Below are 72,089 nucleotides of genomic sequence, written 5' to 3'. Positions count from 1 at the left end.
TACTTCCATGGCGTCCCCAGAAGAAACAATAGTATAGCTGAATGTGGATTCTAGTTTCTGTTTTATGATTAGAACAAACTTGTGTGTCCCCTACTTTTCATTACGGTTTCTTATTTTTTTGTTAGTGTGTCTATGGCAATGGGAGATCTGGTACCATTAACACATATTTAAGCACAGCCACTTCATAGGTTTCCTTTCTTGCTAGGGAAAAAAAATGTTTGGGATACAGATGGTAGTTTATTAGGAACCAGAATGCCCACAAATGAAACTATTATTTCAAACAATTTATAAAAGCATGATGTCTTTTTTTGTGGTGTGTAAAACAGTGTGCAGTTGCAATGTCTATTGCATTGCTAATACATTAAAAGGACACTCCAGTGTCCCAGCAGGGCCGGCCCGACAATGGAGCCGAGTGGGGCAACTGCTCACTTTGCCGCCCCAAGCCCTTTTTTTTTTAAAGCGGAAGAGAGAGAGAGAGGGGTGCCGAGTGGTTTTCACTTACCAAGTTGTCAGTATCTGCTCGGCGCCCCTCTCTCTCCTCTGTGAGCCCTTTAGCTCGGTCTCGTTGCCGGCTTGTAATGCTGAGCGCCGGAAGATGACATCATTTCCGGCCCTCAGCATTACAAGCCGGCAACGAGACCGAGCAGGGAGACTCGCCGCAAGACTGCTGAAAGGTAAGTACAAGGGGGAGGGGTAGGGTAGATAATAGGGAGATAGGGAGGGAGGGAGAGAAAGGGTAGATAATGGGGGGGGGCGGCAGGGTAGATAATGGGGGGGAGGCATTTTAAACTTCGCCCCAGGCGGCAATTTGTCTTGGGCCGGCCCTGTGTCCCAGGCAGAATATTAATCAAGAATGCATGTCAAAATACTTCAATATGCATTCTCAAAACTTAGGGTAAAAAAAAATACTTACCTTTAGTAAAAGCTGCAGCACCAGCGCTGCAGCAGAATGCCTCCTTTGTCTGCCAACATTTCATGCCATTGGTGGACTTGAAGCAGCCAATCAGTGGCAGGAAAGAGCTCCAGTTGGAATCAATGGGAATGACTTCTGTGCATCTACAAAAGGGTGCCATTGACTAATCCCCCGTATACTTTTACATGAGACAAGTCCAAATACTTGAGGCAAAAACTATCCGCCGTATGTGTAAGAAACCAAGAGCTATAAAGATGAGCAATTAAAGCAGCTAGATCTACACTTGGGCCATTGGGAGATAATTGTCACCATTTTCCAATCCACAAGACATGCAAGTTTCCGTAATTCAACCAGTTTTCAATACTTAATAAAAGTTTCAAAGAGGTATGAACTCCATTGTGTTCTGTTTCATCATCTCACTCGCCCACTTACATACAATTGATCGACTGCTTCTATGAGAAAATAAAAGAAGCAGACCATGAACATTACTGACATAAGCCAGAGGCATAAATTCAATGGGAAAACTCTTATTTCAGTTTTAGAAAAGGCAGCTCTAAAGCTAAGAGAGCTATTTAAGACGTTCAATTCATTACTTAAGGCAAAGTTCATATTCATCTCTATGATTGCTTTATTATTACGGCATCTCCTTATTCAATGAAAATGCAGAAGAACTTCACATCTTTGGTATCTGTTAACAATAGATATTTTGGATGTCGTCTAAAGTCTAAACTTCTTTACCCAATGTATCGGTTCTGGTTTTGTCTTACCCATTGCATGCATGGACTTAAAAAAGCACTGTGTAGATTGCTGGTGCTATATAAATAATAATAATGTATTATATGTAGTTTGCTTAATTTTTCCGGGACATGCTTTTTTTTTGCCTGTTTCAAAAGTGCTTTGCAATTAACACATTCAAATATTCAATAAGATCAATTTTGGGAGTTGGCGATGGCACTACATCTTAAAGTTGTAATACCCACCAAGACCAAGCTGGAATAATTCAGGAATGGGTTCAAGGGATCACAACTAGATAAAGCATTTACTTTTTCAAATATTTCTACATATCTTACTGACATGTACACAAAGCCAGGTTATTAACAGTTCAAGCTAAAAAGAAGACCATTGGTGGGATTCATTTCTTTTGGCTAGTGTACTGACAATAACGCTCCTTTATTAGGGCGGAAGAGATTATATTGCACAGGAAAAGAAAGATCTGGCAAAAATCCATCTTCCCTTCTGCGTTGTTTAATTATCTAATTACTAGCATCTATTAGAACATAAAAATACATTGAAATATTTTGGGGATTATTCATAATAAATGATTCTGGTGCTGTATCCAAGATGTGGTCGCCGTAGCAACATATGGCTTGTCCCTTCTAACATTCCATTTGTTGCTTTGGTGATAAGACTGCATTTCAATTTTTTGTTCAAAAATAACTTTTTATATATCCTCCACTGTATTATTTCAGTTCTCAGTTTTTTGTTTCTGTTATGTGTTTCTGTTGCCTTAGCTTAGTCCAGCTTTTTTGGTTTTGAATTTGATGTTACTATACATTATACAGGGCCAGAAGCTCACTGTGGCTGGGCCTTCATGATGAATGGGCCTATATATATTTTTTGCTGTTTCTATATACATTATTGCGACTTTGAGAGCTCTATAGCCGTGTGCTACACTCCTTATCCAGAAAACATTCCAAGCTCGTAGAAAAGGGGGACATCAGGGGAGGAAAGCGGGACATAGGGACACTTTTGAGGTATGCTGTACCTATATAAAGGAACAGGAATTGAATTAAATCACTAAAAATTAAAAGTCAATTTTGAGGGACGAAGGAGAAGTTCAGTGAAAAGAGGTGAATGGGCGCAGCAGAAAGTGGCTTAATGCACCGGAGTTTTGTACGGATGTCTCGGAAATGAAAGGCTTGGATTTATTCCTGGCATATTGATCCAAAGACAGTTTATGCATCCTGACATTCATAATCGCAGCAGTCTGGTGATGCGTCAGATTAATGGGCCCAGGGGCCGCTCATCTGTCTCTCCACATTAATTACTGAAGAGGTGTTTTTTCAATGATTTACCTGCCATACGCCTATGATGAATCCTGCTGTATCTCCCACTCCCCGCTCTTCTTTAAAGGGGTATGATAAATCAGCACAATGCGCCCATCCTCCAATCCCTTAACAATTGACCCTCAAACTCATGTCTTTCAATAACAAAAAACCCCCCAAAAAACCAAAAGACATTTTTCTTAGATCTGTATGCCGATGGTCCTAATGCTGTCCAAACCTTTTTAATCTTTCACTTGCAAGTGTAAGGAACATACTATTGAATATTGGATTTTTAAATAGTGTTTATTTAAACTGAAAAGCAATCTATACAGGAATGAAGTTCATACATACCTCTTTGTTTATGTCAAAGAAAACTGATGAAGCAGAACAGAGATTAATTCAAATCCCAAACACTAGTTTATTATAATACATTTTGTGTCCCATTTTGCGGACGGAATATATATTTCCTTATTTCCAGACAGAGGTGTATAAATAACCATCCTTCAGATCATTTATAGAAGAAAAGGTCACCGACACAGATTATAGAATGAGCAGCTTTTCTCTTTTACATTAAACTTACTTATAGAACAATTGGATTGAAAGTGCAGGGGCTTGTTAAGAGTTATTTTACCAAATGCGTTATTATAGTCAGGGAGATACTTCACAAAAATGACATTTGCTTGACAACTTTTACAATGATAAATGATCCCCTATGGAACGTGCGTATTCATCTATATAGAAGGGCTTTAACCCACTGATGGATCTCTCCCTGTTAACACATATGAATAGTAATTTAAAACATATATGCACTGAATGAAAGAGCATTGACATGGGGGTTGGCAGGAGTTGTGGTGGTGCCATAACTTTTTGCAAACCCCCCTTTAATAAACCGTTGTGGGGATGCAATGAAGAAGTTGAAGTTGTTGGTGAGAAAGGTTAGCAGTCGGCAAATATTAGTGCAACGGGCTTCTGCCCTAACATGAGAACATCATTATCTATAACAATAGTCACTGTTTAGTAGAGAGAAACCTAAAGTTATCCGGCTGGGGCCAGTGTGAGTTTGCAAGGAATCAGGTCATAGCTAGGGGAGTTAAGGTGAGTTTGGCAGAAGATCCCAGTAAAGCAAGAAGATAGAGAGATCAGCCTTCCAAATACGCTTGATAAAAGCCTACTATGTTTTAGACTCGGACTTAAAACATTGGGTTTGAAAACAAGAATTCACTACCTGTTAAAGAACGCATGGAACAAAGCCTTGAGTGTCTGCAGGGCAGATCCATTAAAAATCTCATAGTAAAACTCCAGCCATTATATGCAGGTTAATGCACCATATGTGTGGTCCCTTTAAATTTCCATGTGACCCATTTTGCAAATGCATGGGGCTAATTCTGCAACGAAATGCTATACAGAAGATGCATTCCCTGTTCAGACCCCAGTGTACATGTGTAAAGTCCTCACATTGAGTTCAATAGAAGCACTTTGCTGCCACTGATTGACAGCTTCAAGCAGCCAATCAGCAGTAAGAAATGTTTGATCATTCTGCGCAGGCCCGGACTGGGACAAAAAATAGCCCCGGGCATTTAAGCCCGAGCAGCCCATATTTATTTATTTATTGTTAAAGCCCACCCTTTATGTACCATCTTAGCATTTACTCATTCACATAAATCATTAACACATTCATTAATGCAGTCTCACAAATCATTCAAGCAATTCATCCACACATGAATTCATTCATTCTCATACGCATTCACACTACCCCCTCTCCCCATCTTATCTGCCCCTTCTCACTATGTTCCCCCTTTTCACGATGTACCCCTTTTCACTATGTACCCCCTCTATCTATCCCCTCTCCCCATTTCTCACTATCTAACCCCCCTCTGCCCCTTCTCACTGCACCCCCCTCCCTCACCCTACTTACCTTGTTGCCGGAGCAAGCAGGAACTGCGGCAGGACCGGACTGACTGGGCATAAGGGGCACCTGCCCCTTAAGCCCACTGCAACTGCGACCGGGTCCGCCACTCTAAGGGGCCGGGAAGCCCCCACCAGGGCCGGCCTTAGGGGTCTGCGGCCGCACAAGGCTTACATTAAAACATCGGGGTTTTTTTTTTTTTTACTTTATTTAACATCCTCCATGTTAAATAAAGTTAACAAAAACTTTATTTAACATGGAGGATGTTAAATAAAGTAAAAAAAAACAAAACCCCGATGTTTTAATTTAAACCCTGTGGGGCCGCACACCCGTAAGGCCGGCCCTGGTGGGAGCTTCCCGACCCCTTAGAGTGGTGGACCTGCCCCTTATGCCCTGCGTTAATGCGGCCGTAGAGAGATCGTTCCAGTTAAATTATAATCCTCTTTGAGGGGATATGTTGTAAAGGATGAAGAAAGTGGTAACATTTTAAAGCTACATTTGTACTTCTATTGCCGATATAAACATATAAGTATATAAAAATGTACTAAGTGATGTCGGCATACTTCTAAAATTACACACTGGGGTTTATTCAGTAAAGGGAAAGTTAAAAGGAAAGCTGTGTTTCAGCTCGATTATTTTACTGTACATTAGAAAAGCCAACTCCAGTGAGTGTCTGCTGCATGGACAGCTTGGGTGAACCTGTATTATTTATAGTTGAATCAATGAGATTTATTCAATTATTATTATTGTTTTATATAGCGCCATCATATTCCATAGTGCTGCACATTATACAGGGCCAGCACTCCATAATGAATAGTGAATAGAGGGACATAAAACCACAACTTTACCTTTAAAAATAAGCCACTATATTATTTATTGAATTAGTGAAAAAACATATTTGTGTGGTTTTTTTTGTAGAATGCAAGAAACCCATACTTTTACGGTCTATGGCTGTTTGTTGATATCTGTTTACAAAAACTCAGCAATTGTGTCATTTCTGCAGGAATGCCTTTGTCTAAGCAGACTCTTTTTCTGATACATGAGCATTGTCTGCCTTGAGTTCATGGACATCAGAAAATAGAAAGCTTTTCATGTACCGCAACAAGCTACCTGAATGCTTCATACTAGTTTCTTTGTTATATCTTCTTTGTTATAAATTGTTTCATATATTACAGAAAATTGACAAATCTGAGATGTAATGGATAAAAGTAACCGCAGCGGATGAGGTATACGTACTCTCTCTGTCATATTACAAGGAGACTATATACTGTACATTGTTCTACACATAATGGACTCGATTCAATGACACGTCTAAACCTTAATTGGTTTTAAAGGAGGTGAATAACGCATGGTCTGTAACCAATGACTTGTCCGAAACCGAATTCTCAGGGGAGAATCTAGACGGCCGCTAAAAAAATGCTACAATAAAAGATAATGGAAACAACGGCACTTCAGCACGGTGCGAAGAAAATTAGCACATGGGAAAGTGACATTAAACTTTCTTCTTAACCCTTAAGAAAATGATTCAGCAAACCTAACGTATAAAAAAGTAACCTTTGAGTAAAGAAAAACTATATAGTTTATATATATATATATATTATATATTATATATATTATATATATATATATATATATAGTTAGCTTACGTCCGAGCTCTTACTGCTGCCTGCTCCGTCTCTTCGACGGTATGGGCATCGAGCGGGAAGCGAGCATCCGACAGTTTGTATGGACGCTGTCTATGACTATGATTATGACTACGACCCCTGGGAGATGGATGGCTGGGAGATGGATGGCTGGGAGATGGATGGCTGAACCCCCATAGTGTTACTGAGTTTCACTCGGGTGCTTAGAAAACAGAACTTCTTCCCATTTGAATAAATACATATCATCATAGTGAGGCATCATACACATATGGGAGCCATTAACTGCACTGATGACAGTTGCTATGTCTTCTTTTGGAGAACAAACAGATGTTGATTGTTTGAACGTTCGGCTCGCAGAACACAACGCTTATACCCCTGAGCGACAATTCCAACAAATGTCCACTTGTTGGAATAATGAAACTCTAAGGTAATGTCTTGTGCTTCGTTACATCTTCACCACTGATCACCATGACGATTTTAAACGCAGAGGACCAGAAACGCGCAGCAACTGATTACAATTAAGTTTGGTCCTGCAGGCTCCCGGTAGCTGAGTGACATCACGCAGTCACATGACCCGAAGCAGCGCACTGCACAATATCCCGGTAGCTAGTGGGAGATCTGTGTTCCGTGCAGGGTTGAGAAGATGGTCACGTTACATCCACTGTGAGTGGAGCCTGAGGTTCAGCCGCATTACTGATAAAGTACAATTTCCACGCTGAGCAATTTGTACGTGTTTAGGGTTGATTTAGTGGACGTAATGTGTGTATATATATATATATATATATATATATATATATACACATACATACATACATACATACATACATACATACACACACACACACACACACACACACACACACACACACATATGTGCGTGTATGTTATGTGTTTACACCTTTCAAACCAGTCTTAATGACTGCATATTCTCGCTGCCGGTTTGCTGTGTATAGAAGTGTCCCCATATAAACTACCTGGACCGGGTGTAACATATATATATATATATATATGCCTGTGCGCCCATGTGTTTTGTAGTTATTTATATGTTGAAGCTCTGCGTAGACATGTTAACATACATCACATGTTGGGAACACGGTTAAAAGAAGTAGCTGGAAGCGCTGTAACTCATTTTTACTTTGCCGAGTTCCGGATTTTGAGTAGAACGTTAGCAGAACGTTTAGAATATCACCGGCATTCTTGTACGTCTTGCCTTGTAATCGATTTCTTTATTTTTCTGGCAGGTAACAGGTTGGACAACAGATTATGGACTAAACTGGATTTATTTGGCGTTACGAGGCACCTGTGTCACGGTTTAACAGTCTACATCCATTAGAATGGTATGCAAGATCTAAAAGTACTGCTTTTCAGGTACGGAAATCTAAAGTCTGTCTCTTTGTTTGCTATTGTATATTGTATAGTGCTGTCTAATACATTATTACAATAAATCTAAGAGGATGGCTTGGTGCTTGTAACGTGCCAGTCATTCAATCACGTTTTAACAGATGGTTAGTTAGCTGTCATCGCTCTCTAATTGAAATGAAGTTTTGGATTCCTGATTGAATGGCATACGCAAATCTGTGCAGTTCTGTTGGCGAATCATTTGCAAATTGCAAAACTAACATTTTTTCTTTTAATTTCATTTATGTCATTGATGTAGGTTCATTTAGATGACTAGACCTGCTTTAATCTTGGAGGAAAAAAAAAACCTATTAATCCATTTTTTGTTGGTGTCTAAATGGTAAATAAAAAATGGACACATTCCTACAGAAAAAAAATGTAGAGAAAATAATTTTGAAGAACATATGTTGTGTAAAAATGAAAAATAATAAATAAATAAAAAAAAGTACTGCAAATAAGTGTGATAAATTTGCTCTTAATAAAATAGTAATATCCAACTTGTATCAACTACAGTGGTGGGAGGTAAACACGTTGCTTTGGATTTTAGCTAATTAAAAAAATAAATAAAGCTCACAATCTGTATGATTTTTGGTGATAAAAGATTATGAAGGGAGTAGCGAGCACTAAGTGCTGGCTTACAAGGCTGAGTGTAAAGAAGGGTTAGAAGAATGAGCCGGTAAGTGTGCTGGCAAAAAATATGTAAGGGATCGGTGAAGCAAGCAAAGGAGCTCTCCAGCTCTATTAGGAGTCGATTGCGCATGGGCTCCCGTGCATCTTACTGCGCCATTTAACTCCTCCCCCACCCGTCTACACTACAAAGGAGGTAGTATTGCTCGGAACTCTTACACATGCTCAGTAGAGTTCCCATCCTAATGAATGGGAGCAGAGTTCTCATTGAAATGTATGGAAGTAGCAGAAACCAATCGCATGAATGCTGAGCAATGATATTTTTGAAGCAGACATATGATTGGCTGTTGATTCAGTGACATAACTGGGAGTGCTGCGGAGCGTGCTTATTACTAATGCTTTATGGCTTCAGTCCGGTATAAAATAAAAAATATAATTGTGGGACTAGCCAGACTGCTAGCCAAACCGCATTTAAAGGGGATGCGTTGCTTGTTCTCTAACTGAAGTTGTCATTTGGCAGTTCTGGCTATCTGACCATGCGCAGGTTTTCTTGCAGCACCTTTCAGTGATGCTGTTGGCCACTATCTTATTTGATAGGCAGGGATAGTGAGAGGTATCCATGCTGAATGCTTCACTCAAAAATGACTGTTCCCTAAAATTTGTGTTTTGGAAACTGACATTATATTTTTAGGGTTACCACCTCAGCTGTTCGATGGATTTTAAAGGTCATATGATATGTAATCAAGGTTCTGGTCATTTTAAATTGCATAACCTTTTTTATTTTTTTTTTTGTTTTTTCTTTTAATAAACTTGGTTTAAACAGTTTCAGCTCTGCTATGTAGTTGTCCCTTTAATAGGTTGTCACAGGATTATTTGCAGTTTAACCAATCTCTGCCTCAGTCCCCAGTGTCTTTAGAATTGGGTATATAGTCTACAGCTTCTTCATTAAACTACTTCTTCATTGCAATAAAGTTCTCTTGAGTGCCATTCTAGTTTTTCTCGGGAAGATATATTTAGTCAGTACCAGAAACCTTATTACAACATTACACAAAAAATCTAGCAGTACAATTGGATTTTAAGATTACAACCCGTTGCTATGTTCTACCGACGTACAAAGTGTTCATCTTCACTTGGGGATGGGTTCGTAGAAATTAAGGGTGTATTTATTTTAATAGGTCAGCTTTTTGGCCTTTTGTCTCCTTAAAGGGACACTCCAGCCATTATATGCTCTTTAATGCATATACTTCCGTTGTCCCTTTCATATTTTCCCTTTCGCAAATGTGGGGAAACTGCAGAACCCCCCACAAGCACTTGCCCCCCTTCCCCACCAACTGGCCATTTGCTGTGCGGGAGATTTGGGCCGAAGACCTCTCCCTGCACGTGGTACACTCGCCTCCAGTGAGCGCCCACTCATGGAATAGGGGTCTGTTCAAACTCCCTCGGAAAATGAACTTGGAGCACTCCTATTGATTTCAATGGGAGGACTTCTCTGACACTGATTGGCTGCTTCAAGCAGCCAATCAATGGCAAGAATTGGGCTATGGAGGACAGGAGCTGTATAGCTACAGCTACTACACCAGGTTGGTGCTTTTATTATTTTATTATAATTTCGTCATTTTAATATGCGTTCTTTCTTTCATTTTTTTTGTATGTTAAACTGTCCCTTTCAAGTAGAGATGGCATCACAACCTGTATTGTAATATAGGGCCTGTTGAAATGAATTGTCGATATATTTTAGATTTTTTTTTTTTTTTTATAAAAGGTGTTAATACTGTGGTGACTTTTTTTATTTTAATATCAATTCACATGTTGTTATAAATGATTGGGGTTTTTTTTCAAAGTCATATTTGTTTGCTAGATTAATGCCAATGTACAGGTAGTAAATTCTTGCTCGAAGAAGGCACTCTGTGGTTTTGGAACAGGAGATCGATCTCTGTGCCGACTTGTGTAGCTTCATTATAACTCCGCTAATTACACAGACAGAATCCATCACACACAGATTAGTCTGTGCTGATGGGATTCGTTACTGTGTCACAGACCTGAAAAGGAATAATTGCAGGCTGTCTTGGCTAAGATCTCTTTATACAGACATATGCGATGCCTTTCTGTTCCTGTTGGCCATATGACACTTTACGCCGGGCGTCTTTGTGAGACTGCACACAATCTGCACGTTGTTTCGTCTTACAAAAATATATAACAAGAAAAAAACCCATTTTGTATGCATATTAATACTTTAGCATCGTTCGCTAAGTTATGTACGCTGTGAGTGTTACTAACCATGTTTCCAGGCACCATAGAGCCACTGGTTGTAGTGAGCAAGGGTTGTGTTTATTCCCATGAGCGTGAAACAGAAAGGATTTGCGTCTGTAGAGAATAAAAACAAGAAACCGAAATAGAACCCTGGTACGTAGAAAGTGAACAGCTGGCTTTGTATGTTAAACCCATCTTGTAAGCAGTATGAGATGAAACATAGAATTTGGCAGCAGGTGAGAACCATTTCAGACCATCTAGTCTGCTCATTTTTTTTTTTAGGACAGTAGGGCTGCAACAACTAATCGATAAAATCGATAATGAAAATCAACAATTTCCATTTTCGATTAGTTTAATCGATTTTATTAAATATAAGATAAGGGTTTTTATCCGATTAATCGAAAAAGTAATCGGCCAACTAATCGATTATGAAAATAATAGTTGCAGCTCTAAAGGACAGAGACCTCGATCAGTCCATATCTTGGATTTGGGGTAGCTTTTTGCCTATACCATGCATTCCCTTACTGTATTCTCTTGTACTGCCTCTGCTGGGAGGCTGTTCCACCACCTTGATTGTGTTATGGGAGTACATAATATACTGTAGCTCTTGGTCACCACTTTCCCCGTCTCTTCTGTTTACCCTCCTGTTTCTACCCTTAATCATCCTTATGTTTTGGAGGGTTTATTTTTTTATTTTTATAAAAATTTGAATTTTGACTGCGTGGATATATGATGAAATGTGACGTTGTATTGTACACATTTAACGAGCATGGCACGGTCACGCGTTCCAAAATACTGTTTTATTGGTCTCTCTTAGTACGGTACAGACAAGGTTTGCAGATCCCCTGGTAGATGGAAACGGTTTGTATTTGGCAACAGCGTTAAACTTTATAGCACTGCTTATATCGGACGGAGCTGTGTAACGCAGATGGAGGTGACACAGAAGGGTTGGCTGTACAAACTCTGTGTATCCAGAAGAAAGGGGGTATGATTGGCAGGCTTTCAGGCAACAAGAGGGTCCGTGATAAGATTTTACCCCCATGTTTTAAAATAAATAAAAATATAATTCAGTTTGCACGTTTTATATCAGAAATATGGGGAAGAATGTGATTACTACATCTATTGTCTTGTGTTTAGAAGGAAGAAGAATATTACACTTTTCACGTAGCCTCGGAGGGTCTTTCTGCTTATAATGTGGTTTTTTTGGGGCCATATGTCCTTTATTTATGCATAGTCTTGTGTTTAACCCTGTAGTTGCTTGGTGTTTGCATCTACTGCAGATTTCTCAGATATAAGTCTTTCAGTTAGCTTGTTATGCTGTTTGTTTGTATTATTTATGTTTTTTTTATTTATGCTTTTTACCCAGCTATAAATTGTGGAACAGATATATTAGTGGCGGTGTTATATGATGCCATCTGTTCGCTCTCATTCAGTTAGCATATGTGAAAAGAGACTCCCCCCCCCCCCTTAGTTATAGGTGTTTTTATGTCTAAATATATGTAGAAATAATGGGGCATAAAAAAGAAGGTGACCTTAAATTATAAGTGTGAGTTTAAAGTATTTGTCTAACATGTCTATATCAAGTTAAAGTACTAGCATGTTACATAGAAACATAGAATTGGACATCAGATAGGACCCATTTGGCCCATCCGTCTGCCCATTCTTCCTGATGGAAGACTCTAATCGGTTGGTGGTCTTGTCTTATATTTAGGAGCCATATGCTTATCCCATTCTTGTTTAAATTCCCACTGTGTTAACATCTACCAATTCAGCTGGGAGGCTGTTCCACTCCCAATCAGTAGAATAAAACCCCCTTAGGTTCCGTCTGCACCCACTAATGCATTATCTCTGCAGACTACAGTTGGAGTCGCACAGAATAAAACAATAGAGGACCCTCCAGCCATCCTGTGTCCTTTAACGCATATGATAGCAGAGCGGTCCCCATTGCTAATGCATGAAGGGATTATGCGGAACTCAAACACATTTGCCCCTTTCCAACTCCTGACATGTCATATACCTGAGCATTTCCAAGGGGAGACCCCCTCTTCCCCTCCATGCGCATGTGCACTGCGATTATTTCCTCGCTGATTGCCTGCTTCATGGAGGAGGCATTCATTCTGCTGCAGCTCTAGAGTTGCAGTGTCTCCTAAAGGTCAATATTTATTTCTAAGAGAATGTATCTTAAAGGACTTGGATGTGGACTGAGGACACAATCTGCTGGAGCCATAAAGTGAAAATGCCACATGGGGACAGTACGGTTCCAGTCCTGTCTACTCTCTTTGGGCAGATATAATCTGCAGCCTTATGTGGTCTGCGGGTTATGGAATCATAACCCTTTTTTCAGAAGCTCTGCCAGTTTTCTGCTCTCACTAGAATCTAAAGTTATAGTCACAATGCAGCAGTCGCTCCAGAAAGAACCTTGCAATTAGTATGTCCCCAGCTGTGAGTAAATATGTTGTTCTCTTCTGGGAAGAACTTTATTTAATTTATGGTATGCTTCAGATTAAACCCTTTCACGGTCAGCGAAGCCAGTAAAACATTTCCAGCAAGATTAAGTGTTTTCTGCTAACTTTAACAAGGTTCGCATGTTTTCTCCCTTTTTTTGCGGATATCCAGCAGTATTGTAGCTGTTCACACTAGAAAATAAAAGGGCCACAGTTTCAGTTTGAGCCTGTCGTTATGTGAATCATTAGAAGTTAGTAATCTGGGTAACGGGTTCCAACAAAAGTACATTTGTATGAAACATTTAGTAAATATCTTAAATGTTGGGGATCTTAATTTTATCTGTGTTGCAGAATTGGTGCTCTGAAGGATGAGGTTCTGGCACCCAAGCTCCAAGAACAAACACCGAAAAATAGTTACCTGCGCACTATCCCAAACACCTGTGCTTATTTAGACAAATGGAGGTTTTTAGTTTCACTCCAATGGCCATTAAAATGGAAGCTCACCTGCCACGTCACGCAGGTAACTATTTTTCGGTGTTTGTTCTATGTATTTTGGGCTGATGAATACTATAGCCGTTGCTGCCGCTCAAGAGTGATGGGAGTTTGAGCGCAGGGCTTTCTTCTGTGTGTTTGTAACCCAAGCTCCAAGGCCTGGACGTTGGACATATATTGTAGGGTTCATCATCATGCACAGTGAAGAGCCATTCCTGGCTAGATTCCCCTGCAGAAGGGGCTGAGCTGGCCCTGCACGATGCACAGGTCAAAAAGAAATGTCCCTGATTTCATCAGGCCTAATCAGCCCCTGTTACAGGTGAAAGGTAGAGGGGCTGGCGCCTTCTTAGTAAAGCTGAGCAGTACTCCTGGGTCCTGATGTAGCACACATACACATACTTACCTCACTGGTAGCCGGTCACCCTAACTGCTTGCACACTGTGCGAGTGGCCTTGCTTTTATCGTAGGGTCACATGTACTGGTGGGTGGCTTAGGTTGGCTATTGATAATAGCAAAGGTGATTAATTGATACAGCAATTCTCCTGCTAGGTTCCTGCTATAGTGAGTGAACCTAGATGTATATATACATATAGGTCTCTAGTTTAAGGATTACTCTTTAGGTGTAACTGTATTCTATGTACTATAAACTCAAGTGAATACCAACACTCTGTGTCAATTTAGACGCTGAAAAGGACAGAATATTAGCGCTTGGGGGGGGGGGGTGTGACGGACTCGTCCCTTCAGGCACACCGCTGTGGATATTATACAGCCCAACCACCCGTTCCCCTGGAACCCAGTTTCTATGTTATACCCCTTTTTCCTATTGCCCCGACCCAGAAGCTGCCCTCTGCCGCCCACACCGCCAGGCCCAGTACCAAGACATACAGGTTTTACTTTTGGAACTGCTGGGCAGCTAGAATAGCCTCCTGTCCCACTATGCCAGGGCTGACTGTATCTGTGTCCAATAAAGCGTTCTTAATGTTATACCCTACACTGAGTCTCGGCTAGTGACTGGGAAACCGGGGAAAGTGTGTTGTCCCGGGCTAAGAGAGCATAAGATAGCGGAGGTAGTCGGTCGGACTAGCCAGATCCGTGACAGGGGGTCTTGTTCAACCTCCTGTGTGGAAAATAGGTGACGGGTGGAGAAATATCAAAATGACTTATGGAGGGACCATGTAAATTTAAAAGAACCCCCATCTGTCACATGCATTAAATAATTAACATTTGTGCCAATATAAATTGATGTATTATAGGAACGTCAAAAGACTGATGTTTCTACATGCACAGTTGATTAATTTGCTGCGTCAGTTGTTACGGCACAATGGAAGTGTTAGACAAAAAGCTAACTTGCTTTAACAATCAGTTTGGTTTAGAATATTTGAAATTGCAGGTCAAGCTGGGAGACAGAGCTTTGCAATACCGGGTCTGTGTGCAGCGTCATCTGTTCAGCTGCACAATACAATACATATGTAGTTTGTCTATTGCCACAAGCAGGTACTGTGTTATTCAGATTAGTTTTCTGTTTGTTTTAACAGATAATAAGCAATCTTTTACTACTTTGGGGAAGAATATGGAGAAATGCAGATCTCGACCCCGAAGACCCGACAAAGCACTTTATGTTCCGAAAGCTAGACGGAGTACAGCCGATCATGAGGACCATGAACTTAACAAGCCCGCTGTGCAAATAGATGACTGCAGCCTGGATTCTCAGGGTGATGGGAGCAGCGAGAATAAATTACATCACAAAAATGCTACTCAAAAGAATAGGCAAGGCGTTGCCAAGAGCGGTTCCTATTCTAGAGGTATTGAAGCAGATGAGACAGATGGCAAACCGTCCAAATCCAAAATCTCTCCGAAATATTCGAAACAAAAAGAAAGGAAGCGTTCTAGCAAGCAGGCAAAGGCCAAGCAGAACAGTTCGTTATCTGAAGCTTTTAATAGTCTCCTTGTTAATGAGGAAAAAGAAACTTTGTTGCTGGAAACGGATGAAAGCTTTGTGACGGCATCTCATGCTGCTTCTGTTCCTCACAACATTTCTCTGTCGAACGAAACAGAGCAGGTTGCAACTAAGGGCGATTGTGAGAACCCGAGTCTTGGAGAAAAGCTTGCAAGTAGAGGGTCAGGAGAGGGTAAAGTAGAGCAAGACGGGTCTATGAGGAAAGAGCACATCAAGGAAAGAGATGAATCTAGGAAGTCGGTAAAAGGTGCATCAGGGTTTGTGGATTTATGTCAGGATGACCCTACTGTATCATCAAGCATAGCCAGGTTATCTAGCCCCGAGGATGAGGTAATAGGAACCAATGAAGTGTCTGTGTGTGACAGCAAAACATTAGATTTTTCTTCCAGGTCTATGCATAGCAGCTGTGAGAATTTGGCACAGAATACAGGCAACATAATCGAAGAAAAGCATAATGCTTCACTCTCTGATACAGATAATGCCAAAGTAATTTCCACAACTCACATTAATATTCCTAAAGACGTATCTGGACAGCTTACAGTCTGTTTAAGCGATCCACATAAAATAAGTACTGAAAATATTGCAGAAAAATTGGATTTATCACCTCCAGTAACAGAGGATGCCTCAGAACACATGACACAATGTAGCAGAAGCATTGTCTGTGTGAGTAATCCCAGTAGCATCACATCAGATGAAAACATCACGGATTTAAAAGAATGCGCGGATGAAAGAGGCAAAGGGGTAGTAGATGACATTCATTCTTCCGAAATCCCCATAAAATGTGACAACAGAAATGCCGAACCTCAAAATGGGAATAAATCTGAAGAATTATGTGAGGGTAGGGGTGAAGGCAATTGCAGAAACATGAATAATGCAGATAAGGGGCCGGGATGCATTAGTCATTTAACAGAAGCTGAAAGTATAACGCTGACAGGAGCTGAAAATATAACGCTGGCATCTGTAAGCAGCTCGGATGATCTACCAGGGGAGGACATACACCGTACATCGTCTAGGCCTGTGCAGGAGGCAAAAGGTTCCTCAAGCACCAAAAACGAGACTAACAAAGGGAACAGGGATGGACAACCTTGTGTGGCTATTTCTGAGGTCTCGACTGAAAATCCAAACCTGACACAAGGTGCTGGGAGTGAAGATGATGACGAGAGCTGGGATGCTCTGTTCACCGATGATGGAGAGTGCCTTGACCCTCATTTGTTGGAAGAGGTAAAGTTGCCGTGCACTTTGAACCCCGTGATATGCGATATACATCAGCAGCCAGTCCTGCTCTGTTCAAGAACGCGTGTCAGTGTCCTCTTAAGCATCATGGCAAATGTTTTGCTCTTTGCTGGAGAACACTAAACGGGACCAATAGTGCGTGAAAGTTATACTTCACTTCGGTTACTGCAGATTCATGTAATCCGAGATCTCAGCGGTCTAGTTGCTAGATTGGAAACATGTTGCTTAATTTCTCACCATTGACTATGGCCATTGGTAGAACTATGCAGCCAATGGGAGATAAGCGCAGATAATGCCGGTAAGAGAGAGAGGGAATGTGATATAAACATTTAAATATATAAAGTGAAATAAGGAGGGAGGTTTGTTTCAGAGGAGAAGAAATGTTAGAGCTAGAGGTCATCTGAAACCAAAGGGTCAAAAGGCTTAGATGACATGTAAGAATGTTTCTTTACTGAGAGAGTTGTAGATAAGTAGAACATCTTCCCAGCAGAAGTTTTACGAGCTCATACAGTAAGGGAATTTAAACACGCATGGGATAGGCAATCCTAATCTAAGATGAGACCGTGAACTAAATAATGATTTAATGGGACAACTGGCTCTTACCTGCCATCAAATCCTAATATTTGTAAAACGTTTAAAGCTATGTTATTTTACTGGTATGTCATTCAATGCAGATGTTTATATTTGGCTGTTTAGTCATTGTGCTATTCGACATGATACAGGTTTTTTCTTTTCATAAATCATCCAATAATCTCTAGAATTATTCTCTAGAAATCATTTTCTTACTGTGAATAAAATGATTCTTGTTTTTTAAGCTAACCAACCACGAGAAGAGCAGAGAGGACTCGCAGACATCCCGATTTAACTACTATGACTATGAGCCACAAGAAGCAGAATTTGATGATTCGGAATTATCCCATGTGATCGAAATCTATGACTTCCCTGCAGAGTTTAAGACAGAGGACCTAATGCGTGCATTTTCCAATTACCAGTGAGTCAGACCTATTGTTGTTATTACAAAGTTATTGATTATGGTGATAATATGATGTCTTTCAGAGTGGTTAATTTTCCCACAAATTCCCACTGACACATTGCACAATCTTATGAAAAGCCCAGAACTGTGGGGGCTGTTACAGCCGCAAAGCTGTGATAAAGGGGGATCTTCATATTAATGCCCGTGGATTTGGATTGAGATGTTCAACAAGTTTGTATAGGTTGAATATTGTAATTACATCAGAAGTGTATGGAATCTTTACTGTAGTTGCATATTCAATTGTGTGATTAGAAACTATTTCATATGCCAGACACGGGGAATGATTTAATTTAATCATTTGTGCAACAGGAAAAAAGGATTTGACATTAAATGGGTTGATGAAACACATGCCCTCGGTCTGTTCTCCAGTCCAATTACAGGTATTATCTTTTTTTTACTTCCGAGTCTATTACAATTTATATAATATAGTTTTGCATTTTTACTGCGACTTGTGAACCATGTTTACATGGGTTTTTCTTCACTTTCAAAGTTAGTACACACTCTAACAAAGTGGTATTTCCTAATGTAATGCAGTTAGTAATAAGGATGTCTATTCAAAGGGTAGCAACTTGGTACGCAACAAATATGTAATGTGAGGGATATATGTGATGGCCAGTCTATTCATTGTCCCATCGCCCAAAAGTTAAAAACGTAGTAAGATTTTCTATCATGTAGCTTAGGTAGAACTAGGTTTTTATCTGAAGATCTGCAAAGAAAGTTATAACTTCAATCGCATTCACGTTCTGAAACATGTGTGGCATGTGATTAACAAAGCAACTGCTTAAAAGACTTGTTGACTTTCTATAGCCCGCGATGCCTTGTCCAACAAGAATCCAATGGTCAAAGTTCGCCCAATGTCTCAAGCTTCAAGAGCTTCTCGAGCCAAAGCAAGATCATGTTCTGGTAAGTGGAAATCAAATAAAATGATTACATTAACAGCGCAAAGGATCAGAGAGGAACCCTTTGGGGTTTATTCAGTTAAGGGACAGTTGACAGAAGAGAGTTGGGGAAGAATTGTGTTTCAGCTCTTTGACTTCACTCTACATTACAAAAACCAACCCCAACTCACTGGGGCAGGAAGAGAAACTAGCCCTGTATGCTGCATAGTCAAATCTGCAAGATCTCTTCGATGTCTCCCTTCACATCGAATTACATATTATACAGGGCGAGCTCAGAGAAACCTGCCATTGTTGGCCCTTCATAATGGATAGCGAAATAGGGAAACACAACTCCCCCTTTAGTGAACAGATCTCATAGTTCAGCAAAAATCTAAACATTTGCTATTGTTCTGTATCATGGTTTCACCAATTTAACAAGTTATTGGTCTTTAATGAAATTTTTCTTGAAACAGAAATTAAATTTCTTTTTAAAGTTTCAGTATATTTACGTCCAGTGCATTTTGGTTTGATTGCTGTTTAAACTTTTGCACTAAGCGCCCATCTGGCACTCAAAGAATTGATTATTTATAAAATACAAATACATTAAAGTTTAGTTTTATTCATCTTCCAGTAAACATCTCCCTGGGCCGGTTTATCGTTATATTGATCTGCTCTGAGTGCTTGATTAAGCAGACTCGTTGCATGTTCATGAGGTTAATTATCACTGGTAGATTTTCATATTTACTAGTAAATGACCATTATATTAGTGGTACTCTGCATTTTGCATCATTCTCTAATTTTTCATACCAGGAACATTATTGTTTGGGTATTTTGTTTAGAACCATCAATTATACCATTAAGGCACCAACGATAGGCTTGATTTTATTAAAATTGAACTTTTCCTCTATGTGAAACGCTCACTTACATTGTGATTGAAGCTACCGCTTATGCCAAGGCTAACAAATGTAAATAAGGAAATTTAGCGTTTTAATTAATCTCTCAGGATTATTTTGTTTGAGCAGGGTCCTCCTTACCTTTTTGTTTCTGTAAATCCAAATTAAACGATGCACTACTTGATAGGTCCTACAGCGCTGCAGAATCCGATGGCGCTTCATAAATCAATGAATAATAATAATTCTTTTATTTGCTTTTCTGAGAGAATGTTATTTTTTTGCAAATATTTATATATGATAGTCTTTTAAACGTCCGACCATATAAAAGTGATTTTACCAAAAAAAAAGTTTTTCGTTTGTTAAGCTTCTGTAAATTGTTACATGGTTTACATTCATAATCGTATATCTTTGATGTAGAAGAACCTTTATGAGTTGGTATTTAAGCCTTAAAATCTTGACCGTTAAAAACAGCCATGCAATCTACAAAGCTTCTGCTAAATGTATTATTTTATAAAGTAATCAATACATAAAAGAATAAATAAAAATATAATACAATTTAAAAATAGTCTCTAGTGTGGTCACCATGACATCATAATGGGGAACCATCCAGCTCCAAGAAAATGTAAAAAAGAAAAAAAAGAAAAATATTGCATTTAAACATAAACTGAAATGTAAATATAGGTGCACAAACACTTTTGTGCCCCTCTTGCTATAAATATACATTGCCCCCTGAAGTATAGGAACAAGAAAAATAGTGTAGAATGTAAAAACACCAGAAAAATCTTTCTAGACATAGGACACATTTTTGAATCTATTTAGCAGGTTATTTCTATTAGCTTTTGTAGGTCAGTAAAAGATTTTTCAAATATAAGTGTGTTTGTTTGTTTTTTCTATATAATTTTTTTATAATACATTGTATGATCAAAGAAAAGAATTGTGTGGGTATGGTAAATGAGAACGAAGAAAATTATAGCTAAACACACGGCAGAAATCTAAAAACCATTGTCATGAAGGGTTCCTGGAGGTTAAGACAGTAGAACAATTCTTGGCTGTTCATTTTCCAGCTGGACATGTTTGTGAAAATATATGTAACCGGTGAGAATATTAAATTGGCTTTTGAACTTTTTTCACATTTTAAGGAATTTAAAAGTACAGATTTTTTTCATATCAAAAAGGAGATTTTAGCAGGTTTTAAGTAAATGTGACTCTTGCACACAGGCACTTTAGGCAACCACAGGAGGATTGTTCTATGACAGAAGTTCTTCATTATTGCATCGATGTGCCCTTGGCCTAACTGTGTCCTTAGTCTTTGTAAACATGACCCTGTTTTAACAGTCTCTCTTTGGAATCCTGTAAAAGTAAAAGCATCCGTTTCTATCTAATATATATACATATATATATATATATATATATATATATATATATATATATATATATGGTACTTTGAGATCTATAGAAAAGGACGTTTTTAATTGCTAATTTCAAGTAGCAACAAAATTGTAGGGTGTTAGATTAGTATTAAAAGTTGACCGGCTCTGGTGCAATAGAATTAACCCTTTATTCCTAAAATCCATTTAGATATCGTTATAGCATGAAATAATTTTCTTTACCCCCCCCTTTGTTCTTATGTAGATTTTCTGCAGCCTGCTAAAGAGCGTCCACAAACGTCTGCGGTTCTTGCAAGGAGACTTGTGATTAGTGCCCTGGGAGTGAGAAGTACCCAGACCAAAGCGGAGAGGGAGGCTGAACGAAAGAAGCTTCAGGAAGCTAGAGGTGAGAGGAAGCAATTATATTTTGCAGAGTCTTCTGTCTTTGAGCAGTCACTGTTAACTGCAGCAGATGCTAAAGAGCTAAGGATAGCAACTCTTTTATTCCCCTTGTTATGTTAAGTTTATTATGATCGAGTTAGGTGAACTACCCTGTGTATAACACTCAGTTCCCATACTGTCTCTCTGTTAAATACCTTCTATCCCTAAGCAGTAAATCTCAAATTTAATTTTAGAGTTTGATTTAAAAAAAAAAAAAAAAAAAAAGCTTTCTGTCTGTATTCATTTATATTGCTTTCTTTTTGTTGAAGGTTGGCCTTTCAATGTTAAAGGGTTCCAGGCTAACGGCTTTTAAATTGCTCAATCCTTAAAGAGCCAGTAAGCTATGATTCAGCACACCCAATCTACCTGAAAGTAGTGAGGTTTGCATAATCATTGTCTTCACATGCCCACTTCAACAATTAGATTCCAATAGTGTCAATGGATGCTAAGCAAAGCTGTTTATCTTGTTACCCAAACACTTAATGATTTTGCAAGCATTACATATAAGTAAAGTTTGCCTAATCATTAGATAAAGAGAGAACCTTCACTGTCCATTATTAAGGTGCACTGAACAGACATATATTTCCTTAAAACCTTAAATATCTGTGTGTATATATATATGTGTGTTTGTGTGTGTGTGTATATATATATATGTATGTGTGTGGGTGTGTATATATATATATATATATATATATATATAATTTTATTTTTATTTTTTTTATTGGATTCTTCTAAGTTATTCGTTCCAGATCGTTCCACAAGGTGGCGCTCCCAGAACCATAGATACCCAATTAAATAGATTGCTTGGAGTTTTATCTGCAGACATTTCCAATGCATTTTTGATGTGTGTGTGTATATATGTGTATGTATGTATGTGTATATATATATATGTAGCTGAAGGTGAATAAGTAAAATTGTTAGGATCTTAAGTATGGTCCTCTAGAGCAATTAGGCTCAAACTGTTTTTATTTACTGGTGGACTAAACAAAAACCCAGATGGAATAAAAATAAAGCCTAGTTCAAGTTAGAGCCCTCGCTGGCTATACTTTGCTGGGTCGCTGGCTATACTTTGCTGGGTCGCTGGCTAGACTCCCACTAACTATACCTCCCTACCTGACTCTGCAAAACTCCCCCAGACACATTACCCAGGTCCAGGCAGTGCCACAATTGGTCCCAGGGGTGTTCTTCAGGGCCCTCTTTGCCCTGGGAGCTCAGGGGGACCTCCTCTCCCCTCATCAGTCTCCCTAAATCTGTTGCTTGAAGGAGTTTAAATGTCCAGCGCCTGTACCTGATGCAGGCTTCATGCAAATCCCAGACTGGATCCTGCAACCAGACCGGTCTCCGAGGGCCCAGGGAACCATACACAAGATATGGACATGATCTGTGCCCAAAACACATGCAAAACATCTCCCTGGGTCTGTACAGTGTTACTATAAATATATATATATATATATATATATATATATATATATATATATATATATATATATATATATATATATATATTATAGCAATTGCAGTGCAGACACATGTCTGTGGAAGTCTGAATGTGACACGCTGAAATAAACATTACTTACAATTCCAGTTATGGAAACTGTCAACAGGCTGAATTTTTTATCGTCATATAATGATTGTTTGGAGTTTTGGATTATGTCTTTATGAAAGGTTAAATAACTATTTATTGCCTAGTAATTTACGCAACAAATCTATGTTCTCTTTATATAGTTTTATATTTACCTGCAAATAGTGAAAACTGCTTGGTAGTAATATTTTCTTTCCCCTCTGTCTTGCATCGTTCTCAAATAAATGATAGCATGATGGTAATTAATCATTCTCGTTATATACAAACATTGCTTCTCTCAGCAATCTGTATATAGTCAGACAGGCTCTGCCCTTTCTGGCAAACGCTTGGAAATGACCACAGAGCTTCGATAAAATGTAAATGGATCACCTAGCATCTGAGGATGCCTCGAATATTAAATATATATTCATCGGGACCCCCCCTCCCAGGTAATTGCCTAGCTGAAGATGTTTCTTCTAATATATCTCCTTCCGAAGAGCTCCAAGGTATCTTAGGAGACCCCCTTGTGTGCGCAGAATGCCGTTCTATTGATATACAGGGGTAAGGGGGTGGTAGTACCGTTTATCGTTTTCCTTGAAGTATTTTCTTCCATGTATGAGAATGAGTATCAAAGTGTATTTTAATACATATTCATTTTTGATGGGGCACTAAACCTTCTTTTGTGACGGGACCACTCAAGACTAACAAAGAGATATAGTCTGCTACAGGCCTAGTGTAACGGAAACATTTATTCAGCTGATAAATACCTCTCTGATGAACAACATAATTGCCCTTCTCCGTTTCATTCAGAGAACGAGGAACCAGCAGAAACGGCAGGTGCCGTCGAATTGAGAATAGAATCTTTCAAGCCTTCTATTTTCTTTCCAGAGAGAAGACATTTAGAAGCCAAGCAGCGTGAAGATGCCTGGGAAGGAAGGTGATGACACCGATGTTTGATCACAGTTGGAAGAGTGACACGTATCTCTAACAAAGATCCTCCAAACAGGCATAAAAGATTTTTGTTTGCGACATACTCGGTGATTGACCTATTCTTAAAGCCTTTGTTTAGATTTTGTCTCGCACAGTAGACATTTTAAAGTGTTTGAACTGGCAAATAAGTGGCGAACTGGTAGGGAGTGATAAGTTTATAGTTTTCCATTGAAATCACTCTCCAGATAAAAAGAATATTAAGCGGATTTTACTTGTGTTTTTCCTTTTTTTCTTTTTGGAATAAGAGAAATGAGGCTGATTTTTCTTTTTAAAGAAACACCTTTCGGTGTTAAAATATTCATTGAGTAGCTATGAGCTAGATAATTCACGGCAGACGTATGTACTTTGATGTTGGAAGTAGTGAAACATTTAAAGCAGAACAAGCGAACACAAAGCAATGAAATATGTTGTCGAGCTTTTGTGAGGGATGCCTGAAAATTGCAGTGATTCCGAGGAGTGTGTTATCAATTATAATAGATCAAAAGTGAATAGCGCATCGCACCCAGAGTCCCTCAAATACATTATCCGGAGTTCTAGCATCTTTCGGGTAATGCGCTCGCTGCTGTACGAGTGTCATTTGTTTTATTCACCAGCGAAAGATTTCCAGAATTGAATTATTTTCTAAAATATGAGTTATATTTTTCTTTGAATCGGTTAAAGATGCTGTTCCACTTGGACAAAACATTAATCACACTGTGTAGTATACTGGGCTAGTAAACCTTAGCAGATATGTGATTCCTCTGAGAGAATGATGTTTCTAATGCTGCATTTGGATGCAAAAGCGTCTAATTGAGCAGAATAGATAAAAAAATGGGTGATGTGATATCATCATCCTCTGTTAGTGGCACTGGCTGCCCATCTCTGGTGCTTCTTAAAGATGCTGTTCCATCTTCTCTGCTCAATTTGTTTTTTTTTGTTTTTTTATAACTAGGATCTTCACCCCAAGTAATATGGATGCTCAAACTCTTTCCAGAAATAACTAATTATGTACTTTTTTGTCTCATTCATTATTTTTCAAGGAATTTTTGACATGTTATAAAAGCGGGCATTGGTAGTAATGTTTTGTCTATGCCGAAACGTACCTTTACACCAAATCTTTATTTAAGTGAAATATTAAGCCTGGAATACACCCCAAAAATATTATTCTTGTGTATTTAAAACTGAACTGGCCATAAGCAATTGAGTTTTTTTTAACACATTGCACATTTGAACGTCTCATGATGACAGCGACACGGTGAGTTTCTTCACAATGCTGTGATATGTGTGTAAAAATAAACTTAATTTTTACAGTACGGATTATGCATTTTCCTGTTTGCAGAGCCAAGTTTGATTAGAGGGAATAAAACCACTGAAGTGTAGTGGTAGCGATTATGTGTTGGTCCTCTGACCTGAAGGCGTTATTTTGTCTTCTTTTATATTGCCAGGTTTTTTTTTTGTTTTTTTTTATGGAAACCATTGTCATGATATTTGGTGTTTCAAGCTTTGTTGGAAATCCAGGACTTTGCAGCAGGATCATTAGTAGTCCAGCTTTTGTTGGGTACACACATGACCTTGGACCACACCAAGCATGAACGGGCATCTGTGGAGCCTCCAGGAACTATCCGTACAAGAGTTTGCAGATGAGTTAAACATCCCAGCCTGAGTGTCTCCTGCAAAGAACGCCGAGCTGGGCTCTCCATCATGCGTAGTTTAGGGTGCTATTCCCACATTGCTTTTCATTATTCAGCTCAGCCCTTCTTGCAGAGAAGCTCAACGGGGTTGTCCCTCCATGATGCAGAGTAAAGCCAACAAATGGGCAAACTTCCAGTTTGGCAAGTAAACCACGTAGAGAAAATAAATCAGTCGCGGTGCTTAAATTTGCTTTAAGTGAACATGTATATATTTATATATAGTGTTCCTAGTTATTGGTAATAATTGCACTCTTTAATTCTTCAGTCATTACTTGTAGCAGTTCACAGTTGTCTGCAAAGATTTCTCAAAACTACCAAATCTGGCGAGACTCAAATTCTTTTAGCTATGTACGATAAACATAGCAGAGGAAACCCTTAAATGATTAAATATGGATCTTTGTTTCATAATTTAGTTTGTAGAAATGGACATACAACAATTCATTGTATGAGTGAGCTACATCCTAAATATCCACGTCGTCATAAGTGATCTTCATTAATAAGTGATCTCTCAGGCTGTAAAATCAGTGACATTTTGTAAATATTTGTCAATGTGTTGCTGTGTAATTATTTGTATATGATTATCTTGTTCTGCTGTATTTTGCGTGGGGAAAAAAGAAAAGCTATTTTGTTATAAATAATAAAGCAGTGGTTTCATTTTATAAAGTGTTGATAACTCTCAAGAGGTCAAAAAGTTTGATGTTTTATAAGACTGGAATTTTTAAGTGTGAATTATCGTGATGCCATTAAAGGAAACCATTAAAAAATAATACTCTGATCTTAGTTATTTCAATGTATTCTTTCTTTTCAATTCACTGATGTTTTAGAATCTTAACACGTAACACGTGGGTTATTTTCTTTAATTGACAGCCTGCACTGCTCTGTTTTGAAGAATCTGAACTGTTACTCTTTGTCCTTCTTTTATGTGCATTTATACTTTTGTCCATATGCGGATTTGAACAACATTTCTAATCTGTTTTCTAAATATTCTTTTCAATGCTATGGATTTTGCGTTTCCTCTTACCGTTTAATGACTTGCATGTTTTGGTGCAAGTTACTAGTATTGGAAATATTTTATTTCCGTCACATGGTTTTGCCGAGCTTGTGTGTCATTTATATATCTGTTTGTTTAATTAAATCAAGATTGATGCTTTGCAGAAGAAATGTGTATGCCGGAGTTTGGGGAGTTTAGGGGCTGATCTGGTTGAGCGCAGTGACCAAGAATCTATTTCAAACCGAGCTTGATAAGTTAGAAGGCTCCATCTGTTGCAAAAGTAGGGGATGTAACCTTGTAAAAATGTGTGCAGGGACAATTTAAAAAGCTCTCCAGTGACCTGTTCATTAACAGAAATGTACAAAGAACCAGAGGTCATCCTCTGAGACTGGAAGAGCGCAGGTTTCATAGAGAACAAAGCAAAGGCATGCTTTACAGTAACGACGATAAAGGTATGGAATGCACTGCCAAGAGAGGAGGTTCCATCAAATACAATGGACGCCTTCAAAAAGGATCTGGATATTTTGTTAGGAAAGCAGAACATACAGGGTTTCTTGATTCAAGAAGGAATTGTGTTGCCTTTTGAAGGCAAGAAGGAATCCCGCCTCCAAGGGAGAAAATTCTGAAAAAATAGCTTAATTGGGGGGCGGGGGTTATTTGTCTTTTTGGATCAAAAGCAGGAAGGATAAGTAGCGAGTACGACCTTGATGGATTTAGTAATTTTAGATTGAAAAAAGACCAATGACCAAGAACTTGTGCTGAACCCCTGAAAAAAAAAAACTCTTGAAAGGATCTGACAGATGATTCATCTGTTCTACTGTCTGAGATCCTCAGATGTTGCACCTCTTTGCTTCTTAAGTAGTTATGAAAGCACAGAATATTCTACGTGGAAGGGAAAGGTTAAAATATTGGTAAATGAGAGACCATTGTCGTCTGGGACACAAAGAGGTCAGAATAGGAGATATCAGGCGCCATCGCAGCTGGTAAATGATTTCTTGTAATCTGTAAACGTAAGTTTGGTTCCCAGCGTTGGTATTCCTGCAATGGATAAGTTGATGGTGTTAATGGCTTTACGCGGGATCGGGTTATCTGTGTTATCTGTTCTCGCAGTAGATAGGCTGGTTGTTTTAACAGCGATACCTCGGGCACCTAGGGTCAGAAGCTAACCATATAGACTTATGGTAAAGTTACATAGTACGGTGCGATCTCTATGATCATAACTGTAGGTCTGTGATGCTCCTACTGCTCCTTTCATCTTGTAACTTTTCAGAGCAATTTCAAGTGTTCTCCAATCGCTTTTTAAAGTTAAAATAGATTGGTTGCAATTTTTGGTGAATTTACCCTCAACCTACATCTGACAGCAGGATGTGCTCTTAGAAATTTTCTGATCTATGTTAATTCCAGAGTCTGAAGTGGAGCTGATATAATTAATCCTCCTCAGTGAGTTTCCTGCTCTGCTTATAATCAGTACAATTTCACTTTAAACACTCGATTTTATTGTCGGAGATTATTAATCCCTGAGGTTGCCGGAATGGTCTTTGCTACGTTGAAGCTACTGACAGATAATTCTGTCATTGTTTTTAGAAGCCAAATGAATATGGTTGCAGGTTTAAACAGTTTTCCAGTTTATTTTCTAGTGGCAGTCTGGGGCAGAATAATAATGCAAATGTATAGGTCTGCTTCAATTTTAATGTGATTTACCAATTTCATTAATTTGTGGAAATCTCCCAAAACGAGGAGGGACTGAAACAATTGAAATCGAAGCTAAGAGGTTCTTTCACTCTTACTTACACATTCACATTTCCACTCACGCTCTCTCACACTCTTATTCATCTCACTCACACTCTGTCCCTACCTTTTCCACTGACTGTTTCCATGTCCCTGTCTCCTTGCCACACATCTCTGCTTCTCCTCTTGCATCTGCCTTCTTTCTTTTTCCTCTGCTCCTTGTGTCTTCTTTCTTCGCTCGCTTCTCTGTGGACATTGCCTCCCAGTGAACTACCCAGGAGGGTGGGAAACTAAAAATTTGTGCAAATTGATCTTGGTCCGTTTGCACAAGTGACATGTCCTGAATCCACAGCAAGCCTTCACCAGAAGGGACGAGCAGTTGTAATGTTATTACGTTTATGTACTGTCTCTTTAAGATGAATAAATATATTTTAGATTTGTGGCTATTACGTAAACTGGCTTTTTTTATCAGGTAGTCTTCAAAGTCCTCAAACAACTTCACCATCCTGAACACTTAGTAAATACTTGTGAACATGCTGAATCTTAATGCCCCCTCTGCACTCTTACAGAACCCAGTCAGTGGTAGGTAAGTGCCCGAGGCGTCTCGTTAGAATCCCTGGAAATCTCCTATTAGCTGGAGCTGGCTGTAGGTGAGTACCTTGCGTATGCCCGCTGGTGAACTGGAGATGTCTAATGTATCTACTGCGAGGCAAATGAGTACAGAATCCGAGGAATCCTTCCATGTATCTGAATTACAAAAAAATGTAATGTAGGAAGCTGTTACCTTATAATGAAGTCCTATACGGACAAAACGCGTCAGGGGTGCGGGTGCCCGTTCTGTTGCTGTCATTGAGACATTTGGTTAACCTTGATAGTGCCATAATTTTATTGATCTATTACCAGTAAAGATAAACTTTTATTCCCAATCGGTTCCAGCCTTGTAAGTAGTTTCTAAATTGGATTTGTCCTGACAACCTAAATTCTGAGTCTTTTTGCTGAATTTTTCACAGGATTGGGATACCTGCAAATTCAGATTATTTTTAATGGGTGGTGAGTGTCTAATTTAATTTGAAATACTGCATTGAGTTCAGGATTGTCTCCCAGGAAGATGCATATGAGTACCTCGCATGTGCCCGCTGGTGAGCTGGATGATGCCCTCTGCCAAATGTATCTTCTACAAGAGAAAGAAGTTTGGGAGATCAACAGATCACGCATGTACACATTTCCGAGGAATCCTTTCATATATTTGAATGGAAGAAAATGTTAATTATAAGGAAACGCATTAAAGTGCATATGAGGTCTGGAGTGTACCTTTTAATACAGGGTTGTCGGCTGCCTCCATCCGCCGTTGGATTACCTATCCCAATTCCTAGCCTCTGAAACTGTCTGATGAGAATTATAACCTCACAGGTGGAGGGCAGACCTGATATAAAGGGTTAAGATCTGGTTCCAACAGTATTGCTACAACTATGGAATCTACTGACACTATAAATAAATGTAATTTATCATTATTCTAATAAAAAGATAATATCCCTGTTATTTATGGTTCAAGTTAAACAAAGATCAGTTCAGTGACTTACTTTCCTCTACCGGACTGCTAATGGAAACGCGTCCCATTTAATACGGTTTCTGTAAGTCAAATTATTATGTCCTCTTTACGCATTGTACAGCGCTGCGGAATATGATGGCGCTATATAAAACAATAAATAATAATAATTCCATGGGAAGGTAATTTGTAACTAGAATATTTGATTGATGTTTAGCCCAACTTAAAAAAGCAAAGACGGGAGAAGGAATTTTAGGCTCTCTAAAGGTGCAACTTTTATGTTAAAAGGGCTTCTGTATTGAATTGGCTTCTGGAACTGCTGGGATATTTCAGGAATGCAGGTCATCTAAAATATTCAAGAAGAAATCGAAAATGTTCACCTTCTGTCTGGGATGCGGTGGACTGCTTTCCTTCTACAAACTGTGTTTTCTGCCAATTATTTGGTTTGCCTTTCCATTAATCCTCCCTGAGACTAAAGCACAACTGAACAGCTGCCCAAATCAACATGTTCCTTATTCTGCATCTTGCCAGAAAACCCCCCTTATATGCCCGGCGTGGATGGAAACATATTACCCGTGTTGTTTTAGACATTTCCCCCCCGATACAACCATGCAAATTTTATTTTTTTTCATTAGCGGATATTGCTAAACTCGCTTGTTTCTACTCTATTATAGTTTCTCTGCAAATTATTAGCAGGACGGTTATACAAATGAATGGGTTGCTCCTTTGCTGTAATGTGCAGCCTGCGCATGCAGTGTTCGGAGTACAAATGAGGCGGCGATACAGCTGGCTGGGTATTTATATAACCCCACGTGAACAGACATTTTCATTAATAACAGACTTTTTGTTAATGGTGTTTGTATAGGTCATATCCAAGCTGGCCAAGTCGTGTCTATTATTTTGTTTTTCTTCTTTCTTATTAAATTGCAATTGCTATCACTTAAAGGGACACTCCGGTACCACAGGCAGAATGCGTATACGGAAATGTATATTAAAGTATTTTGTATTTAAACGTATTCCTCAAACCTGGAAGGGGGGGGGGTAACCCCCCCCAAAGCATTTAAAGGGACCACTCCGTAATTATAGTTGTTAGTGTATACGATGGCTAGAGTGTCCCTTTAAACCACATCACTGAGAGAATAATGTATTTCTCTGATATAAACAGCGTAGGGACTGTAGGGATTGAATGTACATTTCTCTGGTTGTTGGACTCTCATCATGCTTAGCCAACCTCTTGCTGGGAATGTTGAGATTTTTTAGTTTAACAAATGTAATGGTTTCTGATATAATATAGACACAAACTCTCCTAGAGCCCTTGCCTTGGTAGCATTCCTTGAGTAAGGCCAGGTTTATAACATATATACTAGGTATGTGCATACATCGTCTCATTATTAAGAGTACTGTGTGGGGTGAAGAGAGATTTTATATTCTTTGATCCTGCTTTTAGAGAATTAAAAAAAGGATATCTTCTGAGAGGGTGGTGGATAAGTAGAACAGCTTTCCAGCAGAAGTGGTAGAGGTTAACACAGGATTAGGCATATGGCTAAGAAATACTGGAAGACTAGATGGCCCAAAATGGTCTTATCTGCTTCCAAATTCTATGTTTCTATATGCTTGAGCTGCCCATGAGCTAATACATTCCTTACTCTGAGGGTCGCACATTTCCCTGCCCGGGATCACACGCTGGCCGAGAAGTGACTCTTAAAATCGTTGCTGGATAAATGTTTAGTTAAGGCTGCTTTGGTACAGTCTGTACTTTGAAATACTACCTGCCTCGCGCATGGCGACCGGCTTCCTATTACATGAATGGAGCTGCCTAGAGAGAACTAGTAATACCCGGATAAAGCTACAGTTGGCAGTTTTTTTTGACAAATTCCATGATCCAAGTCGTAAAATTTTTCTCTATATAGTTTTTGTGCTGCTTTCCTCTCTGGTTCCCAAAATAAAATAAGATAAGCTAGCCCTTAAAATGATCTTTCAACGTACATAGCTTCTCGCAGCAGTGCGCACGTATCAGCCCGTGTATGAATGCATGCCTTGTGTATGAATGTAGCCTGTGAATGAATATCCATTTGTGCCGTGCAAGCACGTGTGTGATCCGTTCACGTATGATTTCATAAACGTCTGCGCTCCGGGGTGTAGACGAGACGCTCTGTATTTTTGCATTTATTCGGAACATAAAGCGTTTCTGGACTAAATGGTGCATTCGAGAGAAAAAAAAATAATGAAAAATAAAAGCTAAAATATTTAAGGATAATAATGAAAGTTTTTGCGTTATTGGATTAGGCTGTGGCCTTTTGTTCAAGCATTTCTTGCTTCCTGTACTTTGTTTAACCCCTCCATTTATTTAAGTGGTTCTGTGAAAGTAGAAGAATTCAGTTTACAGGGCACAGAATTGGTATCGTACCTGCTTGTCAGCCACACGCTCATGAAATAGGATACGGGGTTTATTCGCTGAAGTGGGAGTTGGCACAAAAGTTATAGTTTTGATGCCCTGAATTCAATATGCATCATAAAGGGCCACCCCTGGCAAAGAAGCTGACCCTGCATGGTGTATAGTTCATTCAGTAGGGTGACTTTAAAGAAACCTCCATGATTTTAATATGCTTTATACAGGGCAATCCAAGCTATTCTTGGAGAAGCTCCAGACCATGACTGGCCAGATGGCAAACGCTCGTGGGCACAGGTCACTAACATTTACTGCCCCTCATATGGCACTTCCATTGTGTGTGGCCCCCAACTGGATACACAAGTCCTTAGCCTGTGGCTGTGAATACCCAGCAGATGGCTGCATGTATATCATTCAACATCTGCTGGCCTTAAAGTGCAAGCGCCAGCTTTAATCACTGGCCCACAGAAGCTCATAGGTGTTGGCCCTTCGTAATGTAAAGTGAATTCAGGAGGGAAATGTCAGCAATCGTGACAAATCCCTCTTCTGTGAATAAATCCCAAAGTTATTTGCATCTTCTATGCATATGTTGGCCCCTGAAAAAAGTCACCATACATTTATATGGATCATGAGCCCTGCATTTCATATTTTGCAGCAGACTCGCAGATGGTGATCACCCCCTGAGCTGGCATTATTTTAAGAAGTTTGGCACCGTGTAAGGTCTCTTCCAACCATGGAGGGCAGCGCAACAGCTGCTGCTAAATATATTGGGTAAAAGAATCAGTTACTGTGCTGCTTGATATCCCGTAGAGACACCAAATTAAAGGAAACCACTGGTTGTGACCCCAAAAAAACCTCTGTAGCCATAGTTTAGAATCCAGGTGTGAACAATGAAGTTAATTCACTAAGGTAGGAGTGCGCGCTTTAAAACCATTGACTTTACCCTTAATTATGAAGGGGTAACCCTCTCAAGTTTCTCCTGCAAGACAAGCTGAGCTGGCCCTGTATAATGCATACACTCACTGGCCACTTTATTAGGTACACCAGTTCAATTGGTAACACAAATAGCTAATCAGCCAATCACATGGCAGTAAATTAATGCATCTAGGCATGTAGAGGTGGTCAAGAAAACTTGCTACATTGAACCTTGAAACAGATGGGCTACATTAGCAGAAGACCACACCGGGTGCCACTCCTGTCAGCTAAGAACAGGAAACTGAGGCTACAATTCACACAGGATTATCAAAATTGGACAATGGGAGACTGGAACTCTGGGTTTCACTCTGGGAGAAGAGCTGCGTCTCCGGGTCGACACGCGAATCGTCTGGGAGAGACGCTTCTCCTCCCTTCGGCTACGGCGTATCCAGGAAGCGGCCAAGTAACGGCCGTAGGGAGATGAAGCGTCTCCGTTACCCGGATACTCCGTAGCCGAGGGGAGGAGAAGCGTCTCCGTCATCTAGAGACACCGACGTGATGACGCCTCACACACGCACCGGCACTGGAAGGGACGAGAAGCGTCCTCGTAACCTAGAGACACCTACGTCACACGCAAAAAACACGCAATTATCTTTCCTTTTCCGGACCTTGCACTTTTTATAAATTGAACGTACCATTTGAATTCAACCATCCTGTAAATGCAGTCACATTTATCTATTACATCACAGGAAGTTACTGCACTATGTGGTTGTTTTCATTCTTATATTTATAGATTTTAAAGAATAAAGAACCGATTTTACCTTTGAAGTGATTATGGAATGATTATGACCTATGTCCTATTATGTCCTATGTAGATCCTTATACATTTTATAAACCTAGTAAATTAAGAGATTAACATATTTTTCTACAAATTGATTCACTAAAGGGAGAGTGTGCAGTAGAGTTGTGTTCCAGCTCCTTGACATCACTATACATTATGAAGATCCCTACAGGAGTTTTCTTACATATTGAATTATACATTATACTGGGCCAGCACACCCTATGTTGCTGGAAAAACTTGCCAGTCTGGGCCCTTCATAATGATGTTGTAATTGCAACTCTCCTGCAAACGCCTAGTTTAGTAAATAAACCCCGTTGATGAGTCTAGCTCATTCTCTGGAGAAATTTTGACCACTGGATATTTACTTTCCACCCACAAAAGTTGCGAAGATTCGGGGGGAATAAATACACAACTAGTTAAGATCGTTAAGTACAGAGATATTTTCTTATATGTTTTTATATGTTTATATTACAAACACATTTTGATTTTTAAACACTAAACCTTTATTTAAACATCAGTTTTTACAGGTAGAAAATAGATAAAATTGCATGTTTCAAAAGTGCCAGAAAAGAACCAATAAAGTATTTTAAAAAAGCAGTAAATAATAAGCGGTCCACTGAAGATCCACTCTCAAGAGACATTCTGATCACATGGCTACCTTAATAAACTGATTTAATCCGTATAAAAAATGTATTAATGTTAGATTAATAGTAAAAAATAGTTTTCTAATTGAATCACTGGAAAGATAGTTAAATTTAGATCAGGCAGTAGCACAAATTGAGGGAAATAGAATCTTTTTACCGCAATTAATAAATACCGCTTTCCTCTATAACACAAGTAAACATTTGTCATTGTAATATGTGCAAATACATTGCTGTAGTGAACTCAAAATTGAAACGAATGGGTTATTATTTCCTTCTGTCTTGCATCCTTATAATCATCGCCTATATGTATATTTTTTCATCTGCTGGGTAATTATCCGACTTTGGAACGTTGGCATCGCCCAAAGTGCCCCCCCCCAAACCGTTGACTTTTACCATGTATATACCTATTTGGATCTAAATGACGGTGTTTTGGGACTTGTCGTTGCGCATGTGTGTAATTGGTCGTGTTGTGGAGCATATGTACTGTGGAGTTATATGACAAGGTTCTAGTTTTGGAGAATCATGACATTTTGGGATATCATGACATTAACAGAGGAAGATTGCAAAACGTTACAAATTTATTAAAAATCACAAAGTTTATCCATGAAGACTGGGTGGCTCCTGGCGTAACACATTTTAAGCCACGGTGCTTAATTATAAGTGCAGGCCTGGTAAATAATTACATTCCGATTAGCAGCAGATATCATTAGTGCCAACATTAAAGGGCACAGTTAGGATTAGGACCTCTTTTGCACAAGAGAGACCGACATTACATCTGTGTTCAATTATTGCATAGCACCTACAGCATAGCACCTAAACACTCCGCAAATTCATCGTTAACAATAACTAAACCCTGAGGTCATCTGAACAACCTGCGTCGTTTCTGAAGAGGCTCCCCTCCCCAAACTAGGATATTTGGCCACCCACACCGAGCGTATCCTGGGATTTCTAGAGCGTTCAGATGCTCGTCGGACCTCAGCTTGATTGAAACCCTATTATATTTTTGACGCTGTCCCCGTATTCACTATCCTGATTTATACTCCGCATTAGCTGACGTGGCTGCGGTGGCCTTTTTCTAGTCACGTACTCGGATTTAAGGAAATGTATTGAATAGACCATGAAGAGGTTGATGGTCAAAAACATCATATATTCCTATAATAGGAGAAGTGCGTCCAACAAATCAAATAATGTCGCCTCAAAGTCATTGTTTTCATGTCAAACGCAGTAGCCTTTTGTATAAAAGAGTTTCATCTTTATACAACACTCCTTTGTCACTTAGACATCTTTTCGTCTCTCACACAGGTTACCAACAATGAATTGTTCTGCAGCTGATACATGTGTTAGCGTGAGTGATTGAATGCGTGTTTATAACGCAAATCTGTTTCTCCTCTCCTAAAACACAAGGAAGGAGGTTAATGCGCAGCATGGTCACCCGGAACTAGCTGCTTCGTGCCTCGCTGTTTTTCTTTGGACTCGGTCTCATTATCTGCAAATCAAGCAGTGTGATTCAGCAAAATAGAAATAGCAGCGTTCACAAGGTGACTAATGCAACCATAACGCTTCGCACCAAGGATGTCGGAAACAAACCTGTTCTAAAATTGACATTGATTCAATGATTGTAGGCTACATCTAAGCAAGAAACTGAGGAGATCTTGAATTCTGTGGTTCACAATACTTTTTCTAGACAAAAAAAAGTATAACGTTGTTGAATATGTTGTTTTATAGATTATAAGAAAAAAGGAGATGTGAATGCGCAATTCTGGAGCAGGGGGCTACTAACACGCAAAGGTGGTCCTAAGTCACTACTGAATTAAAATTAACCTGGATGCCACTTTGCTATGAATTATCTAATAATAATTGTATTCATGCAAAAATAGTTTCCTCTTTGGGCTGTACACAGTAATGTAGGTCGGCATTGACTAAAAATAACTGTTTTTTATCTCATTTTGTTCCAATAAACGGATTGTATCTGTAGACCTGGAGGCTACCATTTTGAGTTTATTTATTACGGCAATGCTAATCAACTCCATTCTTCCATTAGTGAGAGGGTTGAGTGGGTGATTCAGACTGAGCCACTCTATTGTTTCCCACCAGCAGTATTATAAGGACTCAAAGGCACTATATTTTAGAAAACATATTTTTAATCTCAAACAATATTGTGGGAATTCCCTTTAAATGTCGTGAACGTGCTTTAAGTATTTGTTCTTGAGTTCTGGTCTCCTCCGTTATCGCTGGGGGTTTATTCACTAAAGTGGGAACGATATGGTTTCAAGCCACTGAGCTCATTCTATATTATGAAATGGATTTAAGTCAGACTGTAAGCACTATGGGTCAGCAACCTCATTTCCTAATCTATTCATAGCTATTGTACCCCGATCGTAATGTCTGTATGACAACTGTACTTCTGTACTACTCATGGTAACTTCTCATTTTTAAAACCACAAATTCTCCTGCTTTAGTGAATTAATCCCACAGTGGTACTAAACTCCTCAGCTATTCTGAACTGCCATGATTTATAGACAGTTTTAGGGCCAGCCAGGCATGCGTATGGTTGCAGTTAAAAAGGTGAAGATCTTCTGGTTGACTGCTCCTTGCTGTACGGCTTTCCAGTGGAAAGAAGGGAAACCATAATGAGACGTCTATACAAAGAACTTCTAGAATTTCCATGTGATTCTGCAGTACATCAAAAAAGTTTAACTGAACATCTTATTCTGTTTCTTCATGTCTTGTTTGATATTATTACAAAAAGAGCTGGAACCTCCAGTGTTCGTATTCACAAAGGAGTCAGTCCTTTCTGAAGACCAACAATGGATGTTCTAGCTCAGTTTGTCTTATTTTTTGTTAAAACTGTTTTATTTTTTATTATTTTAAAAGACTTTATTTAGCGTCAATAGGACTTTTGTAAACCGCCCTTTAACTTTATGTAAACAGACATTGCTAGTAGCTTGATAGCACATATTTTAGAAATAAAAGTATACTTCCCATGGAACCAAAAATAGAAATGTAAGTGTTATAATTACAGCACCAAATACCTTTCCGTTGCCACCATTTCTTGATTAAAATAAACCCTGTAAAATTCCGTTCCAGTCCTAAGAGCAAATTTGTTCTATACCGATATGGTCTACACTTATAATAATAAATATAAGTAAACATACTGTATGTAACATTTGTAAATTGTGTTTAAAAACTATAATTCTAAAAATAAAATAGTTAAAAAATATATCTATATGAAATAGTTACATTCATAGACTGAGAATCCTAGGAATTGCCATATTTATACATAACTTACCACCAATATCTGCTCCATAACCCTAACAGTCCAGCAGATATTTGGGATAGGTGTGGAACCCTTCTACTCTATTGCTTCCTATCAGTTTAGTTATGTAACTCTATAAATAAATATATATATATTTATTCTAAATATGGTTTAGTTATCAATTGATCCGCCCCATAAGATGTAGTTATCAGTTAATCTTTCTGTGTTTTTTTTTTTTTTAAACAACTAACGTAGTATGACTGTGTTACAGGGTTCATGGTGTCATGTGAGCTCAATGTTAAACTATGATGTCACATTTGATCAGTTTTCTCTTTCCTGAGTATAAAGGCAGCAAATCATTGAGCTGGGTGAGATAGACTAATATGACACACATGTGGAAATATACATCTCTAGAAGGCACCCAAGCCTCCAATTGCTATTTTCTTAAAATCTGAGTAAACTGGGCATCCAATGATGTCAAAGTCAAACCTGGTAGAGCACCGCATTTGGTAGTGTTGTGAACAAGTCTTAAATTGGAAGGCAAATAGCCAAAGTGGTCCATAGTTTGTTAGAGGTTTATCTTCTGTGTCCCAGGAACATATCCACATCTACACCAGATTATTAAAGAGTCTTTGCTGATTCTCAAAGCTGTCTTCTAAGTCTGCACTGTATGCATCACCTGGCAAACGACAAAAGCAAAGCAATCAACATTGTCTTCCCAACTAAGACTATAACCTAAGTGCCTGATTTATGTTGTGATGGATTATAACCACAGAAGCCATCTTAAATGTAACAGATTTCATGTGTAGTAGTCTTGACCCAACATGGAGATTATCTACTAAACCCCTGGAAATTCACAGATTCACAGCTAAAATCACTTTGGTGGAAACTCATTAGACTCCAAAGAGTTTCCTGAAGTTGAGGAATATGACAACGCTTGCAATGCATTTGGTTCCAGGTTTGCGATCGTTCAATTAATGTACCACATCTTGTTGAACTTCTGTTCAACATCAAAATTACCCTTCAGAGAAGCATTCTTCATATCTATACTTAGATATGGCAGTGAGGGTTTATTTTTGTGGTTTAATACATGAGTTTGTGATAAGTTTGCCAAAATTACCCGTGTGGCAGTTGTGTAGCCAGATACGGTGGCCGTCATATTTACACCTGCATCTCATCACATTGTTTTGGAAATCGGACTCCGCCACTTCAAGTTTTGGGTTTATGATGACCTTTCAGAAGGAGAAATGAAAGAACCAATAAAATATCCAACAAATACAGTAGGTTTAATCAGTGACAAATCTTGCGTCTTTTTTTTTTGGTTTAAGAGATTTTCTGAGTGAAGGCATTAGCTTGTAAACGAGAGAGCCGCGCGGAAGGTAAACATATACAGTGTTCCGCTTGTGTGTTAGTTATACATCAAACTGCAACAAGATGAATTGTAACTTCAGTGACATTCTGGGTAATGACTATAGATTTAAAAAGAATGATGTGGTGTAGGAGTCAATGCTAATAAAATAAGGTTTTTGTCATACTCATTTGACCTATCCTCAAAACAAATAAGGACATGTCTCTGAGCCATAAAAGAAGATTTAGTGCTAAATTAGGAACTTTATAAAGCTCTCTCAAGAGCAAAACCATGGCTTCTAGATGGGACTAGAACAACATACGCCATAATGGATATCTCATTTGCTGAATGAAAAGCCTAAAGAATTAACCTATATGAGCTGTATATATATTGCTGTGCTACACCCGGATTTGTCTCCTTCCGTTTCAGATGGCTGCTATTAAGAGATGAGATAAAAAGAGTTTGTGAAAAAATGTAATTGTTTTGCTAAACAGAATGTTTCACTACAATGAGGAGTCGATCTTAGATTTTTCTTTCAGACAATCGTGGCGCAGGAAAACAGATCACATGACTAGTTAGGGAAATAATGTCCTTAGCTCCTATGGCGCTAGGTTAACCGTCTAACTGTCTATCCATAGCTAGATATTCCAGTTTAGTGGGCAGAAATATTGGTATTCGGATAGATGTACTGATCATATCTCTTTCTAGTAACCAGGGAGGTTTCTAAGGGAAAAGTAAAGTAGGTTCATATGATAGATCATTCTATTCATTGATAGATCATTCTGTCCATGATAACTGTCACCAAGTACCCCATGACAAGCCATTGATAGTCTGCAGGAGCAATATACAAATGTTCTAGACCTTTAAAACTAGGTAATCATAAATTAAATTTTAAGTAAAGAATATCTCCCTTACCTGGAATATGTAATTTCCTGGAGCCACATCTGTGATATCTATCCACTGACAATCAATGTCATGTCGATACGTGTCCCAACATCCAACTGTAATTCCTTGCTCTCCAAAATTAGCACACTCGTAGCGCCTTTGTATCCCTGTTTATACACAGAATGTCAATACAAGCGCTTCTTTTACTACTTAAACAGCAATTTGTAACATTTTATTCAAACACAACAGGAGCAGAAAGGTACCTTTTCCACAATTTGTGTCTTCTAGGCAAAAACTGGCTTTGTGACCTTCAGCAACCTTGGAACCATTGTGGGTCATGAGGTCATAGTGGGTAAAAACCTCAATGCTATGGTAATGTCTGTGTATAAATAAAAGAAAAGGAACATTACAATCAAAACTGTTATCCATGGTCTTACTTTTGGTAGGGGATCAACAATAACCTAAACAATATGAATAAAGACATTATATGTTGCAAATAGAATTAATTAGCCTAATGTTATACATCATTACACATTCAAAGAAATATGCATGCTATTGGCCATAGTGACCTTTAGTGAAGCTATAAGCATACTTTGGAAAAATATATAATTGCTGTTCTTTTGTCCAGAAACGCACAGTAATTATAGGGTGTTGCTAAGATATAAACATATTCTGTTTTCTGTATTTAAACCTTGAATCAAAGCCAGATTGTGAATGCATAGAAAAGGCTGCTGCTCAGTTCTTAAGGGAAAGTGTATAAAGATCACTGAGTGTATATACATTATATATATATATATATATATATATATACACACAGAGGTGTATTGACTGCATCTGTATTGACCCCTTCCCTGCATTAAGAGCCATGTTGTGAACCGGTTTATGATCCTAGTCAGCCTAGGCCAGGATACATTACTGTTTGTGACTGATGCTGTTTACTGTTTCGGTGACGTCTTCTCCCCAGATTGGAGGATTGGGGAGAGGACGTCACTGCAAGGGTAGCCATTTTGTAGAAAGTTCCTGCCAGGTTATGTCCATGGAGATGCGGTCAAAGATAGAAGATTAAAGACAGCAGAAGAGAGACAAGAAGAAAAAAAAAAAAAAGATAAAAGATAGACGATGAAGAAGATGCGGAAGTGTCTGGCATAAGCAGAAGCGGTTGGAAGAGAAAGTAGGGAAACAGAAAGTGTGAGAGAGTGAACAAGAAGGAGAGTGTGTGAGTGAATGTGGGCCCATGTATTTCAGATGAAAATTCTGAGCTTTTTGCTTAATATTCATCCCATTCATGGAGGTTCTGGCCTTGTTTCCGTGGCTTCATACAAATCGCGGAACTAAGTAAAATTCAGTAACTTTGCAATTCGTACGTATCCAAATGCACAAGTCTGATGTATATATATATATATATATATATTTGTGATCACATTCATTCATGATTGTACATGGGAATTAATAACACAAAACTATGGTATGTGGGTTGAGAGTATTGTTTCCCGGGAAACAACAATGACAGTAGTTAGCTCATTATAGCTCATCTATGGCAAGTACCCAAGTGTTTTTATTTTTCACAAAATATTACTTTTTTCGTATAGTCGGCACTCTTTCTGCTATTTCACAAGGCACAGGGTAGCTTTTTTTTTCCTTATAGAAATCAGTTTCACTTTCAGAGCTCTTAAGTCGCTGCCTGCTGCCTCTGACAAGCCACTGCTGTGAGAAAAGGCTTGTTAAAAAGAAGCTCATCTGACATTATCACAACTCTTTATTCTTCCTTTCAGCATGAGCTCTTTAGTCAGTCTTCAGATCCAAAATGAAAAGAAAAAACACTAATTCAACCCCTGTGCTGTTTTCAACCATTTATTCCAAATCTCCAACAACGCTCTAAAAGGCACAGTAGTGAGCTCCTGCCTGCACACACGATTCCCTTATAATCTATACCCGGAGGCAATTTATATGCTTAAGAATATATGTGACATTAATTAAACATAGCCGTGTTTACAGGAGTTTGTTTCAATGGAGACATTGAAACTTTAGCTATAACGAATGAAGTCATCTATTCACAACACAGATGCTTTTCTTCATTAAAAGCCCCTTCCTCTCAGAAATCTCAGGAATGTTTCCCACAATATTGCTGCGTAAATGGATTTTTCCAAAAAACTGACGTATATCAGGCATTCCAGAAAATATTGAAGCTAAAGGCTGCCTAAGGTTTTTTTTTTTCAGTATTGTACATATGTGAGGATAGCTTGGGACACCAATGTAGCAATAGAAGAGTTTGAAGTCACTTGCGTTTTTGGTTGGTGGCTGTTCTTTGTGGCTCTGTACATAGGGACATTCCGTGCTTATGCTCTAGGGTGACCGCATCGGTCATGTTTTCCAGGACACACAAAATTATCACATATTACTGATCTCCACATGTAAGTGAGATATCGAAACTCATGGAAATCGTGGTCAATGCGGTCACCCTATTGTGTGCCCTATTTTCCTGACCATTGCCAAAACAATGCCTCTGTGACAACATGATCAAACCCAATCCTGCAATAAATATTTAAAAAGTAATTAATGAAAATACTCATTTTAAACGTACATACTCTGCATCAACTAACATAACACCACAATAATATAACAAAAATATTGCATTTTGGAAAAGTTGCATTTTAGTGAATTCCTATACTGTACATATACTGTAACTGTGATGTATGAATTCAATACCTTTTATCTACTGTTTAATTAAAATATGGTGTATATATGTGATTTTTGTAATTTCATGCATTGAGGGTTTTTTAATAACTTCATGAACCAAAACATTTGGTTGAAAAAAAACCTGAAAATGACTTACATTGAATAACTATTTTACGGTCTGCCAATTCTTGTTGTAAAACATTGAGTGCCTTAGTACCATAAAACTGATTGAATGACTCTAGCCAACATTTAATGAACATTAAGTGAGTTGGCATTATGTAAGATTCATGGTTATTCTTCATAAATAAGGCCATATCAGAGAAAGCTGCGCTCTCCTTTTAAATTAATAATCTAAATTTTAGCTGTAGCAGGATGTATAATTGACTCTAAGTGGGAAAAAATCCAATTGGTTTCTCATTCATCATATCTTAAACAAATGCAATTCTCTTTGGACATTAACCATATGGCAGCCTAAATTAAACTAAAATACATTTTTAAAATATAATGTGGCTTTTGTCATATTTAGCAGTTGAATACCAAGTATTTACTACACATCAGTTCTTATATTAACTTTACATATTCAAATCCAAGACTCCTGTGACAATTAATTTTTATGTTTAAATGAAAGATCAATACAAAAAGAATGTACAATTTTAAAAGCGGAAGAAAGACCTCTGCTCCCAAATCTCTTTTTGATTCTCTATGGTTTGGCAAACATGATAGAGATAAAATGTATTAAACATTTATAGATGCAGAAGGAAATCACTTTGCTTGGGGTTGTTCTCAGGCTATTAAAGCAAAGGCAAACCCAGGCTAGGATTTGGTTTGAAACTCAAAACCAGATATTAGGCTGTTACCCTTATTATCGGCAATTAAAACAATGTATAAGGAAATAAAAAGGTATGCGTCTACCTGCTCAATGTATCCCAGCGTCAGTAACAAAGTAATAGCCAATAGCTTCTGAAGAGATTAGCCGAATGCCGTACAGCATAGAAATATACAATGTTTAAAAAAGTACAGATAGGCTGAAGGCTACTAGGGCAGTGATGGTTTCATGGACAGACCATCAGCCAACTTGTGACCTGGGAGTGTTGGTGTGAAAGGGTTGATATCAACCAGCCTTCCCGTGTGTTCGTCACTTTCCCCGTAGGGCACGAAGCAACCACCACTAACCCAAACTGGTCACCCCAAAATCCCAAAGTCATTTTGTAGGATTTAAGACTTCGGTAACCACCAATATACTATTTCCCAATTATGTTGAAAAACCCGATCTAGTAATAGATTTGCTCATTTATGAGTTAATCTGAGTAGAAGGTCACGGTGCTTTTTATACAAAAATGCATATAAAAGAAGACATACAAAAATATCACTACATAAAGAACAGTTCTAAATAAGCAGGAATGGGAGAATACAGACACACCATACCAATGTATAATTCTGTGGGAGTCTCGTGCGATGTTCTGGCCTCGCAGACTCTCCCCAATTACCTTGTTACCTCCCTTTATCTCCCCCTCTTACACACATCTGTCACATGAGGTGAGGGTGGCAGCTCGCTAGTTTATGACATCCTGGATGGGTTCGATCATAAACATTGCCTGATATGGAACCCCATGGCACATTGTACAGATATAATATCAGGACTGTCATATTTCTCCAGTACCAGTGATTATTTATATACCGAACTATACAACCATCTATTGGCAAAAAGGACACTTTCACATAACTCCTGTTTGTGCCTTCCAGAATCTTACTCTGCTGTGTCCATTGATTGACCTCTCAATCCCCAGGAAGATGCAGTCGGGATGTCTGGTCCTTTACCCTTCCACTGGTAACATCTTCCTTTAAAGCTAACAATCCCCAGCTTGGGAGGGTTATCAGATCAAATAAGTAAAAGGCATGTCCCAAAAGTGGAGAAAAAGCATTATGTTGCAGTGAAAAAGGTAGATATTGGTCTACTTGGAGGCTTCAAGAAGCCAGTTGTAAATAGGTAAATAAAGGAACTCAGCCCACGTACAATTACCTATATAGCCTAACCAAGGGTTGTATATATACCGTATTTGCTCGATTATAAGACGACCCTGATTATAGGACGACCCCCAAAAATCTGAATATTAACTTAGGAAAAAAAGAAAAAGCCTGAATATAAGACGACCCTAAAGGAAAAAAGTTTTACCAGTAAATGTTAATTCATGTAAACTATTTTTTTAAATAAAAGCTATGATTGAGTTACGCACATCTGCACCCAGGCTTGCCACACCAGTATGGCACTGTGGCCCATGATATGCCTTTTGACCCCCTATGTGCCACTCTGCCTCCAGAAATGCCTTATACCCCTATATCCCATTCTGGCATTTAGGGGGTTAAAATGCATATTATGGGGCAGAGTGGCATATAGGGAGGGATAAGGCATTCCAGGAGGCAGAGTGGCATTAAGGGAGTTAAAAGGCATTGTATAGCGTACTCTGCCTCCAGAAATGCCTTATACCCCTATATGCCACTCTGGCATTTAGGCGGTTAAAAGGCATATTATGGGGCAGAGTGGCATATAGGGAGGTATAAGGCATTTCAGGAGGCAGAGTGCTCTATTAAATGCCCCCTTAACGCCACTCTGCCTCCTGAAATGCCTTATACCTCCTTATATGCCACTCTGCCCCATAATATGCATTTTAACCCCCTAAGTGCCAGAGTGGCATATAGGGGTATAAGGCATTCCAGAAATGCCCTATGCCCCCATTTAACACACACACACACACACTTACCGGTGCTTCCAATTTCCTGCTGTATTGCCGGGGCAGCGGGTTGACGTCTCCTTCCGCTGCAGCCGGAAGGAGGTGGAGTTGGCAGCGGGGGTTTGTCTGCGTCCGTCGCGCATACCTTCCCCGGCTGTGGGGAACTCTGATCTCTGACAGTCATGGAAGGTATGCGCGACGGACGCAGACAACCCCCGCTGCTAGCCACACCTCCTTTCGGCTGCAGCGGACGTTGTCTACGCGGATCGCGTAGACGTCAACCCGCTGCCCCGGCAATACAGCAGAAAGCACCGGTAAGTGTGTGTGGGGGGGTGTTAAATGGGGGGGGGGACAGGAGGATCCAGGTCCCAGCAGCGGTGCGGGGGATCTGGATCTTAGTCTCATAATCAGACCTCTATTTGAGGTCTGATTAGAAGACGACCCCGATTAGAAGACGAGGGGTATTTTTCAGAGCATTTGCTCTGAAAAAAACCTCGTCTTATAATCGAGCAAATACGGTATATAGATATATATATATCCATGAATGCCCATCCTACACACAATGACAGAGTTGACTCTGTCAGGGATCTGCTCTGGTTTACCAGCCTCGCATGTGCTGTGATTTAGGGGTTGAATCACTAAAATGGGAGTTGGGAGGTTTCAATTCACTGAATTAATTACATATTATATTAAATATTATTAAATTAACGGTATCAATATTATGTTTAAAGTGAATTCTGTAATGTCTTACCGGTGACATTCATGCCAGACCCACGTGTGTCTTCCATTCCTTGGGACAAAATCCGCCCTCCCGATATTGTGGATTTGTGAGGAGAAACGCAGCAGTCTACGATGTCCATAAGGCCAGGACATGTCATCTGCAGACTTGGAGAGGCATTCCTCCTCGTGAGCACACTCAAGCATGTTGAGGGGTCGGTCTTCAAGGTAAGCAGTTTCCTGGACCAGCTGGGCATTCAAAATGAGGTCAGGGGCATCTAGACAAATACCATGCATGTTGACTTAAGGCCATAGAAAGATTCACATTGCATGTACAAACATTTATGAAGTCACAATAATCATTTAAAAGTAAGAAACTAAAAAGCTTTACATAAAATAGAAGCATGGCACAACAGAACATTAATATTACACTAACTTTTGTCAATAACTCAACCTTTTCTACATGTTTTCAGCCATATGCCACCTGATTACCCTCACCTAAGATTTGTTTTTGTGAGATATTGTTATGAGAATGTGAAAACCCATACATTTATATTTAGATATCTGAAATGATGTTGATTATGGGAAATGTGAGTTATGAGATATTTCATGGAATGATTGTAAACATTACGTTCTGTGCAGGAAACTCCAGCAGAATAACGTCCTCCACCCCGTGGACAGTGGACAACGCTGTGATGACGGCATTCCTGAATTGACAGCTCGCTGCCAGAACATCGGACACCACTCATCATTATATCCCCAGCACCAGGCGTTCCTTGCCAATACCACGTCTCCTGCAGAATGGGAGTTCCAAATATTGTGTACAAAAAACCACAGTCTATACAAAGAACTTTACTTTTCCAATCAGTGAATCATTATGTGCAGGAACCTGAGTTTTCAGGTGTTGTTTTTCCTTTATAAGTGAAATAACTTTAGAACTAATCTCTCACTAGATCTATCAGGCTATGTACAGAGACTCTGTTGTGCATCTAATACAGGAACATTATTGGTTATTGATGTTTAAGGTAACTATCTTGGTTTCCGTATTCCTAAAATGACATTTAAATAAAAGTTGCTAACATTAAATCCTGGTTCTTACAAACTCTACACCCCAACGCCCCACTCAATATGATAATGTTTTAGTCTTATCACAAAATGTCAAAATAGGAAAAATAAATGATGATTTATCCACCAGTTTCCTTGGTAACTACAAATATTAGTTTTTTTGGTTACATGTTGAAACAAGTGGTATTTTCCAGAACATAAGAAGTTTTTCTTTTTCTCTCTTATAACTTATGTGTTTACCTGAAGAGCATGGTTGGCAAAACCAAATCCTAGCTGTCTACACACCACCATGGCTTCATTCAGTCCCCATAGATCACCACATATGGCACCCCACTTCTTGACGCCTTTCTTTTCCACCAGAACCTCCACAATACCCTCTTCGGTTGACCTTCCTCCAATCAAGCGCAACTGAAATAAAATAATTTAAACAAAAAAATTCTTAATTGTCTTAAGACATCTGTCCTTGCTTTCTAGTTTGTCTACTGCAACCCTTTTACATTTAAAGGGTACTTATGAGCAGGGCCCTCCTCGGCTGTTATTTCTGTATGTCATTTTGTTTTTGCTTTAAATGTCATTAAAAGATATTTACCATATTCAATGACATCATAAAAATATGTGTCATTGTCAAGTTAAGACTGATGAACATTTTGGTGTGCCAGATGATAGAAGGGCTAGGTGTCTAGAGGCTCGACAGAGTTTTATACTCTACTCTCTGAAACGTCAAATTTCTTACAAAAGGGAAATATGTAAAAAAAATATTGTCACAACTGTCTGAAAGAGGATGTTGAAGACTTATGATAGTGGAAAGACAACCAAAGTAGCAGGATGATCATTAAATAAGTATATTTTGGGGGGTTTTAAGCAACGTGCAGACAAGTTTTATCCTTTGGAACTGCATAACCTACTGTCTCAGCATCAGAACATAAAAATATTTACATTTTCTGGGGAAACAGTACATTTCAGGTAGACAAAGTACACAAGCGTACACTACACACATTTCTCCTACTTTAACACAATTCTCACCCGGCTTCTATAACCCATTTCAGGAATGTTACATTTCACGGCTGCATCCTCCTCATGTTGGCATCCTGATATGTTTGCCTCTTTGAACTTACATTCTGTGATGGATTTTTCTCGACCTGTGCAGAGCACCTCATTCATATGTATCGGGCCAAGACCTAGTAGATAAACATTATTTAATCAAACGAAATGTCCGGTGCAGCTGAACACGCATTAGACTTTGCAGACGTTTTTATGAATGCATCAAGTACAGTAAGGAAGGATCAAAAGATGACTCTGTGCTATTTTTATGAAACGTGCAGAAGGTTTACTTTTGCACTGGTGGAAAAACTTGGCTTTCTAACTATCTTACCCAGACCAACAGGAAGATGCAGGCATATTATCACCGATTTTTAAATGAAATAGAATGGAACGATTAGGATGATGCAGGCCTTTAACTGATATTTTTAAATGGTCTCAGATTCTTCAAAAGAATGTATAAAATAGCAGATAGTTAACACCTAATACATGCTTTCTGCACTTAATGTTTTTTTAATATATAAATTATTCTTAGCAAGGGTATAAATTAGCAATTGAAAAAAAAGATATGATAAAAAAACATCTTTTCAAGGCAAGGAACTCTGCAGCTAATACAAAAGTGTTATTCAGTCCAACGGTTTTCTTTTTAACATTTGCATAGAGTATTTTAACAAATAATTTCTGCTTTTCTCGCCTCTTGCCAAGTCAAATACTCTATTGCTTGTATAATTACTAGGTTGCATTAACAAGTATGATGTTATTATTGTAATTATGTTCTCCCAAAGATTTCACCACTACTTTACTCCATTTCATTCTGTTGAATTAGTAAATTACAGCTGGCAGAGTAATAATTACATGCAAAATTATTTCTAAATCAATAGATACTTGCCTTGTCCCATCTGGGCTCCAAAGACTGCCTCTTTAGCAGATCCATATCCCAACTCTCGGCAGACAACACCGGCTGATAGGAGGTTCCATTTGTCGTCACAAATAGTCCCCCATTTCCCATTTTTTAACACTTCCACCCTACCCTCTCCAGCATGGGGTCCTGCCCTCAGTCTCACCAGAGGTTCCTAGAATGAACAAAGTAGTACACATCCAATGGAGAGACAGTTTAGGAGAGACACTTTTGTCCCCACCAGTTCCTCTTTTTCTAGAAAGAATCTTAGAATGTTTGTGTTGTACAGCCCTGAATGGAAAAACAACCAGCAGAAAATGGGCCTTTACATCAAACTGTGCAAATAAAATGCAATATTCTTCTAAATGCCTTATTGAATGAAATACATTTCTATGAAACCCCAAGATACAATGGGCCAATTCAGTATGTTTTCACCGGTGTTGAAATTGTTCAGTTGGAAAAGTTTATTAACTAAACTCAAAATTAAGAATTAACTGGATTTCTGATTTTCCACGGAAAAAAATCATGGAGAAATAAATAGTGGCAAACCTCTATTTTTCTTTGGATATATTCCTCCTAGAAATATGATTTCAACGCATACCTCATAAAACTGAGATATAATACAAAGGGAGCATACAACAGAAAGATGTACTGGGCCCACGTTCTTGTGTCTTGTTTAGCGTATAATGCCAAGTTCACTAGCGTATGCAGGCGCTAACTAATGAAATTCTGTTGGTCTGGATTACAGTTTTTGGGATGCTTCGCTCTTAATCCTGTAACCTACTTACCATTGCCCTAAAACCCTTCTTGTAATTATTTTCATTCCTTTTGATGAGATGAGGGGCCGCAACACATTTTACCACCGCATGCATCCCATTCCTACAGGCTGGTTTTAACTTTTTGGGGGAAATCTGGATGTTGCAGTTGGCTAGGTGAGGCTCTGTTCCTGAGCAGGAAACTTTGTGAATCCAGTACATTTTCTTTTGACTTAATATTTTCACCCTAGGAAAAAAACATAAGCAGAGTATAATTTTTGTGTACCAGGTTTTAATGGATTGGTTAGAAAGTAACTTATGTGCTCATGGACTATGTTCAGTTATAACGGACATAGTTTGTTTATGTATGTGGGGTTTTTTTTGTTGAAGTGTTTAAGAAAAGTCTGTGGTTGCTTCTAAACACCTCTAGGCTTTTGGTACCAAGGGAAGCATTTGCTTCTAGCAACACACCAGGCATTTAAACTTGAGAAAGGTCAAAACATTTCTAGAAATAATTATTAAAGCATTTCAGAGCCAGATTTGAGACTAGCTCTAGAAAAGTTGTTTTGCTGATAAAGCCTTCTTAAATACCATTTATAACAATTAAACGCCATACCCACAACCTAAAGTATAGCTTGTACAAGATAAGGGGTAGTAGAAGTAATATTAAACACTCATCTACAGACACCAGACAAGCCAGAAGGCTTGTTGTTCCCTCAGAAGTCTCATGGTGCTGCCACAATCACAAAGGATTCTGGATAGGCGCATGTAAATAAGTCCAACAATTATCACCCACCTACCCAGAATCCCTTGTGGTTGTGGCAGCACCATGAGATTTCTAAGGGAAAAACAAGCCTTCTGGCTTGTCTGGAGTCTGTAGATGAATGTTTAATATTACTTCTACTACCCCTTAAATTTAAGTGGAAGGGTCCCCTTAAAGACAAACCAGCATAGTGATCTGCCTATTGCATCTCTTACCTGAGTTTTGTCTAAAAACTGTCCTGTACAGCAGGCAATTACTTTCAAGGGATCCATGTATAAAGTGGATATAGAAGTAAAGGTGATAATTATTAGCCTTATTTGCATGCGCCTACCCAGAATCCCTTGTGGTTGTGGCAGCACTATGAGATTTCTGGCTTGTCTGGTGTCTGTAGATGAGTGTTTAATAATACTTCTACACACCCCTAAATTTTAGTGGAAGGGATTTCCTTTACCCACCATATCTTGTGTAACTGTACAAGATAAAGAATAGTTAGAACATCAAACCAGTGTGGTGAGTGTCCTGCCGATATTGTCTATAGAGGCTGCTAACTAATCAACCTTATCAACATATACTTACAAATTAGATAAAAAATTACATATTATCAATTCAGTAATCTGTAAAGGTTATTACCTAGATTTTGGAGTTTTTATCTTCATGTTCCAAAGTTTCCTAGAATAAAAAGGTAAACATTTTAAAGTCATACTAACTGCATACATTGGGTCTCAAGTTTGTTATTCATGTTGATGAATTGTGTCAAAAAATATTTGTATTCTTTGCTAGTATTAACTGTTTGTGAAAAATGTCTTGTATAGTGCTGTAATGGCAGGTATTGATGGTTGATATGTTTTTAGTGAGCTTTTATCCTAATTCCTAAAATAAAACATGTTAATTAGAAGTACATCAAGAACAAACACAGTCTTTCTTTGTACGCAATAAGTATTTAAAACTCACAGGATGAACTTAAAGTACCCTCGAGGACCCAGGAAAATCTTGTTAGAGTAGGAGCGCAATTCATTTATGAAGAACCGTTAAGATGGTTGATCTAAACAGGTACTTCAGTCTGCAATTACCATGTAACTCTATGTAACACAGTGATTGCTCGTTTGTTAATGCTGACCTGTCAAAAAAGCTTTTCATAGATAAAGTGCATATGTTTTTGTTACCAAAAAGTCTTTTTTTATGAATAAATAAATAAAAACAGTTCAGGGCGGTATTTTTAATACAAGTATGAGTAATGCCATATTGGTCCCAGGAAAGTTAGCCTCATGTAAGCGTTCAAGACCTAATTTTTTTTGCTCTGTCGACCTCTAAACATTTGTCCACTACAAGATATCACAGCATTTTTAGAAACATAGTAATTTTTAATATAAATGCCTGTATCTTGGACTAAGTCGTCCCAAAAGAGGCCCTTAGAGCATGATACCACTTTGTGGTTCTTCATGAAGTTACATCTCTATATATGAATTTTCTTAACAATACATTTATAGTCATAAGTATTAAAATCCTTAGGATGTGCTAAATTATTATTTTTATTGTGTTTTAAAAATGTAGCTCAAATAAATATTTTGGCTTAGGGCCCCTAAAACCTAGAGTTTGAGTAATTATTACAAACGCCTTGTGTTTGCCTGGGAATAAAGAAACTACAGAAGCCATCAGAAGACGATGGCATTGCCAGCTTTACTTGTCATCCAACAAGCATTGGGGAGATCCTAAGATTCAGGGGCCCTCACTGCATCGGAGGGGCAGCAATGGCTTATGCGGCGCTTGGTGGTATCAGCCATCATTTTTTTAAATTAAAATAGTTTTACAAATAGAGGTTGATTTAGAATAGGAATATCATCTTATCCATGGCAGGGGGTAAAATATGATACATTAGTATATATCTTAAAAATATATTTGTTCAGCATTTATTTACCAATGTAAAGTTTGTAGGACCTACAGTAAGTTGGCAATGGAACCTATTTCTAAAAGAAAATAAAAAATAAATAAATATACAGGAAAAGAAAATGATTAAGACCACCTTCTTAGTTCTTTATGTCGGATTCTCCTCTTATTCCCAACTGTATAAAATAACCGGTGCTAACAATCCTTCATTCACGGATTTGTATGTACTGATAAGGTCATTCAGCCAAGCTCAGTCGTGTCTGTAAACGGGCTTTGATAATTCACTCATGCTTTCATGTACTTGCTAAAAACCTTGAGACGGCTCCCGACACATTTTTTACAAAACCACAAGGAAAAGTGACAGCATATACGCTTTTAATCTTTTTGTTCTGATTTTTTTTTCCTGCTCTCATTGACTTATTACAACATCAAGAAATTTATTCTTGAAGATATTAGAGCCTTCTATCCTGCTGCACAATAGCAGTTTTTCGACCGGAATGCATTAATGTAGTGCAAACATTTAATTTCTAGATCCAGAATATCACATGGAGCGTGAAACTATCCTGTTAATTAAAGGCAAAGATAAACATTTTGCTGTCCCTAAACTTTTAATTAAATGCATAATAATATTTAAGACTTGTGATATTTAGTTTACTTGCATTGAAGAACAAGCTAAATGTTAAATGTTCTCAAAACAGAGATTCTTGATAGACGCTGATACATTTTAGTAAAATAGAGACCCTATAATCCCTGATGGACCATAACCGTTACACTTTTTGTTGAATAAAAAGGTTGGTACATATAAACAGAAAATTACACTGCTTTGGTCCAGATTAATTTACAAGGACAATTAAATGTTTTCATGGATTGGATAAAACAGTGGAGGACGATGCTAGCCCCCCCCAAACAGGCCCCTCTTATTGCATATTAAGGCTTGAACGCTGTTATCTTAATTAAAAAAAACCATTAAATTACTTGTTTTTAGACAAGCATACCAAGAACCTACTTACTGCTAAATCCACGGCCACTACTCTATGCTAACCCTACTGGACCTTTCTACAGCTTTTGACACTGTGGGCCACCTTGTTTTCCTAAAAACTCCTCATGAACCTGGTCTCTGTGACACTGCTCTGATTCAAAAAGATAGATAAAGGCTTCAGGCACTTAAAGGTTCCAGCATCAGGCAGATTTATTGAAGACAACACTTCGACCTCACAATGAGGTCTTTTTCAAGACATCCTACCTTTCCGATCATACCTTCAGTGTCTCCCTCTCCCTCTTCAATACTTCCCCACCCTCTCTCAGTCAGGGACCCCACGGCTCAACCCCTTCTCAACCCCCTCTGTTCTCACTTGGCAAACTAATCTCAACCTTTGGCTTCCAATATTACCTGTTTGCCGATGACACCCAGATTTACCTATAATCCCCAAACTCTCTCCCTCTGTCTTAGACCATGTAACTAACCATCTAGCGTCTGTCTCTACCTGGATGTCCGCACGATTCCTAGAACTCAATCTCTCCAAAACCGAGCTCCTCATATTCCCTCCAATACTTATGTTCCCTCATCAGTTTCCCTCAATGGCAATGGTGCAAGCATCTCTCCATCCACTCATGCTCGCTGTCTTGGTGACACCCTAGACTCAGACCTCTCGTTCAACATTCAGTGTTTCTGCCGTCTCCATCTTAAACACATTGTCTGCATCCGTCCTAACACAAAATGCCACTAGGGCTCTTGTCTATGCCCTCATTATCTCCCACATTAACTACTGAAACTCTGTCTTAGCTGGTCTCCCTCTTACACGTCTCCCCTCTACAATCCAACATGAACATTGTTGCCAGACGTCTCTTCCTCCCCCATCTCTTTACTAACGACTCTCCCCTCTTAAGTTTAAAGCTCTTCATACTCCCCACTTCCCCTACTTACATCCCCTCACACATCTCCAAATACATTTCTACCAGGTCTCTCCGCTCATCCAGTGATCTCTAGTTCTCATAAAATCTTGCAAGATTTCTCAAGGGTTCCCCCTATATTCTGGTAAACCCTCCCCCGGCCTATCTGTCTTTCCCCCAGCCTTCGATCGTTCCAAAAAATTGCTCATGACCCCCTTCTTTAAGGACTCTTACAATATTGCACAATAACGCCCTCCCATATTCCTTTAGCTCACCTTTCCTAGTCCCTCTCCTTCGATACTTATACTAATATGGCTGCTCCATCCCTAACAGAAACACTTTTACCTCTTGTTTAAAACACCCTCTCTCTAGATTTTAATCACATTTGAAGTGAGGTAATTCTCTACATGATGAGCTGAGCTGCTCTTGCAACTGCCAAGCATTTTTACTAATTAAAATATGCTTTATACAGGGCCATCCAAGCCCTTCATAATGTAAACTAACGCCAAGGAGAAACTCTCTGTCTTCAGTGAATAAAACCCTCTGTCTATAGGTATAATAATTGACAATAAAGATAATCCTTAGTTTGGTGGTAAATAACAGCCCCAGGTAATCTGTATAAAATAGTCACTTTTACATACAGTATGTATATCAGATATCATTTTTATAGAGAAAATGATCATGTAGCTTAACATCACTGCATGATTTTATACCTTAATAAAAGTAAGTGCTTCTTACTTAGAAAAGCAGTATATAAATGTTATTATGTCTACAACTTATCGCATTTTAAATAAAAATATGGTACTATTAAAATTATGCATAATATTATTTTAGCGTACACAATACTGTCAATATTTTGGCTAATTTTTTATATATGACGGACATCTGTAACAAGTAGTTTAACTTTAAGAATTAAGAATCCTAACAAAGAATTTGCATGATTTTAGTGCTAAGATTACTCAGTTATTAATAATTTCCTTCAATAATGATAGTATTTTTGTTAAAACATAATCCTTTCACTATGAAAATTGTATTCATTTAGCATAAAATAAAATGTTAAGAGGTGCATATTTTTTCAGTATAATGTTTGGCTCCGCCATCTTTGTTCAGTGGTATTGAAGACCAAATAGCAGAGGGGAAAGCACTAATTTTATAATATGGTTTATAGTCATCACTATAAAAGGGCACTCCATAGAGTAACAATAGAACAACCGGCTTTTCACATTTTTAATAAGCCTTACCACACAACATGTGGGGGCCTTACTCCATGTCCCAAGAAAGTACACCAAGTAATGGGGTCCCCTAACTCAACTGCATTGCGATTACCTATCCGTTCTCCATAAATCTCCCCAGGATTTGACAGCTTCCACAACCGTTGCCAAATTCAGATCCAAGGAGCCTCTGTCTATATATTTGTCACTATCATAAAATAATTTGTTTCAACGAAGAATGAAAAGATTACTAGTAGAGAGCTAGAAAAAAATTAAAAACAGGGCTTAAAGGATAGAGACGAGAATGAACAAGCACATAGGAAAGGAGCAAAATAGGCTTAGGGAGAGAGAGGATAGCTGGGAATGGATCTGGAGTTGGAGGAGGTGTTAAAAGTCTAAGGGGTATGGGAAAAACCTATGAGTTGGTGGATAGATGGCAACATGAGGGTTGGAGAAAACAAGAAAAAATGAAGAATATTTATTTTCTGGACTTTGTTTCTGAGAATAGAAAATAACAATATGTTTTGGGTAACAGCATGGTGTGATTGTGTGTCCATCCCATTCAGCTCTCAGAAGGTTAAATCTTTGCTTAGCCTTCAGCTGCTCCTGTTGCCTATGTATAATCAGTAAAAAAAAAAAACTCTATTATAACATAAAAATAATTCTGCAAAATTAAATATCACATCAATGCCATGAGAAAATTATGCCCCAAACCATTTATTTTATTACACTGGTCATTGAAACCACAGCCCACTCTGGACAATAGAATGAAAGGAAAAACACTTTGCATTGCTGAGCTGCCACTTGGAGGTTTGATAACATAAGCATTAAATGCCATGGAACACTTGGCTAGTAGAATTTGCAAAATGACGCACATCCTTACTAATAACAGATTAATTAATGTGTTCCAGAAATACTTTGAAAAGGGTGTATGTTACTGCCTTGTTACAAACAACACAATGACTCAGCCAGAACAGTTTTATCAACTTTTGATATTGCTTTCATATAACTAATAAACACTCAGATGGAGTGCTTCCATCTGAAGTGCACAGCAGTGTTGGCGTCGCTAGGGTTGGTGTCACCCAGTGCTGTAACTCACTGAAACCACTGCTTACCAGAGCTGTTTGGCGCCGCCGTTTTTCATCTAATGGTGTGACAACCTATTTAGTGGACTAGTGTGCCAACAGGCAGGCCAACATGCCATACCTGGGAACTTCCGAGGGAAGGGTACACAGAGCTCTCCCTCTTCTGGCAGGGTGGCTTTGTGAGGGACTGTTCTAGTTGGTCGTATTGGTGGATATATCTGTGAATAATGGTCGGATTGAGTAGGAGGGAAAATGAGCAAAGAGTGGGCATAGATAAACTTGGGCCCCCTGACTAGATAAAATGATAAGACACAGAAACTGGGGAAGCAGCTCTTTACCTGGAGACTCTGGGTCAATCCTGGTGCCTGAAATACATATTCATATATTAATCACCCTCAACCACCTTCTAACGAAGGACTAAGAGGAAAAGGACCAGTTCAGTGGGGTTTATTATCATTACTTATATTTATTTACAAAGCTCCATATATGAAGTAGAGACAGTTATTCAGATATCACATGACTCCCTACAAAGAGAACATCTGAAGATGAACAACTGGAAAAATCCATAGGACACAGGAACCTTATTAAGCATTAAATATTTCTACAGTGTGCCAATTTACATACCTTTATTTTTTTCTTTTATGCTTTTATTGTAAATACTAAGATAGATAGTTGATTTTCAGACCCATTTACACTTCATGCCGCCATCTTGCAGGGAGCACCAACAGAACTGTCTAAACTACTGTAACCTTTCATTCTCCACCATGCTTATTTGGGTTTCTCCAAATCTCTGTTCTGCTGACACTTACTGTTTCTACCCAATACCTCGGAAAAAACCTTTAAGTACCCATATAAACAAATTTCATAATGCTGACCCTCATGGCTATTTTATCTCTTCCTAGCCCCATCCACCCTTACCTACTGCTAATACAACTTCCGCCCTCATCTATGGCACTATCTGTCCCTCTTTCTCTATACCTTGTGTATTTCTATACCCCATCACCTCTAGAATGCAAGCTTGTGAGCAGGGTCCTCTTTACCTAATGTATAGGTTCGTCTTAGCTTGAGCTTTGAATGTATGTATTATAAGAAGTGCTGTGTAAATTGTTGGTGCTATATAAATAAAAATATTAATAATACTAATAATAATAATAATAATAAATGGTGAATGTAAGATGGGAGCTCTATAATCTATTTAAACAATTCTTAGATTTGCTCAGATAATTAATGTTTCAGTCTTGCTTAGAGTTATCTACTGGAAGATAAAAATTGACCTGTCTTCTGTAACAGTATTGAAAATGTACATCTTCCTTTTTTCTGCTTACTCAGACTTTCGAAGTCATTACAACTCAGGCTGCAGAAAAATAATTGTAGCCGTCACTTTAATCACACAATGACTATTTACAATACACAGTAACTACATGCTATTTGGTGTGGAAAAACACCTTCAGGGTAATCATCTCTCTGATTCTGCAATGGACATTTATATTTGTGAATGAGCAGCGGAAACAAAAACCTTGCAGCCACATCTGTATTCTTAACACATCTGCCACGTAAGGATATTAAAGACTGAAATCCAGTACCGGGGATTGAAAAGGAACGGTGGAAACCTACTACCAGTTAAAGAAGTTTATGAAGGGGAAACGTTGATTTAAAGTAAGAATAACTTTATGTAACCAAACAGCTGCTTTGCTGAGAATTAATTATTTTGGCACCAGAATGATTAAACAGCCATAAAAAGGGCAGGATATTTTAAGGTATAGGACACGAACCGAGAAGTTATATTGTATGTTAACAACAATAAAGACACAATCAACAAGTTACTGACAACTAGAAAAATCTAGGTCATTGTATTTAATTAACCAGCTTCTACTATCGATGTCCTGCCGAAAGGCTTGTTCGTTTCTGAGGTTTTGTTTGGAAGTTTAAGGTGTTGTCGCTCCTACACTGCTCAATTTAACATTTTCTAACTATATAATACAGCATTAGAAACATCATTTCTCGTGGTGCTACATTCCCAAATTGTTCCCGGAAATAATCCCTTAATCAAGTATAATTTCCCAGGAGCGCTTAATTGCCATGTGGCACTAATGCGGTGCAGCACTGATAGGTTGTTGCCATAGAAACTGAAAACATGCTTTTAAAATCATTCTCTGTTGTTTTTATGTAGCTAAACCTTCACGTTAATGACTACAATACATACTCAGTTAATACGCTGGAGAAAACAATTAATGTTTAAAAGGGAACATTTGTAAGGGCACCAACACTGCATTATAGTAGGTTATTACATGCGTAAAAAAATATAATTATCATGATCATATAATTTGTGCATATAATTTTGTGGTCAATAAGAATTGTGTTTTATTAGTACTTCTATCTCCCTCCTCCACTGATTCTGAATCATTTGGGGAACAGGTTTATTTTCTTTCATGTACGTGAACTAACTTTATAAAGTATATGTAAGGAAAAACAGATGTTCAGCCATGTTTGTTTATGTGGTAGTGCAATACCCCAGCCACCCCCTCTGTGGCTATTGTCCTCACTGTTGACCCCCCAACTTATGTGAAAGGGAGATTTTACCAGCTAGGCACAGTTCTTCATAGGGTAAATTGAGCAGTTGGAGAGAGGTGTCCCTTGTACACCTCTCCCCAACCAGTCCAATGAGGTGGTGTCACCTGGACCTGCTGCCTTAGACCTTGGCCAGAATACGTCTCTGCATATATAACCAGCCTTGTCCTCAGCAGCCCATCTCTAATTTTGGTCCCATATAAAGAGGGGGCAACCTCTAAGTGTTGGACCTTCCCAGGTATGCCGGGTCTGGATGCTTGAACAACGTGGGCTCAGTATGGAATAACAAGATGCAAGCCATGTATGTTTCTGTCTGTCCCCTGTCTAGTATATATCTATAAGTCAAGAGGCTGATTATTTCTACACACCTGACCACTGAACAGCAAGCTTACCCATGTGTAACACCGTATTACGTTTTTTACAACTCATGTATCTATTACACTATTGACCGTTGGGATTCCACAGAGTGGCATCAATTCCGAGCCCATGCATCCATCCATGCTCATTCATGCAAACAAAACAATGGTTTTTCAGGAACCATGAGACCAGTTTTGTTATAGTTCCTACTAAGAGACATCACCATTTCAAGCAGCTAGCAAATGTTTTGGGCATCCTGGACAAGTAGGTTATTTCATATATTCTCCTTAAATCATATGAAGTTAGCAAGGTTATGACAGGTGTATAAAAACATCAAAACTATGTCAATAGAAAAAAAAATATTACATTATGTCCAGTAAACATTTAGTTAAAAACATAACCAAATTAAATTATATATCAGTGCCCATAAGAATAGCACTTCAGCTTCATCCAGAAATTAAACCTACTCTTTTATTTCTAACCACAAGCTTTTCCTGCGGAACAGGATATATAATCAGACTTTGCCTATAATTGTGAGTTGGGAAAATTGTGGGCAATAAACGTGGCACAAAGTGACTGCTATTTTTTTTGTGTGTGATCTCAAACCGGCAATAAAATGTTCTCATAGAGCACCTGATCTATAAAAAAATTTTTACTGAGTGGTGCTGTGCGTCTCTTGTAAATTTAATCCTGTCAAAAGGGGAAATTTAAGACAGCAAATACATTGCGCACAGGACCTTGGAGTGGAAATCTGAACTCTAGATATTGTCTCATGCCTAAATCTTCAACTGTCTCCATGAGCAATGGTCAAGAGCTTTATGAATAATACCAGTCCTTAAGAGGCAAATACAGTACATTCAGAAATATCTATAATGGAAAGGTGAAAGCAAAGGAAGGAGAATTGAGGGCGTTTTCCATGTTTATATTTCAGAATCTGATCATCGTACCTGTAGAATTTGTCATTGGGATGAACTTCACCAGGGAATCCCAACATTCCGCAGACCACGCGACTATTGTTCAGTGTCCAACCTTGGTCACATACTTGCCTCCACCTCCCTTGGTGTTTCACCTCAATTACACCTTCAGTGATCGGCATGCCTGCTTTGGCACGTGCCAAGATAGGCTTAATTCGAACTTCTTCAATTTTCTTTGTGTGCTGTTAAGAAGATATGTAATAGTAAGTGTGCATAATGTCTCGATAGCTTCTGTAATATTGAATAACATGGTTACCTGTGTGGTTGTCCACCTGCTAATGTTACTGTTACCGTGTTAGCTCTTACTTCTGGGCATGAGGATAGGACATCACATCCCAGCTCTCCTCTTTTAAAGAAGGAAGCTCTCCATAGTGTTTGGCCCTTTGAATAGCGGTGTTGAAGAGAGCCTAAGGCTCCCTGTAATATGGCAGAAAGGCTGTCACCCTTGACCTTTCTCCCTAGGCTTAGTTTGTCTATGCCAAAATATGTCAGTGACTGAATAAATATATAGTGGGCTGAGGTGGTCAGGGTTTTCAGTGTGGTCTATAACCATCATTATTCAATTTAAAAAGGTTTTTTTATCTAAATAAAAAGTTATTTTGGTTCAAAATTGAATATGGGGTTTTAGCACCATATCATCATCATCACTTTTCTACCCCTTGGATCATCTCACCATCTAAATAGGTGGAACACTAACCTGTGTGGGCATGATTTGGACAGATGGGCATATATTAAGCGCTGGGTAAATTGGTGGCGCTATATAAATAAAAGATAATAATAATAATATAATATTCTACAAGTGTTGAGAGTCACATGCCATTATCCCACAGAAAAATCACATTAAGCCCAAGTAGAACCAGAGAATTTCCACGTATAACTATTTAATATAGTTCTGAACATTAAGCGTGTATATTGCCTGTGCTGGCAAAAAATAAAAACACACAAAATATGTTTGGAGGGCATTTTCAGTTGATGTTTATAGCACATTTAGTTTTGCAGTGTTTGCTTTTTTAGAATAAAGTTACTGCTTTGTGGTTTTGACAAAAAAGGAAAACAACAAGACTGTTTAAACAAACACTCATTTCATCATAACAGCAAAACATTGGCGAAGCCCATTATGCAGGCAGACACTTGTACGTTTGGCTCTTAGTGTCTAGTTTGTTGTGTTCTGTATTCCGTTAATCATAGGTAATAGGATAAATATCATAATCAGTTCTACATTATAAAATATTCCTTCCTTCTGAAGTTTACATTTTTCTATTATTTAGGAGGTCTATTTTCCCACATGAAGTAACTTTAATGTGTATGAATGAAACCCCCCAATCTTTACAATGTTTTATCGTTAAAGAAATACTTCTGCTCCAATATCATGTTGAATCCATATATTAGTCTATTTTCCATGAGCTCTAATACATTTGACTGCATGCACATTGGTGCAAGAATTATTTAGTTATTGGTGTTAGAAAATTATATTTTTGTCTAATTACTTAAGTAGAGATTCTACACAAGCTCAGTAGATCCCCTGTTGTACTCAGAATAAGTTGGGCTCCCACTGAAATTAAAGGGAATGGCGGCATCCAATCACATGTTTGCTAGCTGAAAACTGATGCTCAAAAGCATGCATTCATATGGATGCCACTACTTCCTTTGATTTTAGTCGGAGCTCTCTCTCGTGCAGCAACTTGAAGGTAAAATGTCCGTATAAAATATGAGAAGAAAGAAAACAAAAAACGGGGACTAGAATGTTTATTCATCATCTAATATCACACAAAGGAAGAATCTCCCATAGAACACCAGTAGCACCCACTGGTAGGAAATACTCAGATAGTTTACACTATATAATGTATACAGAGTCTATCCTAGTCTTTAAGCCATCAATAACATTGAGAAGAAAAGTGTGGAGTGAGGAGACAAAAAAAGTAAATCATCAGCACATGCTGAATGAAGGGGAGCAGTAGTTGATTATGGTTTGGTTGCCCCTAATGGCATTTCCAAACTTTCCAAAGTAAAATTCTCAAAACAAGCAAGAGTCATAAATATGAATATTTAGATAACTTTGTCAAGTGTTTTCTCCGTATTTGTAGAGAAAAGGCAAGAAAGGTGCACCAGAAAGATGAAAGCAGTAGACTTGGCCCAAAAGTCTTTGTTGCACCTCCTGGCTTAGGACTTAACACTGACTTGCTCTCCATAGTCTGCTGTCTGCAAATGTGGAGAAACTCACAGAGCGAGGATCATGGGGAGAAAAAGTCTATGGCAAGTAAGAAGATGTGCTGGCCCATGTTGAGAGATTAATGGGTCCATTCACGTCCGTATGCAGGTCATGCCCCCACTGATTTAATAATTTAAATTTTAATTCTTCTTCAAGGAAATACAATAAGTATTTCTTAAATATCATGGAATCTTGTCCAGTAATGACAATGAAAGAGTATCAGTATGTTGATATGTAGTGCAAAAAGATCAGTTATTATTATTTTTTATTGTTTTACATAGCGCCATCAAATTCCGTAGAGCTGGTTTTTGTTGTTTATTTACTTTCACCTGGAACTCTTGATTAATGAAGTCAGACAGTAATGGAGGAGTTGTCATTTGGTTACACAAATACAGTAAATTCATAGCCAGGATTCTAGGTTAGTGTAATAGTTACCTGCACAGTAATGGTTTGTGGTTGCTCTGAGGCTCGCAGTCGACTTGTCGAACAGAGAATGCCAACATCTTCTGAGTGCTTGCAGTCGGTGATACCCCAACCGTTCGATTCACATTCTGCCAGCGAGCTCTCGGTGCCTGAGCAACGCACGTTATCTAACCAGATTGGACCTGCAAGAGCCAACAATATTAGCATTCTTGTAACTCTTCTATTACGTGGGGAAGTCCGATGGGAAATATTGTTTTGAGCAGAAAACACAGAGCGGTGAAAAGTAACATTAAACCTTTATCTGCACACCTGGAGACTGCCCTTGTCATTCATATTCAGCTGATTCTTTATGACAATGCTGATGGAAACTGTTCCTCCATCGACTTAGTCAGAGTGTCAGGATGGGTGATTAAGACTGAACCATTCTACTGTTAACGCAATGTTAACAGATGTTTGTCTAGGAGACTGGGCTAAAATACCAGAGCTAGAACAATTACAAATTACTAATATGCAGTTGTCTGAAAACATTATAGTATGCAACCTAGATTTTTTTAAAACAACAGCACAATATTTAAAAAGAAAAATCAGTCATAATCTGGCACTAATTTTAAGAAAAAGTTGTAGCAGTTCGCCTTTAAGTATAAATTTATAAAAGGATAAATAATGATTTTATACTTCTGGTTAATGAGTATCCAAGAATGTAACGGACGACCCTGCAGAAAATGTCCTTAGAGGGCAGGATGGGTCGTTCCCCCTACCTCTTGACCAAGCAGTATACATGTATCGGGATAACGAGATAAGTACATTTAAGATTACTGGAAAACCAACAATCCCTACATTTAGATGCAATACACAGGTGCCAGGATGCACAGCGTCCGAGATGCTTGTTATTTACACATCAAATGTGGCCTGAGGGGGGAACCTAATCATTGCTTTTTGCAGAGTTGGAACTTACTTCCAAACCATTCTTCAACTTATTCTGTCAACATTAACATGTGATGCTCCTTGCAGTTTGGCCACATAGATTTGAGTGGCTCCTTGGCTAAGGAGGGCTTAGCAAACCCAAGCTAGTCCCCATGGCTGCACTAGAAAATCCTTACGTCCCTCTGTCGCTCCACAGTTATATTTTTTATGGGCCATGTATTCCTGTAAGAGTTGGCATGATTACATGTTAAAGAAAATTGATGACTCCAATGCTATAAATGGTCATCGGTGGATGTTGCTGAAGAAAAAGTTCCAAGACATTTTTCAATTGTCAAAATGTATATGTGTAATGAGACAACATACAGTATAAAATTAATTTAAATGTGATTTTAAGTAGCTTATAATGCGACATAATGAGAAACACATAGACACGCTGGGCTTATCCAGCTCATTCATACTAATTTAAAGTTCATTCAAAGTCGGCCACACGCTGAAGAAGGCTTTACAGTGCCAGTGCCACCTTATCATCACCAGTCTGGCCCTGAGAATGCTCCTTATATGTATTACATGCGGAAATATATTGTATCTTCCTGTTTTTAGGACCTCCATGACCATTTTCTCAATTATGTTATCTCTCCCCTATTAAGATGTTCATTGTTGATGAGTGGGTGAGGAGAAGGGAAAGAAATAGATTATCTAATGATAGCCCTGGATCTCGGCTTCCTTGGTTTTAACCTAAATCTCTACAAAACTATTACATGGATTGCTAAACAAGAAGAGCAACCTAAATTAAGTTTTAATTTATGAATTTAGTTATGCCGAAGGCTGTGATGATGGCTAATATGCTTTAAGGGCAAATTTGATGAGCTAAAGTAGAGTTTGCAAAACAAGACATATCCATCAGCATGGCCTTAAGAGTTGGCACTTGATATGGGAAACTGAGGTGATTGACAGATTTGCTTAAAAGAAGTGATGGCAAATCAGGCCAGGAAGGGGAATGGTTATTGGATAATCATGTAGACATGACACTAAATGGAATAGAAAGCAGTGGTCTTCCTAACAACCCTTGTAAAGAGCTGGACGTTCTTGGTACTCTACAGCATATTGTTTTACAAAGCAGATTTTCTCAGAAATGTTGTTACACTTCTTAATAAAACAATAATCTGTTTGGTGGCTTCTATGATGTCTAGGTGTCAGTTCCAACAGCACATTACAAGAAGTTATGGTATAAAGAAAGCAGATAACATAATTACCTTCTCCTTGTCCATATCTGGCACTGTGGGCCCAATTCATGGCCGTCTCGAATCCTAGTTGCTTACAGACTACATGGGCCACTTCCATGCTGAAGTCATCATCACACACAGTTCCCCACTGACCATTGTGAAGAACCTCTAAACGACCTTCATTGGCTGTCCTTCCCAACCCGGCCAACCGTAACTGGATCTGGTTTGCTCCTGCTTGCTGCCAAGATAAGTCTATCAGACATGATAGTGCTACTCCAATTAATAAGAAAACACTCTTGGACATGTTCATGGCTTCTCCTAATGGTGAAATGTAGTAAATGTACAAATCCAATGTTACACCTAATGATGGAAGAAGAAACAATATTACTATATTAGAATAAACAGAAGTCAAATGGCCTATTACTATAGCACACCAAATCACAACATGCCTTATTGTGACGAAACTGGCATAGCTAATCATTTTCCTCACCCTTCTCCAGAGCCGACCCTACAAAGACTGTTTGAACCAATCAACAACGATCAGCAATTTAAGAACAAGGGAGAGAAAACTTAATGGGGAAGAATAGCCATGTAGAACAATAAATTACAATAGCTGCTTTCAGTGGTACTCACAGAAAGGTTTCCAAACTTTCCATTTTCATTATTTATACATCATCTATATTAATCTATAAATATCATTTGCAGACGTGTATTTTAATAGTTATATTTTTTTAAACAAATTTGTCAGAAACTATAGGCAGTTACACTACATTTTGTTTTGCAAGACATTGTGAAGGTCATACGGAAAAAAAAATTCTTGTGGAAATGTATGGATTTTCCAAGGAAGTAAAAAGTCAAGATCATTCACCGTGAAATAGTTTCGCCGGCATTACATTCCAAAGAATGTCTGAATATGGTATTCAGAGTGAGATCAGACTTAGGTACATGAGTATATTTGCCAAAATTTAACTTTCCATCAAAGTTAAAGATCAGTTAACAGTCTGGAACTGATTTTAAACTAAGTATACTAAGCTTGTTTGTATTTCTTTTCTCAGACTCTCAAAAAAAATGTCAGAAAGTAATATTTTTTGTACTGCTTCAGTTTTTCCATAATTTTCCTGTTCTGATTACATGTTTTAGGAGGACTATGTACAATATATATATATATATATATATATATATATATATATATATATATATATACATGTAGATATGTATATGTATATATACACACACATGTTAGCGAACACACAGGAGTGATGGGAGTGAACATCACAGGAGTGATGGGAGTGATAAATGGCCTTTGTACATATATGAAGATATCCCATTAAAAAATCGGTTGTTTCAGCTACAACATTAACATCTGCGCTGTATTGGATAAATTTTATGTTATTCTAATGGACAAAATTAGCTTTTCTTTAAAAAACAAGGACATTTCTAAGTGACCCCAAACTTTTGAACGGTAGTGCATAAATATATAAAACGTTAATATATTTTTTTTAAATGCCAAATAATTTGCTAAGTCATGACTTTCCAGGAAAAGTCTGAAACGGCACGTCATCACGTCAGATGCTTAATGAGGTTAGAAATTCTACGTGCTCACTTCAGCTGTTCATTGAAACCACGAATGAATCTCCAATTCCTCTAATTAAATTAAAGTATTATTAGGAAAAATAGATATACATTTTTTTTTTTTTGCATAACCACATTTTTTGCTGTACTCCCTAAGGTTCTAATATAATTTATTTACGGAGCACTAATCACTTAGGTGATATATACTCATGGAAGGTTACTTGAATTCCCCAAGATATGTAATAATTGCTGCTTTTTTAATAACTCTCTTCTGCAAATAGGACTATAAACTTGAACTGAGATGAGAACTCTTGTAATAACTGACATTTTCTTGATAGTCTTAGGAGTATTTAGCCACGTGCACAAATAACAAGTGCTATCCGTCTCCCTTTCCTCCAATCTTCTTAAATATTCCCAGTAGTATGCTTTTTAAGATTAAAACTTCAATTAATGTACGATACATTGCTTACTCATTATGGCATTCAGAATGTTAAACATTTACATCAAACAGTTCATAAATTTTACACATATATTAGCTTTACAAGCATTATAATAAATAAAACCTTACGGGAATTAATAATTCACAAAATCTAATTAAGTCAGTAAAGCATTATATAACCGATTCTATAAAAAAAAGCTACAAATGTTAACTTACCAAAAAGTGGATAGAAGCATCTGAGTAGCTCAGTAGGATTCTTGTTCTATGCCAAAATTCCAGCTTCTCTCGCTTCCCCAAATATACTTATAGTCACTGATGACTGCCTGGCTTTCACTGAAATGTTTGCTCCTTTCTGGTGCACTCCCACTTAATTCAAGGTAGAGGGTCAGAAATTCCACTCTTAGGTATATTACAGCCTCTTATTGCCCCCTTAAGGCCTTCATTTCTATAACCCATATCCAAAAAGGATTAAGCAACAAAATCGCTAAAAATTCACTTTTGACATTTTGTAAAATAATTCACGATGAAATGTTTATTTTGTTATAAACTGGAATAAAGCATTGTGTAATGTAGGTACTAATTTACAGGAAAAGTATGTTACGTTATGTACCCAGCATATGTTTTCTATAAATTGATTGTGTTTAGGAACAATTGGAGGTTCCAACAAAAAAAAAAAGGATAGAATAGAGAATATAAAATCTGAGCAATTTGTAGGTTACTGAAAAATCATACTTAGGTTTGTTCACCAAATTCTTATTTCTGGGTACCAAATTATAGTTTGTACCAAAAATGGTAACAGTTGACAGAAATTTTAAGGTAATGTTCCAACTATTAACATTTTTGCTAAAACAACATCCCAAATGTCACGGGTCCAATGGGCATTTGGTGTGTCTGGTGGCCAGTGGGGACTTGCAGTCACCCAATCCATATTTAAGGTCCTTTAAATCATGGGGCCCCTACTTTATGCTGGATAGAAAAACTTAGAGAACTATTCCAGATGGCTGGAGAAAGATCCAAACAAATAAAGCTGGTGTCATCATTTCTCTGCTTTGAAATGATTAGGTGCTTTCACCAGGAGATGTACAAATCACAAACCTAACAACGAATGTATAATCAACGGGAACTTCAAGGACGGATTTCTATTAACTGCGGGCTAAATGGGAACAGAAATGATCAGCAAGTGCATCCTTGCTTTATATTCGGTGCTCTGTTTTCTAAATTAAAAGAGAATGTATGGATGGGACAAGTTATTAAAGTTTAATATCACAGATAACATTTCCAAAGCCCCCGCCTGATAAAATGTTTTTTTCGCGAAGAGCCGGTTAAATAAGCATTAATACAGTGGTTGGGTTGTGCCGTTAATCCTGCCAGATTATATATAATATGAAAAATAATATGAAAAAAACAGGAACATTAATATGAAAAAATACACTTTTTTAAGTAATTTTAAAATCCTTAGGGACGAATGAAATCCAAGGCAAATTATTTCTATATGAAGCAGCCAGCACCCCAAATGTTGCAACTTTCAAAGTCCTCATCAGTGGAGTGCTGTTAGTATCTCTCTAGGCACACATAAGCACGCAGGTCCATACCTGAACTCACCTTTATACTTGAGGGGAACCCCAGTAGCGTACCTAGCGGAGGTCGGTTCAAGGATCTCCCTTCAACCCGGTTTAAAATCACTCAAGGGAGCCGGAGGTCTGTTAAAGACCTCCGATACCGCTCCCTTGCGATCCGCGCGGCAACAGCTGCTGTGCGCCGGGGTTTGTTGTCAGATCCCGGCGCACAATACTGAAGCCGCGCCCACCGCTGTCCGTGCCCTCTGACCCGGAAGAAGACAGAAGAACTGAAGAAGAGGAGCGAAGAGAAGGAAAAGGAGCTGTAAGGAGAAAAGAGGAAAGGTAGGAAAGCATGAGAGTGACAGTGAGAGTGGATTAGTGTATGTGTGGATTAGTGTATGTGTGGATTGGTATATGTGTGGATTGGTGTATGTGTGGATTGGTGTATGTGTGGATTGGTGTATGTGTGGATTGGTATATGTGTGGATTGGTAAGTGTGTGAGAGTGATGCCAAGTCTGCGAGTACATCCTGGAATCTGGGTATGCCTGGGCATGATAGGAATGTGATTGCTGTTAACAATTATATATATATATATATATATATATATATTGTTATTTAATTGTTTTGTCCTATTTTGGTGTGTTACTTACTTTAAATAAAAGTGTTAGATTTTTTTTATGGTGTGGGGGGGTCATATTCGGTTTCGGCCAGGTAAATGCTGCATTTTCGGTTTCAGTCCAGAATTCGTTTCGGTGCATCCCTAAGCCAGGCAATGAAGTGGTAGGCCTACACCACATCAATGTTTGGCTTAGTATATAGTGATAGGAGTTATGCTGCACTATTGTCAATGTCTGGCTCAATGTATAGTGATAGGGATTATGCTGTACCACCGTCAATGTGTGCCTCAGTATATAGTGATAGGTGTTATGCTGTACAACCGTCAATGTCTGCCTCAGTATATAGTGATAGGTGTTATGCTGTACCACCGTCAATTTCTGCCTCAGTATATAACGGTAGAAGCTATGCAGTTTTAAAGTGTGTCTGTGGGGGGGGTGCCACATATAGGATCCGGCTCAGGTGCCAAATACTCTAGGTACGCCCCTGGGGAACCCCAAGAGATCCCCAAGGGGAGAAATTACTTACAAAAAGATGTGAGAACAACTCGTGAATGGACAGCAAGTTACTGGCATGCCCTGTCCGTAGCAGGGATGCACCCTTTGGGGTTGTTGGCTCTGTCATGCAGAGAAAATTTGCCATGTGCTTCAGTTCTGGGCTGCCTTTGGCTGATATCGATGGAGATTGTTTTTTTTTGTTATGGCACAAGAGCTAAAACTTGAAACTCTCCCACGTGGGAAAGCAACACTGCTTTTACTGTTTTGTATGCAGTTGTTCCCTTATGGGATCCCTTGGGGTTTAGTGTAAAGGTGAGTCCAGATGTGGATCTCTTTGCTCATTTGATTGCACCTGATGAGATGTAGATTGTTTTTCTGTTATAACACAAGGGTGTTTCTAAGATTCTGAAAGTTTTTGTCATGCTAATTTTCCTTGTTGTTGAGCTAATAACAGGCATACCTCAGGCAAGTCTGAGTTTGACTTGGAGTCTCTGGGTAAAGCACTGCATCTCCGGGTCACTCTTCTCTTTCTCCAGACAGAGGAGCAACATCTACTCATGGCCAATTCCCCACCCACGTCTAACCGATTTTAATGCTATGTGGCTCTATCCCTGCCCATGTCTGCAGCTAGCCACGACCATCATATGGCTAACTATGGCCCTCATATGGCTAGAATATGGTAAGTCCTGCCCTTTTTAGAGCTAGTACCCCAGAAGAGCTACCTTGGGAAATGTCCAAGTATGATAATAGTTATCCAGGGCACACATTAACTCAACAAGAAAAACACATTGTTAAAATTATTGGGTGATTGGACCATTTCATAGTAAAACATGTAAGCTTTGTTTCAAACATTTTTTATACCTAAGCCCTTATCATACTGCATTATGGTAAAATATAGAATGTATGTTATAGAATGTATGTATAGAATGTATATAGAATGTATAGAATGTGTATGTATAGAATGTATCAATGTTAATTGAACCTAAGGAAAGTCTACGGGGAATAGACTTAACATAGTTATTCTGCTATAATAAACAAACTCAGTTTGGTATTCAAGTAGGGATTGTCATCTAAATGTGACAGGACTGCCAACAGGGTTTATTGGAAAATAATTAAACAACCTCCCTCCTTTTCTTCCATTCTATATTACATTACTGTATACAGCACTGTATTTATTATTATTGCTCAAAGAAAAATATTTATTTTTACACAGGACTTCATATTTGAAATCATTTAACCAGTGAGGCATTCTGCTAATCCACGTAGAACAAATGCCTTTCGATAGAGATGCTAGTGGCACAACTATGCTAATGATACTGTGAGTTATCCTACCCTGAAATTCACCTGTTTTAGAGCAGCGTCTCATTTTCCACGGTACTATCGAAAGTGACATTTTATCGTCTTCCATATGCTTATTGTGAAAGAATAGATGTCTGTATGTGGCAGAGACTTTATACGCAGTGCAGCTAATCTATCTGTGAATAACAGGCTTTCACAATATATATCCCGTTATTATGAGAATAGATACAGGAGAGGATTAGTCATATTAAAAAAATAAATTGATAAGGGGTGAGAAGCATATTGTTCATTAAACCATGTACCTTGTTAATTAAAGGTGACATTTAATCCCACTTTTACAGTTCAAAAATAGTTTTATAGCCTGAGGAGGGATGTGATTTATTTTTAATTATGCATCAGTAGATATATATCTATACACACACTATATGGCCAAA

The 72,089-nt window shown here is 38.4% G+C and overlaps 1 protein-coding gene across 1 annotated transcript; it reads right to left on the bottom strand.

Moving 5' to 3' along the window:
• Positions 1–38,659: 38,659 nt before the first annotated feature.
• LOC149277630 (lysyl oxidase homolog 4-like) lies at positions 38,660–65,977 on the bottom strand. The gene is made up of 14 exons (XM_089502677.1): positions 65,704–65,977; positions 63,539–63,708; positions 60,868–61,076; positions 51,556–51,594; positions 50,196–50,409; positions 49,399–49,582; positions 48,495–48,649; positions 47,712–47,879; positions 47,038–47,200; positions 46,441–46,684; positions 40,548–40,663; positions 40,315–40,451; positions 39,172–39,283; positions 38,660–38,730 (listed from the first exon to the last, which is right to left on the bottom strand). Exons 1-14 carry the CDS (start codon positions 65,975–65,977, stop codon positions 38,660–38,662), a joined length of 2,256 nt encoding a protein of 751 aa, XP_089358803.1.
• Between the last annotated feature and the right edge of the window lie 6,112 nt (positions 65,978–72,089).

Source organism: Sceloporus occidentalis, unplaced genomic scaffold, assembly GCF_023333645.1.
Source record: "Sceloporus occidentalis isolate IW3139 unplaced genomic scaffold, rSceOcc1.0.p SCAF_208, whole genome shotgun sequence".
In the NCBI taxonomy this organism is placed as follows: Eukaryota; Metazoa; Chordata; class Lepidosauria; order Squamata; family Phrynosomatidae; genus Sceloporus; species Sceloporus occidentalis.
This window is presented reverse-complemented; position numbering and strand designations above follow the sequence as displayed.

What these genes read in the sequence shown, in the direction of transcription:
- LOC149277630 (XM_089502677.1), bottom strand. Translation starts at nt 65,977, where the DNA reads ATGTCCAAGAGTGTTTTCTTATTAATTGGAGTAGCACTATCATGTCTG. An exon ending in CAGATATGGACAAGGAGAAG is followed by an intron (nt 63,709 to 65,703) that starts GTAATTATGTTA and finishes TGGCTCTTGCAG; the next exon opens with GTCCAATCTGGTTAGATAAC. An exon ending in TTGCCAACCATGCTCTTCAG is followed by an intron (nt 47,201 to 47,711) that starts GTAAACACATAA and finishes CCCATTCTGCAG; the next exon opens with GAGACGTGGTATTGGCAAGG.